The sequence below is a fragment of the Manduca sexta genome, chromosome 27 (assembly GCF_014839805.1).
Source record: "Manduca sexta isolate Smith_Timp_Sample1 chromosome 27, JHU_Msex_v1.0, whole genome shotgun sequence".
Lineage (NCBI taxonomy): Eukaryota > Metazoa > Arthropoda > Insecta > Lepidoptera > Sphingidae > Manduca > Manduca sexta.
This window is the reverse complement of record NC_051141.1, coordinates 21,015,090-21,087,178: the sequence shown is the minus strand read 5'-3', so window position 1 is coordinate 21,087,178 and position 72,089 is coordinate 21,015,090. Positions and strand designations below refer to the sequence as shown.

At 41.9% G+C, this 72,089-nt stretch overlaps 4 protein-coding genes across 6 annotated transcripts in view; 2 read left to right on the top strand and 2 right to left on the bottom strand.

The window, feature by feature from the left end:
• The window catches only part of LOC119190817 (translation initiation factor IF-2-like), a 13,728-nt gene extending 13,273 nt beyond the window's left edge, over positions 1–455 (bottom strand). The window contains exon 1 of the mRNA XM_037443748.1: positions 1–455. This exon is cut by the window's left edge and continues 961 nt beyond it. Coding sequence (XP_037299645.1) covers positions 1–455 — 455 coding nt within the window.
• An 11,328-nt stretch (positions 456–11,783) lies between these two features.
• On the top strand, positions 11,784–26,233 carry LOC115441438 (band 3 anion transport protein). Of its 3 annotated transcripts, none has more exons than XM_030166231.2 (17): positions 11,784–12,195; positions 15,358–15,519; positions 15,593–15,714; positions 16,253–16,454; positions 16,538–16,639; positions 16,727–17,113; positions 17,551–17,646; positions 18,179–18,893; positions 18,964–19,145; positions 19,226–19,455; positions 19,670–19,845; positions 20,987–21,150; positions 21,243–21,490; positions 21,579–21,793; positions 24,353–24,561; positions 24,661–24,831; positions 24,997–26,233. In XM_030166231.2, the coding sequence occupies exons 1-17, from the start codon at positions 12,148–12,150 to the stop codon at positions 25,069–25,071; spliced, it is 3,504 nt and encodes a 1,167-aa protein (XP_030022091.1). In that variant the 5' UTR covers positions 11,784–12,147; the 3' UTR covers positions 25,072–26,233. The 3 variants fall into 3 exon arrangements, with proteins under 3 accessions (XP_030022091.1, XP_037299893.1, XP_037299891.1); XM_037443994.1 differs by lacking the exon at positions 11,784–12,195 and adding an exon at positions 14,776–14,820; XM_037443996.1 differs by lacking the exon at positions 17,551–17,646 and having other exon boundaries at positions 11,791–12,195.
• A 23,402-nt stretch (positions 26,234–49,635) lies between these two features.
• On the bottom strand, positions 49,636–69,113 carry LOC119190843 (tyrosine-protein kinase Abl-like). Its single transcript, XM_037443967.1, has 10 exons — positions 68,732–69,113; positions 68,375–68,661; positions 66,226–66,502; positions 63,747–63,897; positions 63,078–63,297; positions 60,552–60,640; positions 58,088–58,266; positions 55,863–57,308; positions 55,213–55,472; positions 49,636–54,995 (listed from the first exon to the last, which is right to left on the bottom strand). Exons 1-10 carry the CDS (start codon positions 68,918–68,920, stop codon positions 54,992–54,994), a joined length of 3,102 nt encoding a protein of 1,033 aa, XP_037299864.1. The 5' UTR covers positions 68,921–69,113; the 3' UTR covers positions 49,636–54,991.
• LOC115441416 lies at positions 65,122–66,198 on the top strand. Its single transcript, XM_030166199.2, has 4 exons — positions 65,122–65,337; positions 65,437–65,567; positions 65,640–65,715; positions 65,782–66,198. The coding sequence occupies exons 1-4, from the start codon at positions 65,271–65,273 to the stop codon at positions 65,985–65,987; spliced, it is 480 nt and encodes a 159-aa protein (XP_030022059.2). The 5' UTR covers positions 65,122–65,270; the 3' UTR covers positions 65,988–66,198.
• Positions 69,114–72,089: the final 2,976 nt, after the last annotated feature.

Sequence of the window (72,089 nt, the reverse complement as noted above, 5' to 3'; positions counted from 1 at the left end):
AGCCGGTCCTCCAGCTCCTTTTCGGCCTTCTTCTTCGCCTCTTCGCGTTGGAGCCTATCTCGCTCCAACTGAGCTTTCCTCAAGCCGACATATTTGCCAACTGAGGGCGGGCGTCCTCTTCCTCTGCTGTCGGTTGTTTGCGACTTTGGTGTTGGTTCGTCAGTGTCGCTGGTGAATTGCGACAAACTGTGCCTTGAGCGCGAATTCCTCCTCCAGAGTTTTTTGCTGCGTACGGTGGAGCCGCTCCCACTTGAGTCCGAGTCTAGACTCAGAGGCCGTACAAACTCATCTGCCACCTCCATGGGCTTCTCGCCCGATTTCTCCTTCTGTACTTCGCCATCAGCGGGCTTTCGCCCCCCGAACTCCGCCTCCCCAACCCCGGATTCCGGAGCCGGAGAAGGCAACTTCGTCAACAGAATGATTGGGTTTTTTAAGTTTTGTGATAAGGATTCCATGATTGTTCCCACGAGTATGGGGAAAGGATGGTCCACCCAGGCAGTTCCCCCTGTACCTGGGTAAGCCTAGCGTAACCCGCGCAGAGTGTCGGCCGGTACTCTGGCGGCGGTCGCACTCGAGACCGAACTACCCATCGGCCATGCATCCCCTCGCGGTGCGCCGCCGCTTGGGATTCGGGGTGATTTTTTATAGAGGTTTTCTTCCTCGCGGCCCGGGCGGTTAAGCCAAGACCCTCGGTCCGGCAGGAGCGCGAGACATATCCACAGACCTCCATACCGGGTTACGATCTATGACGGTGGCAATGAAAGGGAAAATCCCCCACTGCCTGCTCGGGGCGGGGTGAGCGCACACCGAGCCCGCCGACACTCCCGGGACGGAACCGGAAGCTGCCCGAGATGGGCCCCACGACGTTGTCCTAGTCGACGGCGGAAAATATCGTCAGCGGGCCTACTCGCCAACGCCACAAGTGACGGAGAGACTAGTCGACGACGACACTGTCCGACGGCGTAACTAGACGGCGGCCGCCGCAAGAGGCGACGACCGTCAACAACTCGTTGTCAGGATATTCGCCGGCGCGCAGATCAGCCTGATCGGTCTGATCGACGCGCCGTTGCCCAGGGTGCACCACGAGGAGGTTTCCTGACCTAGCACCCCAACCTAACCTAACCTAACCTAACCTAACCTAACCTAACCTAACCTAACCTAACCTAACCTAACCTAACCTAACCTAACCTAACCTAAACCTAAACCTAAACCTAAACCTAAACCTAAACCTAAACCTAAACCTAAACCTAAACCTAAACCTAAACCTAAACCTAAACCTAAACCTAAACCTAAACCTAAACCTAAACCTAAACCTAAACCTAAACCTAAACCTAAACCTAAACCTAAACCTAAACCTAAACCTAAACCTAAACCTAAACCTAAACCTAAACCTAAACCTAAACCTAAACCTAAACCTAAACCTAAACCTAAACCTAAACCTAAACCTAAACCTAAACCTAAACCTAAACCTAAACCTAAACCTAAACCTAAACCTAAACCTAAACCTAAACCTTCCTTCCTTCCTTCCTTCCTTCCTTCCTTCCTTCCTTCCTTCCTTCCTTCCTTCCTTCCTTCCTTCCTTCCTTCCTTCCTTCCTTCCTTCCTTCCTTCCTTCCTCCTTGAGAATCAATATGTTGGAACTGTATAGTAGAAAAGAGTATAAACCAAACAATAACAACCAATGTGAGCTATTTTAGTACTGGCAGTATGCCGCTTTAAATTAAGAAATTATATACTTCTCTTTACTCATAGTCTAGTCTTTACTGTTCTCAATAAATCCACTAATAGTTTTACAATCCAGAGTTATTTCTTTCATAATCAATCACAATAAAAAAAAAAAAAAAAAAAAAAAATAACGATACACAATAGTGCGACCACATGCGGCACGCGTGAGGGCGCGAGGCGGACTGCGGAGTAAGGAACGAGGACATAGTCGCATACGCTGGTCCGAGGCGGCACGCTTTGAACAAACGCACAATGTTGTACCCATACAGTGCAATGTTTATTTCATTTTTTATAATAATACGCTACAATATAAGTTATTTTTTTTTGTGTATTTTAAATGACTCAAACATACCTTAATAAACACAATAATTAAAAAAAATTGTATTAGGGGCTGTTCGCCTATTACGTAACGCAATTATTGAAGATTTTTGACCAAATGTATCGCGCCGTAACGATTAACGAGAACCCACGCCCCCCTCCTAAAAAAAAATCACGTAACACTAAAGTATTTTTTTTATGTAATATTCACAATTATGTTACGAAAATTACCGGAAACTCGCAAATTATTGTTTTTTAGAAGTTTATGGTAATCCATATCTCTAGTCTATACTATTATACAGCATGTAAAAGACAGCCTACTATTTTTTTTAAGTAAAGTAGTATTTTATGCTTATGTTAAAATAAAGATGTCCGTATGTATCGAATGCGTGCATAACAATTTCGTAATACTTGAGATAGCAACGTGTGCGATTCATTGAGTAGTTATCGAAATCTACCTACAATGACAGCCACCCGCCAGTGGCCAAAAGTAAGTACTTGCGAGTCGCACGCGTCGCACAATGAAATTAGCTAGACTTATAACATATGGATCAGTCATTTTCATAAATTTGTTTACGTCGTGAAGTAAGTACCAGTGGCGAAGCGTCCATACAAGCCGATTCCTACCGGGTTACCTTTTGTAAATTAATTAAAAATAATAAAAGAAAAACATAACAATGTAACTAGAATAAAAATAGTATATTAAACAAGTCATCTTATAATTATTAAATTAAATCAATACTTCAATGATATCTGTCGTTCATGTTCAATTCGTTAAATCGTAACTCGCGCGCAGTGTTCGCGCCTTATAGTGTTCGAAGTGAACCCGGCCGCGTATAGCTTCCCTCGCGATATTGTTGTCTCTTTCACACGCAGCGCGGCGTCTTTGTCTAATCTTTTGGAAGTGACGTAAAAATACATGTGTGCGTGCGTGTCTGTGTACTTCAGGGTAACCCGCGAATTTGCGGCTTCATGTTGAGCTATTGGGGCGAAATATTTGTAATAATTTAGAATGTATGATTAGTGTATGTGCGTTATTAATTCTTGTTGGACTCCTCTAGGTACCTATGTTCAAAATATATGATTATTTTGTATATTTAGAGACTAGACATAATTTTTATGTTAGAAGGAAATTATTAAGTATTATGATATTTTACTGATTTTAATTTATTGTGAACAGCGTATTATATTATGTTAACTGTAGAAAAAACATTTTGTCGGGTTCCCTTTTGAAAATGTTCACCCTTCGCCACTGGTAAGTACCTATCAACGAATCATTTGCTGGATGCACGGTTAGGCGATTACTAATAAGAATAAAATAAGATTCCCTGTCACAAACGAAAAGATTTTATTGTTTAGTGCATCCAAGTTTTGTATGGTAAGTACTTATTTGGTCACATTTCGTAAATGTTTAAGAAAATTGTGATATTAGCAACTAGCTAACAAAATAAACATTTTTTTAACTCTTACAACTGATACGCACAGTAAATACTTTTTTAATGTTAATTAAAAAAGTTATTAAAGAAGGTTAATTTTAGTACTAATAAAAATAGTTACCTATTTCATTCTTCTTTCATGAAAAACACAATTTCGCGTTCTAAATTAATGAATTAACAAGTGGAATGAAATAAACCCAATCCACATTTTCTATAATCCGAAATTCGCAACGCTCGTCGCTCGTAGTCAAAGGAAGCCGCGCGCGGCGACGCGCCTTTGGGCCGGCCGCCGCGCCGGGCGCAGCGAGGCCATTGCATGCGAAAACAGCTGATTAGGGGTGCGTGCGCACATTTTATCTTTTGCACATACATTTCTGTTATGAAAATAATTTAGTTTTTGTTATTTTAAGGAAAGTGGGGTTGTGTTAGTGAATAGTATCGATTTTATTGCGTTATCATCAAAAAATATGAAAAGACCGACAAAAATTGAAATACTGGGGGTTACGGAATCATGTACTGAACATATCAGTTTTTGGTAGGCTGTATTTTACACCCTTTATAAAGCTAAAGAATTTGTTTGAACGCGTTAATTTCAGGAACTATTAATTATTTTTTGTGTTGGATAGCCCATTTATCGAGAAAGGCTATATATCATCACGCTATGAACAATAGGAGCGGAGCACTCATGAAAAATGTTGCAAAAACGGGGAATTTTTATTACTTTTGTTACAATTGAACCCAAATAGTGAACAAGTTTTAGCCGACTTCAAAAAAGTGAAGGTTCAACATGTAGTATTTTTTTTATTTGTAATCTCAAAAAATTCCATCTTTATTCGAAGGTTTCCAGATTAGTTCCATAGATTTTTTCCAAAATCGCTTCTGTACTTTGGTTTCATAACTAAACTAACTAGAATAATTATGTCGTCCAAGTAAACGAAATTGCGAATGTAGTTTTCTTGTGACGTTTTTAGTTAAGTTTTTGTGGGGCTCTGCTGCAGATCTGCAGACCATTTTCAATCGTCGAGAGTAAAGCTATTTACAATCATCGCTCTCGTGATTCTCTTAGGCAAAAGGTTAATGAGGTGAATATCAGTGGCGAAGCGTCCATACAACCCGATTTCTGCCGGCTTGCCTTTTAGGTCTATTTACGTTTGTCTTAGCTTTGGTTTACTGTTAAATTGACCGCTAAATGTTAACTAAGGAATTTTTTTTATGGCTCGGGTTACCTTTTTAAAAATTTTACCCTTCGCCACTGGTGAATATACTGACCTTGCCGGCCGAATACATTTTTATCCGACGAAATAACGAAGGAGGTTCTCAATTCTACATGTGTATACATTTTTATGTTAGACTACGCACAACCTTTTACCGAGTAGACCAATTTTGATACTTAATTCTTTTTTAAAGGATACTCCGTAGTTGCGAAATTTTGTTGTCGTTTAGTCGCGTCTATTTGTAAAACGTCATTGTGTTCACTCACTGTTTTTAATACTGCGTTGTATGTAGCTTTATTAGTCTCTGCCATTTTAATTTAGAATATAAAACATACATAAGCGTAGGAAAAATCAAAAGGAATATCTTATTATTGGCACACTAATATTAATTTATAATTAACACAAAAAAGCAAAAATAAATAAACCGTTTTAACAATAAAAATAAAAAATCAGAATATAATGTACGTCCATAAACCCTAAGTACATTTATTAAAAAACAGTGACTTACATAGTCTAAACTAATATGCACAATGAAGAATTACTAATTGGCGCGCAATCAACGGACTAAGCTTAAGACTAATTTTTTTTTACTTAACGCCAATTCACCTTCTATATCAACATTTTATTAAAATTAATTATATGTTATTTATTTGTATATTTTAGAATACAGAATGAGTATTAAAAGTACCTAGTGGAATGTGCAAGTTTTTCATAAAATTACTTTTACTTAGAGAGGTATAATTAATATTATTATGTGCAATATTATCCGGGCTAATATTCGGTTATCATCCAAAAGTATAAACAATTCAATATGCTACTCCGCGCGACGCATCTCTCGCGCCTTTTTTTCGCTCACTCCTCCACTCAAAACAGCGATAGCATTAGCATTTAAGCACGGAATTTATCATTATTGCTGCGCGCGCGAGGGAAAGCGTGCACGCTTGCGCTGCTTTTGCGAAGCGCCCTAACGCACGAATTAATTAGCACTTAACGAAATTTTCCGCAGGTTCAAATCCCAAGGGCACACACCTCTGACTTGTCTAAAAAAATCATGTGTGTATTCTTTGTGAATTTATCGTTCGCTTTAACGGTGAAGGAAAACATCATGAGGAAACCTGCACACCTGAGAAGTTCTCTATAGGAATTTCGAAGGTGTGTGAAGTCTACCAATCCGCACTAGGCCAGCGTGGTGGACTAAGGCCTAAATCCTCTCAGTAGTAGAGGAGGCCCGTGCTCAGCAGTGGGCAAGTATATAATACAGCGCGGATATTATTATTATATAAATAAAATTATTTCTTGTTTAAGCGAGTCAATAGGTACTTATATACTGTAATACAACAATAGATAAAATATAAAAAGAAATGTTTTAATTTTTTATTTAATATTAAATATTTTCCATCATTAAAATGTTTAAATGCAATTATAGACTAAAACATACATATGTTTCATTATGAAACTGGTTATAAGTAAAAATATGCGACTGGACACAGATTTCACGTGATGTTTTTAGAAAGGCTTTTAATTTGTTTAATGGTTTAATCAGTTTGATATCTTTAACCGACTTAAAAGGTAGTTATAATGATTAATATGGTAATCTAGTACGGCTTTCAAACAAATACACAAAATTTCATAGATATGTGCGTAGGGTTAACCACAAATATCTCCGAAACTGGTCATCGGGTTGTGATCATTCTTTTTTCATTGACCTTTGTTCACTTCAACTTGGGGAACAGTAAAGATTTCATATAAATTGATTCCGTAAAACTGTGTTTGGTTTTGACGATTTTTGGTTAAAATATATAGTAATTATTATTTGTTTTATGTTATCATGTTCGATTTGAGGTAAATTAAACGCATATCCATTCATTTTATTTTACTTTTCTACTTTACCATTGTTACTGATTTCACTAATAAATAGAGTATGAATATATTGTGTAGATATAAATCTAGAGTGCTTATGACGTTTTGGTTGCCATTCTACTTATTATCTATTTACAGCGCTTTAGCACTGCACGTTTTTAAAAAAGTTTGGCTGGACAATAATAATTGATGTTTAAGCGCTGCAGCTTTAGTTTTAATAGTAGGGGAGCCCCGCATGCTAAATATACACTACTAAAGCGTTCTGGGGACCTATTGGATTGTGAATATTAGGTCCTAAAACGACGCTTATGTTAAGTTTTACTTTTTAGCGGGAAGAAGAACGTGTACAAATTTCGCGCTGTCTTTCTGATAACCGAGAGATATTAATCTGAGGAGTAATTAGGGGAGGGGGGCCGTAAAAAGTGATAAAAAAAGTTATTCGAGCGTGTCAGATATTCAGAGGGAATGTTAAGTGAACTCAAAAATGTGACCTATTGATAACTGACGATTTGGGTACGACCAAAATTCATGATCGATTTTTGAAAATGGAAAAAAAATGTGACCTTGAAATACTCGAGTGCGTCGGATTTTTATACAGAAGGTCCAACTTGATGTCCCAGTAGTCCCAAATGATAAGCTGACAATTACTTATATGGAGGAATATTCTTAATCTGATAATTTGGATAATACACGTCATAATAATATATATATATAGGTACAATTCTATCGTTTGTGGATACTAAAGTATATAGAAAATATTAAGTATTTTAATCTGCATCCTCATCCTCATTTTATTCTTTGCTCCACACTTAATTTATGGTTGAAGCTACTACTTGCGCTCGAGTATGTCGAAGTGACTTTTTTTACAACTTTGTTACTCACCCATTTCCTTAAGCCACGCTCACATTGTCACATTATTGAAATAAACACTGTTCTGCATGTACTTAACTTACCTTGCCTTAATCTGACGCGCTCGAGTTTTTCTGAGGATCGATTTTTTTTTATTAATCTGACGGGCTGCCCTCAACGCTCGCCGCTATATAAAGGATACATATTAAATGGTAGGGGTACATTACAGGGTACAAGGTTTCTCCCCATATGATTTTTCGATGCGCTCTAGTAACGGGCAAAATCTCCGCTTGGGCTTCCCTACTATAACTCCAGATTTTGAACGAATAGGTTTTATGGACGTTCGTGTCTATCGGTAGAATACGTAAATGGTATGAGGCCACAAAAAGTTTGTTTTACAATGTGATTGCCATCCTCAGAACACTGCGGTATCGGGTCATGCTATCTGTACCTACTTTTTCATCAAAACAATTTAAAATAAAGGCGAAAGATTATCCCACGATTGAAAAATACAATAATGTGCTTCACAAAATATTTTCGATCTTATTTATATGGACCTGAAACCGTATTATCCGAAACTAAACATCAAACTTTATAAATTTTGATTAAACCACTTTATATACAGGGAAGTATACAGACGGACTTAATGCAGAGTTTTATGAAATTTGGACAATGATTGGAGAAATATAATTTTGAGATAAGAATTATAAAATAAGAAAATATTGCAGATACTCTGATTACAAATAAAACGTGACGATTTGAAAGAAACCAATGTACATAATATTATTATTTCAGTTTCGACAAGACCTCGAAAATAAAAGATAAGTGCTAGGAGTGTGTCGGGGGCATGACCCCTCCGAGTCGATGTTATATATATAATAATAATATTTGGTTTGTGTCCTTTTTATATTTGTTTTTCGTGTGTGTGCAATAAAGAGTTTCGTATGGTATTGTATTGTATTGTATTATACATCAATACTTTCTATCCCCGAAAAATATTATGACGCGCGCAAAGTCACGAGCAAAACATGTAGGTTATATTTATATTTAACAGAGCCCTTGGACAAGGATAATTTTTCTAAAGCTATATTCTTACAGTACACTGTGGTTTAAGTAAATTTGTAGCTTATAATTTGATAAATAAAGGCCTACGCACACCGGGACGGAATGGCAGAGGATGCCTCGACGGCACCGGCTGCCTGATACACATTCAGTTATAAGTTGCGTTTGGAGGAGTGTTGTTGTCTTGAAGGTTTTAAAACGCACTGCCCCATCCCGCGACATGTCTCGGCGTCCTTGGACTTGCCGTCGCACTCCGGAGCGCGCTGTGGCATGCGTCGCAGGATCCCTCAGCGCGCTCTCCAATGCCGTGGCAAGAAATCCGTTTCGATGCCGCGGAATTAATTTAAAACATTTATATTTATATCGTGTTCCTACTGGATAATTGTAAGGTTACTGAATGAATCGTACGCTATTTGTGTGATAATCGAAATGTTGTCAATACTGATAAATCTTGTATAGTCCGAAACCTTGGTGATAAACATGATAGTTTGATGATATAACAAGCAAGCGCGCAGCCCTTGTTGGCTGAATGTTAACTCTGCCCTTGATGGCTTTCTGTGGCGAAGGATGAAATTTTCTAAAAGGGAACCCGACATAACTTATAGGTTCTAATAACATGTATATATGCTGCCTAGAAATGGTTTTAATGATAATTAGATTTTACATATATTACGAAAGGGAAGCAGGTTTGAATCGGGTTGTATCGACCCTTCGCGACTGATGGCTTTGAATGTGGTTCGGTAAACATTTAAGTAAATCCTTTGCCATTCCGTGCCGGTGTGCGTAAGTCTTTAAGATACAGTTTCAGTTGCAAAAAGTTTCACAAACAATATCAGACAGAGGCACTGAATTTGTGTCTAGTGTTACGAAGCAAGTATTTATTTATTTATCAATTAAGTACCACAAAAACTTACAGTGGAAATGCACCAAGACGTTTGAGTGAAAAAAACAAACAGACAAAATAAAACAAAACAAAACAATAAAAATTATCAAGAAAAAAAACTACTTACATTCTACATTATGGGAACAGCTTATTAAATTTAAGAAAAATACTTAAGTAACAAAATGACTTAAAAATAAATACACATTTTTGTAAATGGTGTGACTATTATCGACAAATATGTCGGCATCCAATCTACTCTCAAGATACGCATTTAATAAAGCTATAGCCTTGGCGGTGTGAGTATCGCTTGTTTGCGTAAGATGCCAAGCAGATGGCCCAGTGAGGAGGTGGAGTCTTCTCCGCCCAACGGCCCGAATGTACTGGTTTGGAAAGTAAGTATGCCATATCCTAGGCATCGAACAGGCAACATCAACCGATTATAACCATCAGTCTATATATTCGTTACGAAATACACATAACTGTAAACTGCAAAGGGGTTGATACTTTACTGATGTTTGCCATACAGGTATAACATACAGAAACGAATTATACTTACACCTTATGAACTTGTGTTTGGAAAACAGTGTCCTTTATCAAGAAATGGACCATGTTACATATTATGTAGGTACACCATTTTTTAAATATAATCTTTACGATTATCCACTGAGACTATGAACTGATTATATTTTACAAATGAATGCGTGCTGTGATAAATGCTGAGCCTATTGGTCGTTTACGTGCGGAGATGTATGTGCGGTTGTACCGTACAACAACTTTGATTACGATTGCGAACGTCGCAATATTATACAAAAAAGAAATTAATATTATTACAAAGAGAAGGAAAATAATGTAACATAATAGAAACCAATGAAGTATAGTTTGGCTCATTTTAAATTATAATACAAATTTCAGAACTAAATATAAAAATAAAGTATCAAGGCAAAGAAGTAGCAATCCTTAAAAATCGGACTAAACCCTACATAAAGAGTATTTAATAATGTAATACTTTATTGTATAGATAAGATAAAAAGAATAAACAAATTATGTTTGTACTTATATGTATTTTAATAGTAGTGTTTCATCTATAATTGATATGTTACATACTATGTATGCGAGTGTGTGGTGCGTCATATTGAACAAAGTATGCCGCCGTTATAGTCTGTAATGAATGTTTACTTAATCAGAACAGTTTCTCTTACGTATCCCGAACGCACAACCTTTACAACTCGCTTCCAATAAATATTTGTAATATAATATTACGTGCGGCAAGCCCCAGACTAATACTGACTTATACTTCTGCGAAAAGACATTTCGTATGAATTTAATGCTTTGTATTTCTTACATTTGGTCTTTATAAGTATATACATTAATTAGAGGCTGGCTTTAGATTTAGAGTTATGTATATTAAGCATAGTAAGCGTTACATTACATACTAAGCATGTTAATTTTACTATGTACATTCTCTTAAAAAAATCATTGATCTGAAATGATTTCACGCGTCCTTAATGGTTCGTCCACCTAGTGCATGCGCGTGTGTGCACAGCGAACGTGTGCTGCAGAACGGAGCTGCGAAGTAAGACGCGGTGACGCGCGGCGGCCCTGGCGTCTCATCTTCTGCTAATTTACATATTATTGTGCAGGAGACACATCGGGCGGCGTGGTGCGGGTCGGGGCTCGGGGCCACATGTGCCTCTGTCGTTTGGTTCACTCAAATATTTACGTAGGTGGTCGCCACCCGCTGTTCGGTATCGCGCCGCTGCAGTGCGCATTGCGCAGTACTCAAAGCTGAACCAGCCGCTGCGCACCGCCTGTCACCGCCGCGCACCGTCCCGCCGTAAACACACTGGACAGTGGACACGTGGAGGGCGACGCGTTTATAAAAACAGACACAAACAATATAGACGATGCTAGCCTTTATTATTGTTCAAACGCACATTATTTTTAGCTGTGTGCAAAGTGCAGAGTGTGGCGCGCTCCCTCTCCAGCGGCATGAAACCACTCGCAAGAGGCGGCGGCTGGCGGCGAGCGCGAGCATAGACAAACACGTAAAAGAGAACTACCTACGCGCGGTTGTCTCTTTGACAGCGTCACCGTGACGCGCGGTATCGGGTCGGCGGGCGACAGCGGCGGCACCGGCGACAGCGGCGGCACCAGGTGAGCCGCATGCACCGCCGAAGCGGGTCAAGGCGCCCGCCGATGTCGTGGCAGTTGTTCAGTTGACAGTGTATAGGGAGGCGCGAGTCGCGGCGCACTATGACCGTAAGCCCACCTTATCGACCAGTTACTAGGATTTAGATAAACATAACACGTATTATTATTGTGTTCCGCCTGTTGCGGCCGTCGGCGGCGCGGCGGACTCAGTGGGCACATGCGTCAATAATGTACCTACCTATATAACGTTTAGGTACGGTAGGTACTGTTACACATACACAAGCGCATGCACCCATACATGCGTGCATCGGCGACGAGTGATATCTCGAGCGGAGGATAGTGCGCGTCGACCGCGACCCGCGCCCACCTACAGACAAAGTGCATAACAATTATTTATAGATTTGTATTAAATGTGTGTTTAATATGACCCCGTGAAGCAGTGGCGTAGAGGCGCGCGAAGAAGGCGAGCGCATCATCGCGGGCCAGAGGAGGCGTGCGGTGGCAAACGGGCGGCGGACGGCGGAGGGCAGCGGCGGCAGGGCGCAGGCGCAGCGGCGCACGCGCCACCGGCAGCGCCGAGCTACCGCGCGACTCAGTCGCAGCGGCGCCGGCCAGCGACACACACGCATTGCAGCCTCGCGCACTCGACATGAGCAACGGCAAGAGGAAGCTCTCTTTCCTCGGATTTGCACCGCAGGTAAGTGATCACGCGCTCCACACCGCTGCCGTGTCAGTTATTATTTCGCTTGCGCATTTTTCGACGCCGACGCGAGCTATATATGACTCGAATATTGACGCGTTAGCTGAGCGAACTTTAACAATATTCACATTATTGAGTGCGACCGTGCCAGTTGGAATTTGTTCAATACAGAAAATAGAATAACGACGATGCGAACGGCTAACGAGCACGCCGCGTCACGTGAGCACGCCACCCCGATCCCGTAGCCACTGTAGCACTAGAAAGCGCTCCCGGGCGCTACGCGCGCCGCTACGGACGGTCGCTCACGATCAGTGAGAAAGTACTACGAGCAAAAGTTCCGGTTACAGTAGCAGCGTTCATTGCGCGGTCCACACAATCTAAATTGAATTTCCGACTTATGTCTCATAAGCCATTGTGCAAATCCTCGGCGGGTTCTCAAGCGTTGTCAATTTCGAGGCAGGAATAAGTTGGCATTGACAGGGTATCATTATTAAATAGATTAGGGTATTAACACACGCAATACATAGCCTCACACTAACATACACAATACGCATAGACCGCGCGGTGATCGTGTTTACTTGAGGGACATCAAATTTTAGGTGTGACATGTGACGCGAGATAGCAGCATGTCGCATAAAATAAAACGCGGAAGAGATAATATTCGTCTTTGCCTGCACAAATATTGTGAAATGTCCGAGTGTCGGATATCCAAGTCGTCCGCTGTCACCATGGACGAGCGGCGCACCGCGCACACCATGCGAATGACAGGACAAACACACGCGCACGCCCTGTCGTGCGCTATACTATGCGTGCTGCGAGCAGCTTGTAGAATCAAATCGTGGGAGCACCGGCGCAGTTCTCTCGCGTAATATGTACTCACGATGGAGCCCGTGTCAGCGCACACGCTGCACGCACTCGCATGTCTCGATTTAGCAGCTCGCGCTTTGCAAACAAATCGTCATGTCCAATAACGATACCGTTCTTCCGTTGCAAGTGGTGTATGTCAAATGAGTGTCTGCTAGATATTGGGAGCGGCGCCTGAGCGCGCGACTAAATCACGGGAGATTGATGGAGACGCGCGAGGCGCGGACGGCTCCAGTATCTTGCCGTCCTCGGAGGTAACTTTCCACCGGCGTGACGAGACGGCGGCGAGGCGGCCTCGAGTCGGCTGCGAGTGCTGATAATATTGTTCCGCGCGGCGTATGTGCCAAATTTATCAGTTTTACGGATAAGATAGAGCGTGCCGCGTGCGGAGCTGGCCTCACCAGCACTGCTCCGTTTCTCGGAGCCACGTCCACCGCTTATAATCGATGATCTGCTAGGACAGATACATAACTACGAGTACATGCAACATCGCCATATTAAGTTCGGGGAACATCTGACGACACAGATGAGGACCGTTGTCAGTACAATGACTACAATGTGCATAGTTGAATTTGAACTTTCATGCTAGCCCCAGGCGGTGCTACATTAAAGCGGTTGCAGTCGTCAAATAAGCAACAAAAGTACATACTCGAGGCTGTACGCCGGCCCTGACACGTCGAAGAGACCCGCTGCGAGTTATTTTTGGTATCCCAATATTTAAAAGCACAACCCGTCGACCAGTCTGACGCTCTCCATCTTAACGCGGGGTCATAAGACCGTAGACACCATCATAAGTGCTCTATGCTCAATCGTCTTTGAGATTAGGCGATAGTTTTGCAACGTAGTTTACGTACGTACAAAATAAAAAGGGCTTTGCTCATCGCGGGCGGTGCGGCGAGTGAGGCGGACGAGGCGGCACGCTTCCTCGGAAACAGTCAAGGTGCAAATTGGCAATCACAAATGACACAGATTGCTAACTAGGGCAGCGCGCACCGCTGCACCGGTGCACCGGCGTGGCGGCGTGTGCGAGGTGCGGCGCGGGTGCGGGCGGGGGCCGTATCGACCCCCGGCGGCCGTGACCTTGTCCCCCGGCCGACCCGGCACCCGGCGTGCCGCCCGGCGCGGTGCCCGGCGCGGTGCCCGGCGCCGAGCGGCTCGTGCCTGACCCGCCTCAAGCGCGCGGCTCGAGGGTCAGGGCCGTGCACTTGTTACTCCCGAGCCACGCGTCTCCGACCACACAGCGCTCTACAGACTACACCGCCCCACGCGTGTACCTGAATGCGTCACTACTAACTACTTTAATTAAATTATAATTCGTTATTAAGGTCAATACGTTTCGACAGCAATGAAACGAAAAATTTACAATACTCGATAAACGTAATGTCATCGGTTACAGTATTATCTAGATATTAGGTACCTAAATAAATTTTTATTCGTTGTGCGATTGCGATGTGAGGGAGCAGTCTCGGTGTTTGGATATGAGTTATAGTGTAGTGTGCGGTGCGCACGAACGCCCGTTTGTAATTTGTTGAGCGCCACTCCTGGCGCCCCGGCGCGGCGCTCCGGCGAGGCGCTCCCGGCCCGGCTCCGCCGGAGCGCATTACTTAGGGCACCGCCGGAGGGCGCGGGCGCGGGAGGAGGGTCCACGGCGGTGACACACGTCAGTGGCGGTAGTGCAGCGGGCGCCGCCGCCCGCCGCCCGCCGCGCCGACAGAGCCCTGGAGCCGCATGCAGCGTCGCCAGGGACGCTCACCGCCGGTGAGCGCCTTGGTCGCACCCTCACTTGTAGTCATTATGCGTTTTTGTCTGTATCTCTGAAGGGTAGGCGCAGATGCAAGTAGTGCGCCCACTATTTGGTAAACTTATTTTCGGCCCAGGGACCCACAGTGCAATCATTATAGGGAGTACGTCCATATCAGATACACATTGTGATATCCGCCGATTTGGACGGTTGGACCTTAAAGATTTTATTTTATTATTTTAAGGATGAAGCAACACTATAATATCATATCAAATAACTACGACATAAGTTGAGGCACGGTTAATACAATTAATGTTGCCACAACATGGTATTGATTTAGCTCAATATTGCAGTCACAATTCACGAATACAAAACAAAAATACACATACTACAACATAATAACTTGCCTGGCGGAGAATTGTAACATTGTAGTTGCTCTTGAAAATAATGTCATGTGTAAAATCTGTGCCGTTGACACTGCAGTCGGCGACATTTCAGTGCGAACATGCCACTTAAGAATAAAGCATCGATAACGAAGGTAGTCATCTGGTCAGGTGGCGGGCGATGACGAAGTGCAACTGGACGAAGAGATGGAGCGCGTGGTGTGGGGCGAAGGGCAGCAGCAGCCGCCACCGGCCGCTGGGTCCGGCCAGCCGCGCCGCGACGTCGCCGCGCCACCGCCTTACGCGTCCGCCGCGTCCACTAATGACCCGCAGGTAAGTAAACCACATTAGTGTGGTGCCGAGCTTGTTGTTCACTACTACAGTGTGTGTATGTATTTGCGCGCAGGAGGCTGCGGCCGAGCAGGACGACCGGCACGTGCAGTTCGGCGGCGAACGTGAACAGCGCGATCACTCGCCAGACCACCCTCTAGACGACGCCGACCACGAACGACGAGCCCAGAGAAACGCGTAAGTTATACGCCACCACTCGCTTGTTATTAGAGCTCAGCGCGGCGCTCGCCGGACTGTCAGAGGACGCGACGTGGGCACACACTCGCGCTGCCAAGCCGCCGCGTCAGAACAACGTCACGCGTTCCCGCGGCGATACGACACGACGCTGAGCTTGTTACGTCTTTGTGACTGAAATAGTATGCTCGCGTGACATTGGCATTGTCCGGAATACGGTGTACGAAGAGTAGAGAGCGTAGGGTGGAGGGTGGAGGGTGGAAGGCGGAAGACGATGAGCCGCGATCGGTGCGCATTTTGCACACGGTGGCACATCGTTAGAGGGGCGGGCGGCGCCGGCCTGAGCGTCGCCTCTCTGCCGGCACACTATGCCGGTGACGTACTCGCGCGCCTCCGACGTGGCGCACCGCCGGTGAGCCTCGGGGCGCTCGCAACATGCGTGCGCAGCTACGGCCGTGTGTGCCTCGCTGCCGGCCTTAACACTTCCGAACTGATGAGGTCCCATAGTGACAATTTTTGAGTGTGGTGTAATTGTGCGCAGGCGTCACCTTCACCCACACAAGTCACGCAAGTACTCGCTGCAGGAGGGTGCCCGAGGCGGCGGCGGTAGTGGCGGTGGAGGAGAGCAGCACGCACCGCTCGGCGCCGGCGAGGAACCGTTACCAGAAGCGGATCGCGACGAGCTACACAGCCACCGCAGCGATGATCCGCGCGCGCTACGCAGGCATAAGATACAGCCCCGGGTAAGGCGCCACGCGCGACAACCGAGTGTGCACCGCGCGGGACTTGTCCCACTTAACTTCTATTCAATGATTTTTCTGCGCAGGGCTCGACGGTGCACGTGGGCCGCAAAGACGGCGGCGACAAAGTGCAGAATATACTGCCCGACGCCACCTACAAGAATATGTACGACCACAGCCCACACGCGGTAAGTGGTTCCAAAACGACGACGAGCGAGGCTCGGTGTATGTAACCATGTCGCGGCCGCAATTTTCACGTATCCATGTCTCTACAGGTGTTCGTGCAACTGGACGAGTTGCTAGCGACGGAGGATGGTGACACCGAGTGGAAGGAAACGGCGCGCTGGATCAAGTACGAGGAGGACGTGGAGGAAGGCTCGGCTCGATGGGGCCGGCCACACGTTGCTTCGCTCTCGTTCCACTCGCTGCTGAACCTGCGCCGCTGCCTGGAGACGGGCGTGGTGCTGCTAGACCTGGACGAGAAGGACTTACCGGGCGTCGCGTACCGCGTGGTCGAGGCCATGGTCACCGACGGCCTCATCGAAGAGGATGACAAACCGGTGGTGATGCGCTCGCTACTACTGCGACACAGGCACGTGCACGACGACCGCTTCCGCTTCTCCATCAGCGGCAAGAAACAAGCCTCTTACAGCAGCCTGCAGGTTAGTGCCTACATACAACTCATACCGGTACCGGAGTTTCGGCCGCCTGGCCAAAACACAATTGACCGTCCGATAGGTATATCACATACAAATGATAAATGGAGCAGATAATCCGCGGTGTCAGATACCGACTTACGTTTATCGTAATGTTTCATGATAAGCTGCCTTGTGTACCGACTTGTGAACACGTCCAAGGTCACGATTTCAAGGACTCTCGCCATTATGTAATCAACATTTACAAACACACACACACAGATGCACACAAGTGAAAAGCTGCATCCAGACACTAATAGTATAATACGTGATATTGATTTATATTAAAATGAGTCATATTGTTTATAATATTTTGAGCAGTATGTAGGTTAATTGTGCAAGGGTGTCGGTGAGGCATCGCTCGAGCGCCTGTTAAGCGTTGTCGGTGTTGTATTGGTGCGCAGTCGCTGTGGATGGAGGAGGGCGGCGCGGGCTCGCGGCCGCGGTGTTCCATGTGCTCGGCGACGGCCACTTGCCGCCGCCACAGCGTGCACCTCTTCGTACGGACCGCTTCTCCCATACGCGTGTGTCCCTGTCCCTGCTCCCTTCGCCCCTCACCCACCCATCACTAGGTAGCCAACTCGTCCACGTAGCGCGCCGCACCAGTACTACCTATCGCATGCGGCCGACTGGCTTTCCGTATATCGCCGATCAACATCACCCCTTGTCTCATGGTTTCATTCGTCAACCATTCGTATAGATAGTTGCAGTCGATTGAATCATCTGTACACTAATCGTGTAGAGCTAGATGTCGTTAGAGACATTGTTCCGACGTGCGTGACCCACGAACGGCACGATCGTCAGACACACTCGTAAAAATAATGCTCCTCTTAGCTTCACTCATTTTATCCATAATATAGTTTTTCTTTCTTTTATGACGAGAGACTTTGTTTTACAAATATTGTGCTAAAAACCAAGTGGTGACAATGTGTGCAATGTACATCTGTAAAATATCCATGTTGAGAGGAGGCATGTTCTGTATGCGGTGTGCCGCGGGAATAAAGTGAGTACCGTATACGTGTATATACGCAGAATCTTTCGGAGCGACGCCGGCGCAGCTCTCACGCCTTGCCCGCTGACAAGGCGGAGGCACGCAAAAAGATGTCGGTAGCAGGGCTGGAGGCAGGGCTGCGCGAAGTCGAGTACGCGGCGCGGGTGACCGACTCGCAGGACGAGCTACGGCGGCCGCACAACGACTCAATCATGAAGCGTATACCCGAGGACGCTGAGGCGACTACTGTGCTGGTAGGCGCGGTCGGCTTCCTCGAGCAGCCCACCATCGCGTTCGTGCGCCTCGCACAAGGCATCCTAATGCCCTCCATCACGGAGGTGCCGGTGCCTGTGCGCTTCATGTTCATCTTGCTGGGGCCGGCAGGCGCGGACCTCGACTACCATGAGGTGGGCCGTTCCATCTCTACACTCATGTCCAACCCTACGTTCCATTCGATCGCATACAAGGCGGACGACCGACGCGAGCTTCTCTCGGCCATCAACGAGTTCCTCGACGATTCTATAGTGTTGCCCCCTGGTGATTGGGAGCGTCAGGCCCTGTTACCCTTTGAAGAACTGCGTGCCAAAAGCGAGATGATTCGGCGACGCAAGCGAGATGCTCTCGAGCGCAAGCGCGCAGCTGATGGCGCCGCACCGCCCTCCGATGAAAAGAAGGCGTTACTGGCGGCCGAGATGGGCGGCCTGCCACCGGATGAACCGGAGGATCCGCTGACTAGAACGGGTCGTCTATTCGGAGGTACGGCAGTAAAGACTGGTGCATTAATTTGAGTTATGGACCGTGCGTTGACAGGCTGGCGTGTTTGCAGGTGTGGTGCGCGACATGCGGCGCCGGTACCCGTACTACCTGTCGGACTTCACGGACGCGCTTAACGGGCAGTGTGTCGCCGCGGTTATCTTCATGTATTTCGCTGCAGTTTCGTCCGCCATTACTTTCGGTGGATTGCTCGCTGAGAAAACTCATGGCAAGATCGGCATCTCGGAGACGCTGGTACGTAGAATACATCCTTTAATATGACGCAGTTACAAACATTTTATCTCTGCCGCATGTAACTGTGTCGTTGGTTGCAGTTGTTCTCGAGCGCTGGGGGCGTGGTGTTCGCACTGGTGGCAGGCCAGCCCATGATGATCACGGGCGCGACAGGCCCGCTATTATTGCTCGATGAATCACTTTCTAACTTCTGCCGCTCCTATGGGTTCGACTTCTTGGCGGCGCGCATGTACTGTGGCCTTTGGATGATTGTAATCGCTTTAGCTGTGGCCTCTGTTGAGGGCAGTGTGGCGGTTAAAAAAATATCCAGGTTAGTATAACTTCTATCGAATGTCGATATTGTAATTAGGTATATCAAAATATCGCAACTCACATATAAACCTGTTGCTATACGCCTACCCGGGTGATTGTTGTTAATGGCCGCGTCCGAGCCGTTATATTGGTACTTTTCCTCCATTAATTACTTTGATTTAGGATCGCCGACTGAAAATCTATTTAATGCACATTGTACATGTTATCACCAGGTTCACAGAGGACATCTTCGCGTTCCTGATTTCGCTGATATTCATATCGGAGCCAATCACCAGTACAATCGGCGTGTATCGCGCGCATCCGCTCGGCGTCGACTATTGCCAGTTCAACAGTTCCAATAATACAAATGTAACACAGCCACTGGCACCTCTTAACTCCACTAGCGCAGGTTCGTGGCATCCTACGCGGTACAAGTTAATTCTGGTGTGTACCGCCTGTACTCTGTGTACTTTATGTCAAATCTAATTTTCATTAGAACGATTTGCAGACCATATTTAGGTATGTTAGTACCTATTAGTGATGTAACGAATATTCGCATTCGCATTCGCGAATATTCGCATATTTTTGGATATTCGCATTCGCATTCGCATTCGCAAAATTTCTGCGAATGTTTTGCGAATGTCAATATCAGAAAAAAAAATATTTGAAGATAATAGTAGACTGCCTCGGTGGCATAGTTCTACTGCATGTGCGGTACGGCAGCGCTCTAAGGTCCTGGGTTCGAATCCCGGATCGGGCAAAGTGATATTTGGGTTTTTCTGCTCAGTATCAGCCCGGAGTGTGAAATTTGTGCCCGACATGGCGATAGGCTCGCCCCTGTCACACTATTAGACAGAACACAATTGGCGAAAAGTGGGTGCCCTGGTTGCGCCTCTGCATATCCCTTCCGAGATAATATTCGTAATACTGTGTGTGTGTAATAGTAGGTTAATAGAATCAAAATCTAAACTAAAACAATATTCTTCTACAATAAACTATAAATATAGTCTAAACAAACAAACAAAAAATTATAGACTCTCAAAGAAAAATACCCCTCTTTCTTAAAACATACCAATTAATTAACTATTTTTACCATGTTTTTAAGTTAGTAATTAAACTTGAGTAGAGGAATATTAAACTTTAAAAATAAACAAAATTATTTCGTTCACTTTAATAAAGCTTAAAGTGTAATTCTCATTAGAACTTGTAACACAATAGCAACTAAGAAATTAAAAGCAATTGAAAGAAACAAAAACAAATTCTTCTATAATTTTTTTATCAGTCTTTACATAACTTTTTAATGTTTAGATAATTATCATCTTAGATAATAATAAAATTTAGATAATCATCATAGAAAATTGGCGCCATATTTGAACAAAAACTAAATATTCGCATTCGCATTCGCGAACGTTCAAAAAATGACATTCGTTACATCACTAGTACCTATATAATGCGTCGGGTTCGTTTTCGAAATATTTTACCCTTCGCCGCCGCTGTGTACTTACATATAAACAGTCGAATAGTTATAATAATGACGTTTGTGTTGACAGACAACTCCTCAATATCCGCGCAACCGCCCCTCGCGAGCCCCGCGCCCCTAACAGTAGTGCCGCAACCCAACACGGCGCTGTTTTGTACGATGCTGACGTTGGCTACATTTATCATTGCGTACTATCTTCGCATATTCAGAAACGGAAAGTTCCTAGGACGCAGCGTAAGTATAGGACGACACGTCTTCGAGTTTATGTGTGTAGTAACACGTGAGTAGGTATACAGTGACGAGTGTCGAGTCGTTGTGGTACGCAGGCTCGCCGCGCGCTGGGTGACTTCGGTGTGCCGATCGCGATCGTGCTGATGGTGGCCGTGTCGTGCGTAGTGCCGGTGTGGACGGAGACGCTGCGCGTGCCTGCCGGCCTGAGCCCCACCACGCCGCGCGCCTGGCTGGTGGCGTACAACCCCGGCCTCGAGACCATCCCCTTGTGGGCCGCACTGGCAATGGCGTTGCCTGCGCTCATGGTGTACATCATTGTGTTCATGGAAACGCACATCGCTGAGTAAGAGTTTGCTGTGCTCTGAGCTGTAGCGCCTCGCGAACTGGCTGAGCGAGCGACCTGCATCATGTTCATTTCCCTCTGTCCGCAGGCTGATCATCGACAAGCCGGAGCGCAAGCTGAAGAAAGGCAGCGGGTTCCACATGGACATAGTGATAATGTCGGCGGTGAACGCGATTTGTGGCATGTTTGGCGCGCCGTGGCAGTGCGTCGCAACCGTGCGCTCCGTCAGCCACGTCTCCGCACTCACCATTATGTCCACCACGCACGCGCCTGGCGACAAGCCCCACATAGTGGAGGTCAAAGGTACCCACAATACTTCTTATGCACTGTGTTCTATTTTTGTAATATTTCATTTTATATTATGGCTATCAGTTTTGCTTTGCAACAGGTAGTGAGCTAGGTAGCTTTTAGAGTTGCGTCATGGATAAATGCTGCTTATAGCGAAAATATCAATATAGCACGCCAAGAATGTTGACTGTGTGCCTACAGGGGCAGAACAGTTACTCAGCACACTGTTGAGTGCCTCCACCAAATAAGCGCCGTCTATATAGGATCGCGTGCGTATAGCCCCCGATCAGAATAGTTAAAAAATCATTGTTTGAAATACTAGAGCACGTCAGATTAGAGTAAGTTGGGTTTATTACTTACATACTAAAAACTATGCATTTCACTTATCTGACGATTTGAGCCTAGCATGCATATACTTTGAATGCTATAATATAGGTATTTCATTAATATATTTTTTACAACTTATTAAAAGCTATAATTCCGTCATAGATATTTGTTGCGTATCTGCAACGTTTACGCAGAGCACGCACCGGAAACTCTCAAAAGTAATCACTTTCGTCAGTTTATGCAACATTTTCATTGACGCTCCGCTCCTATTGGTTATAGCGTGATGTTATATAGCCTATAAGCTTCCTCGATAAATAGACTATCCAATATCCTAAGATTAGCGCATTCAGACAAACTCTTTAGCATTATGTAATAGAATAGATATAGTAACTACTAAGTATTCGTAAAAAACTATGACGAGCCGGGGCTAGGTGGGTCGCAAGGTGGCGACGCGCGCAATGTTTCGCTTCGCCAATCCGCCAAACGTTGAGAAGGCGAATTTTTGCAATGCGACCCAACGCTACGTCTACTCCATTAGGTTGAAGCGGTCTATTAGTTTTCGTCAAAATCGGTCCCGAGACTCCTATAAGTATTTTTCGCTATGTCGAATAGTTTCGGGTTTAGTCCTCCACGCGACTTACGTGAAAAGTCTTTTGAATAGGAACTTTTATCTAGATCGCTTATCATCCCCTCTGAATATCTAACGCGCCGTGTGGCCACCCCCACCATGCAAACCGGCAGATTGACACGCGGGGCATGTACATTGTACACTGTACAGGGTAAATATGTACACTATCAATATCTGTGGCGCTCGAGTATTTCCATGTCACTTTTATTTTACATTTTTGAAACCCTGTATATGTTCCCATCATCGCTGGAAGAGTATATATCATATAAGCCTGCAATCTTCAAAATTGAATTGGTGCTAACGACGTTCAAGTAAATCCCCACTTAGAATCTTTGGCTATGGTACTATTAGAGAAGGACAGATGCGGCAGGAACTTTGTGTTGTAATATTATGTAAGGACTAGATGACCCGGTGAACTTCGTATCACCTACATACATTTATTATTATTATTCATCGTGGAACGCAATTTTGCCATACCAATACGTACGTTATCATTATCTGTCTCTCGCTAGTCAACAGGGCCCTTATTCTGTATGATATAAATGCGTAACGCGGCCGTGTCATGTTATCTTCGAGAAATGTGCGTGGAATGGTATTCTGTAAGCCAAATTTCTATAGTCCTTAACATGATGCGTTGTGTTACGTGCTTGTTACGCACTGTTAAAATAACGTGAAGAGAATAAGGCCCCAGTACGGCTTGCACGTGAGGTAGCTCGTCGCACATTTGATTGACTTCGACGATCTAAGTCATCTCCGTGGCATTTTGCGACAATAACAATAAATAAAGTTCTCGCGCACTGAACAATTGATGATAGATTTTAATTATAGTCTTGAAATTTCTTTATTTATTTTCTATTTTTGAGAACCAACTAACACTTTTACACTTTATTTATTTCTGAAATGTTTTGTATTTGAACAAAATAAACCAAAGAAATCGGACCTCATATTACAACTATGAAACAGACTTATTTCTGAATACACCTATATATATGTTACAGTTCTTTATTTCTAAAAAGAGAAAAGACATGAAATGTTTCACAGGTAGGAACATTTTGTATTGAAAACTTATATTGTCGTTTTTAGTATTTTCCGTTATTTATTATTTATGTTCGTCACCGTTTAATCCATCCCTGGACTTCCACAAATAATTCAAAACCAAAATTAGCCAAATCGGTTCAGCCGTTCTCGAGTTTTAGCGAGACTAACGAACAGCAATTGATTTTTATATATATAGATTATTGCTATGATTTACAATTACTTTTCAGTAATTCTAGCACAATTCGCAGAAGTGGCTCAAATATATTAATAATAAATAATGCCAATTTTTAAATACCTTCTTTATAATTTATTTTTCAATAAGTACATTGTATCATATGGTCGCTAAGTATGTTATGATCTAATGAATAGGTAATAATGTAATGGTAGCAACGTTCCGGGCATTCCAATTAGTTGTGAAGGTGTTATTGGACTGGCCGTCATATTCATAGACTCAGGAAAAAGATATGTAGAGCTTCGATATAAAATTATTAAATTGAAAAAAAAAACAGATTTACGGCAGTGGGTTTAGGCAACAGCTTCAGCCGATGTTGAGAGTTGACACGTAACTTTGATATTCGCAGAACAGCGCCTGACCGGCTTGTTGGTGGCGATCCTGGTGGGGCTGTCGGTGCTGGCGTCCAGCTGGCTTCGACTCGTGCCCATGGCTGTCCTCTTTGGCGTTTTTCTATACATGGGCATCTCTGCGCTCGGTGGGATCCAGCTCTGGGATAGATGCATCCTTCTGCTGAAGCCGGTGAAACACCACCCACAAGTACCATACGTGAGACGGGTGAGTGTACTACGTGCAATGTGCACAATGCCGGGGTATATAATGTATGGTGTGTGGTGCGAGTGGGAGTCTGACATGCGCCTGTCGCCTTGTCCGCAGGTGCCGACGCTCAAGATGCACCTGTACACGCTGATCCAAGTGGCAGGCTTGTGCGTCCTGTACGCAGTGAAGTCGTCGCGTTTCTCGCTAGCGCTGCCCTTCTTTTTGGTGCTGATGGTGCCGCTACGCATGTCGTTAGCGTACGTCTTCACGCCGCTGCAACTGCGCGCGGTACGTATCGCATGGTTTGATGACATTCATGGGATCATACGCGCCTCACGCGGACGCACGAATATTCCTTTCTTATGAATGAGTCTCATTTTGTTCACATCATTATCACGCAACAATGCCGCAGACGCGACTATTTTTAATTATTTCCGCGATGCGTATTGGCAGTTGGACGGCGCCCAGAAAGAGATCGACAAGGACGACGAGCCCGACTTCTATGAGGAAGCACCTTTACCGGGCTAGGTGCCGAGAGCAGTCGCCCCTCCCCGCCCGCCGCCCGCCGCCTGCCGCCCGCCGCCTGCCGCCCGCGCACACCGTGCACGTCCCGCGTCACGGTGCGGTGACGCAGCTTCGAACACATTAGAGGGAAGACGCACGATGGAGGACGGGACCGGCCCGCCGCGCCGGCCACCGGTGTCGTTCTTTCGATCGTACGTCATTTATATAATATACAATAATATATTATTTAAACTGTAATGTACATATTATATGGATAGTATATACGTCGTAGCGACAATATTATAATAATATTATACTTACCTGTCTATCTAGATTTTAAGAGTTACTTTTCTAAAGTGAAGAGTGTTCCAATAAACATATTGTGTGTGTAGAAGATGTATCTAAGCTTTAAAAGAGCCTAGCGTCACAGTTAATAATTACAAGCAGTGCCGGCGTCGCGGCGGGCACCCGTGCTGAAGCACCAGTACTTAAAATGTAACTTACCTCCGTGCGTCTGTAGTCGTACTGTTAACTGTAGCACTGATGGCTGCCAGCACTTACGGTCAGTACAGATGTTATTTCTATGCTCATTTAGTTTGTTAGCGGTTGTCTAACTACGATAGTCATTTGGCCTGTGGAACTTAGTGGGACCAAGATACGGAGCAGCATGATCTAGATGTGGTATGCCGTGGCTGCGACACTCAGTACTCGAATCCCGACTTTTTATCTCGGACCTACGTGTTGAAATGGAATGTCCGCGACAGTCACCTGTCGTCCGGCGGATAGCGGATCCCTCTCCTCTCCCCTATACTTTGTCTTAGATGTAATCGAGTGGTCGCACGGTACCAGTGACATCTAATTTAACGATCGGTTCCCATCCTACTCATGCGCACGAGTGTCGCCGACGCGACGCGACCTCTGCGGTCGCTGCTCGTCCGTGCATCCACTGCTGCAGATGGCCTGTACCTACTGGTCAGGTACTTTGTCCACTGTGGTGTGTGTATGTAGTGACATGTGTCTATTTATAAGTGTGCGGGGTGAAGCGAAGACAGCTTAAAGGAAGCGTCGCTTACACTTCGCCCACATCATGTTATTTCATTTTAGATTTAGGTATTTAATATAAGATCTTTGTTTTTCCTTGTTGAATAATTAATGGAAATGTTAATAAAATGTGTTACAAAAAATATTGATCCTTTTAAACAACGGTACACTTATAACTCGTACTTAAATCCGATTCCAAACCAAGCGGTCCGACGAAGGGCCGCGACCCTCATGGCGCAACGGCCTTCACCTTGCTCAATGTTGAGCGGCGGTGAGTGGTGGCTAGCGGCGCGGCGGTCGCCTAAAAACATCTAGCTGCGACCTCCTGGCTTGGAAACCACGCGAAAAACAATATCTAACGCATATATGTTAGTAATGGGGTATGTAACAGAGTAAAGTTCATATTTTACAATATGAACCTTTTTTTGGGTGGTTTAGGGTAATACCAGATCATAGGGTAATCCCGTTGTTTCAAGATTACCTATACTTTAACTAAAATCTATTATGATAAACAATGGTGGTGCATTGAAGTAAGTATAGCAATTCAGGTTATGCTGTCCGTATCAGAAAAGTTTGTGGGGTTAAGCAATAAGAAACAACGGGATTAACCCATGATGTGGTATAACCCCATCGAACCCCAGCGAGGCGGAGGCAGAGAGTCGGCGAGGGACGCAGACGGTGCCGCCTCCCCAGCTCCCGCGGCGGACACACAGCGGCGCGTCTACAGAGTGTACGGCGTGCCGGTTTGATTGAGTCGGCTGACATCGCCGGTGTTCTTGAGCGTTGGTAGGTAAGCCGTTAGGTGATCTAATAACTTGTTTGCGGGGCAGCCTACTAATAAATTATCTAAGTACGTAGGTACATTGCGGACGCCAGTTTAGCGATTTATGCGACCTGAGAATCATGTTATTTTCTTTATACAATATTTTTCTATAAATAATAATTTAGCTAAGTATTTCCTTAAAAATGATTTCATTTACTAACATTAAAGTCCGAAAAAAAAGATTTTACAAAATTAGGTAAGCTAGTCGTTTGTAGAAGATAATTATCTTAGGTTGACTAGTTGTTTGCTGGGGCACAGGGCACTTGTAGTAGTTGGATACCTAAGTTGTTTGCACTCGGTGACTCGAGTGTAGATGGTGTGTAGAGCTTGTACCTGCTTCATCTCCTCCCCATACCAATATCCGGGCAGTGGCGGCCTTAGGGAGCGCGGGAGAGCAGGGAACCGGGCTACCGGCTGGGGCTCGATCTGAGGGGCGCCTCACGCTGAGTGCGGTTTTGGTCACCACCGTGTTTACCAACGCATCTTAAGCATCTTACCAATAAAATTGTTGAAATGGGGGACATTTTTTGCTCCCTGGAGCCAGCCAAGGTCGCCCGTGACTCGGGGGTGTACAGGTAGGTAAGTATTAAATTGCTTTAAGAACAATATCTGTTATTCATGTGTGATATTTGAAATAAGTACAAAACATTTTATGTGCTTACACCACAATTCTAAAAACATGTAAGTACTTATATTTATGTAAGTACCTATTTAGTATATAAAATATTACTTTAAATCATTGTTTGGAGCTGGCATCGGTGTAATCTGCGATCTCGATAATAATATGATTGATATCTGGTCGATCGTGTCAGTGGATTATTGAATTGATAATCTGTAAAATCATAAAATATTTGATAAAAAAGGTTTACTCTAGTATCGAAGCTGAGAAGTGAGCAGTGGTAACATGTTCATGACTTAACTTGGTTATCCGGTATAGTCATTATCTGATCGCCTTCATGTTTCCCATCTCACATCTCACACGTGCCTCCGCGCAGTGCCCACGGCGCAGGTACAGCTGACAGAGCCGTATATTGTTCATCTCGTAAGGTCGCGCAACGCATCGGTTAGTACATTGTAAATGGTGTAAGTTAGTTTTGTTCATATATCGGATGCAGATGGATCGAAACCTCTCACTCGTTACGTGATCAAACGCAATATTAGTTAGGGTTAGGGCTGCCATCATCTAAATTGCCAACGCCGGATAAGCACGGCAAAAATCCCGGACATTTGGGCGAAATGTGGGTTTTTACACGGACACTCAATTTATCGCTTATCTATAAAAAAAATTGGATTTCCCCTGACAACAAGTGTCCGGGTCGCCCTTCAAACTAGGACAAATCCGGGGAATTCCGGACGCATGGCAGCCCTAGTTAGGGTAAAACAAAATAATCATCTCTTATGTTTAAGTAAATATACAAATATTCTATTTCAACATTAAATAATTAAATAATCACCGGGCAGCAATTAAAAGGCAACAATAGGTAAGTATACTTAGATATATGAACAAATGGCAACCAACAGCGCGCGTCCTGTTCATTATAATCCTTGCTTAGTTACGGGTAATTATGTCGCGACATGTTGCTCATCACCTAGCCACGTGTCTGTACTACACGGCATTCAGGCATTCATTGAAGGTAGTGAGGCATCGCGTGATGTAGGTAAACATAAGATTACGACACGCAGCTTGGCAGGAACTACCTACTTATACAGTAATTAACTTATAGGTAAAACTCGGTACCTATTGATATTTTTTATATTGGAAAGAAAGATATAAGTACTTACTTAATATATTATAAGTAAGTACTGTATACATAATATGCTTGTAATTGATGAAAAAATCATACCCTTACCTAGTAAGTAGTTAATTAACAAATTGTTGCTTTGTTTTTTCTTTCTTGTTTATGGCTTTGAATGACGACACGAGCTTGTCGTTCACTTGATTGTAAGTGATACGACCGCTCATACATACCGTTCCTTTGATAATAAGTATTAAACATAATATTCCTCAAATAATTGTTTTGACAATGAGCTACCCTCAGGTGCAACTGAAATCCTCAACCAGGGAGTATAATAGGAAACTCGTGGTGTAACATAGCTTCTCTCCTGCCACGCTGCACGCGCAGCCGGCTCTGATATCGGCGCGGAACAACATGCTACTCGTCACGTAAATGTATGAGTCGACCAAATACAAAAGTCAAACTAATCTATGTTCCCAAATAAATGGTAATAAAATGAGCACTGATCTACAGTAGGTACCTGCATTTACGATAACAGTAAAATAAAATTTACTTAAAACTTGTGAATCAGACTGTATTATTCTATTACCGATGGCAAGGTTCCTTAATAGACGATGGTGAGCGTTTATGCTGGTCAAAAGTCCCAGTAGATAAAGGTCTAGTTGTACGTAGGTACCTACATACTTACTTTATATTATTAAATACTTTCGTGATGTGCTGTTTTATAACAATAATCACTAAGACAAGGAATTTTTAGATCTTTATTTTAGGGATAATTCTTATAAAATCTAGAATGAAACCGAAATGGTAAGTGGAAATACTGAAGGACACACAGTGCCGGTACTGGCGAGCGGAGCGTCGTAACGGACAGTCGCCATCCGACAGGCCGCAGAGTTGAGGCTACGCCCGGAGACGAACCGACCCCGACACGGGCGAGCGCGCCGAATAGCCTCGTTATGGCCATGTGGTACAATGGCCCGCTATGTCCCAACTTTGTCGCAACTCTCTCAGAGATGTTCGCGTTGATAGATTTCGAACTTCTTCTCTCTGAATACTGATACTCGTTTACCAGTATCACCATCAGCATAATTACGGCTGACGTCGACTTAAGTGAAGGACGGGCGTCTCGTACTAGATGTCGTCACTCGTCAGCCGCGCCCGAACAATAAGTTTAGGTAAGTAAAGGGCGCAATGACACGATCATATTTTATTTTCTATTAATTTGTTGTACAATTCCATAAGTAAGTACTACACTTGATTGGACAGAAGTTATGGAACAGTCTGCCAATACTTAAGTATTGAGTTTAATCGCCACAAACAACCGTAAAAAACTGTACGTTTTTTAGCTGCAGTTCGACCTCAGCATGAGATCATCTGGCGGTTTAATGAGCCATTTCAATAACAAAAAATTGAGCTGAGACTGTTGTCCGTACGCACGGACGCTCCAAAGTCCATAGTGCACACGGTGGTGAATGGTGACCCAGCGGCACATTCATCGACGCCAAGCGACAACGGATGTTGCTATTTTGCATGCTACTGAATACTTTGATGTTCTCTTTAGGTTTAGGAATAAGAGGTAAGGTGCGTTGGGGTAACATCGTAGCAGGTTTATGGTGGTATAAATCAAATATATACTTACTTAAATCGCTATTGTTTTATAATTTTTGTTTTCGGATAACATTATCTTTGACCCCATCTAGTACCCTACGTTCAACTAATTCGCATGAGTGATTCTGACAAATCAATAATGGTTACGGTATTAACAAACAGAAAACCTGCATTTCGCCGTTCCCTGGCAGATCCATACTAACCCCATGCAAGAATTTGCATAATTTTTAATGAGTATTTACTGCTTTCAATTAATTTTCTAATATATAGTATGACAAAGCAAAAAAATCTTTTAGCGAGTTTATTCGAATTTGTCGCAACACGTCTAGATATACCGAGATCCGATCGTTACATAATATACAACTACTTGCCGTTGAAGAACGAAAATCATTCGATCTAGCACTTATAAAATATTGTAAGTGAATGGCAAAATTTATACACGAAGAAATGTCAACTTAGTTTTTTTTTGTTAGCTCAGGTAAATAACCGATTTTATTGATTTGTTATTTATTTACATGTGAATTAATCATTTCTTATTCTACAGTTTCACTCATGAGGTGTACGATCGTATGCCTAGAACTATTAAAAAAAAAACAAAATTCGCTTCTAAAAATATCTTACGAAATTTATAAAATAAGTATTTCGATTTTTATAAATGATTGTAATCAACAATTGTAAGGAGATAAAAATAACACCGAATTAAATCATTACAGATTATTATGTAGTAAAAATTGGTTGTATAAGTACTTACTTAATTAATAAAAAATATGTTTTATTTGTTTGCAAAACATAAGCCATGTTTGGACACTTTGCCCAAGTTCGGTAAAATTTCTTAAACGAGCGATATAAAAAAAATTTACCGCCTCCTAGATTAACAAAAAATAAAAAAATATCTAAGTACTACAGTATTACAACATACTTAACATGCTACCATTTTTGGAGTATTCGTCGATAAAGCAGGGTGAATATTGAATAAGACTCAAGAAGATAAAAATAGTTGTTTTAAATACTTACTTACTTTATAGATCACGGCAAGATTTTTAAATCATTTTATTTTGCTGTAAGTACTTAATTATTGATTTTTTTCAGAATCAAATCTGTTTTTAATCTATCTATCTACCTATATAAGCGCGTTGGGGTAAGATCGTAGAAGGTGTAACATCGTATAAATGAAATAACTTGCAATTGTGTTATAATTTTTGTTCTTAGACAACACTACCTGCGGCCCCATCTTATTCCCTACGTTCCACTAGTTCACATGTATGATTCCGTCAAATAAATAATGTTAACGGTGCTAACAAACAGAATATCGGCATTTCGTCGTTCCCTGGCAGATCCGGATTAACCCCATGCAAGAATTTGCCTAATTTTAATTTAGTATTTCCTGTTTTCAATTACTTTTGTAGTTATATAGTATCATAAAGGAAATAAATCTTGTGACTTGTTTATTCAAATTTGTCGAAACACCTATATTCCCTGAGATCCGATCTTCACGCATACAATTATTTGTCGTTAAAGAACGGATAAAAATCGTTCGATCTAGCACTTGTAAAATATTGCAAGTTTGTGTCAAAATTTACACACGAAAACGTCTGAACTCAGTAATTATGTATTTTTTTATAGCTCATGGGAAGGATCAATTTTGTTTATTTGTTATTTATTTACACGTATATGTACTATTTCTTCGAATATTTTTAAAAATATCTACAGTGTCAATCGTGAGGGGTAAGATCGTATGCCTAGAACTATTAAAAAAACAAAGTTCGCTTCTAAAAATATCTTACGAAATTTATTAAATTTTTTGAATGTTTATAAATGACTATCTAGATCAGAATATACTCTTTTTATGGATTTTAGAATCCCTTTAACATATACGGTTTTAGAGAGTAGTCCGAACTATACCTGTGAAGGTCCTATCTTTCTCACACATTTCTAAAAGTATAGTACTTTTTCAAAGCCTTATAAAACATTGCCCGCGGCTCCGCCCGCGTTATAAAGTTTTTCGGGCTAAAGTTTTCCATTATAAAAGTCACGCTATATTTTTTCCCGGGAGCCTATGTTCTTCCCAGGGTCTCAAACTGTCTCCATACCAAATTTTATCCTAATACGTTGAGTAGTTTTTGAGTTTAACACGTTCAGGCAGACAGATGCAGAGGGGGACTTTGTTTTATAATATATTTCTGTAGAATTTTTTAAGAGGAACAATCCCGTCGTACATCATTGTTGCATAACTTTAACCGTTTACGCATCGCATGCAACATAAGCTCTTAAAACTAATAAATTTTCCCCGTTTTTGCAACATGTTTCATCACTGCTCCGCTCCTATTGGTTATAGCGTGATGATATATAGCCTATAGCACTCCACGAACAAAGGGCTATCCAACACAAAAAGAATTTTTCAGTTCAAACTGGTAGTTCCTGAGATAAGCCATTACTGCTCCGCTCCTATTGGTTATAGCGTGATGATATATAGCCTATAGCACTCCGCGAACAAAGGGCTATCCAACACAAAAAGAATTTTTCAGTTTGAGCCGATAGTTCCTGAGATTAGCGCGTTCAAACAAACAAACAAACAAACAAACTCTTCAGCTTTATATAATAGTATAGAAGTATAGATTAACTGTTATATTTAAGAAATTTAAAAAATATATACCACTTAGTATATTTAATAACATACAGCTAGGTTAATAATTCATTATGATAACTTTTATAGAATTCTTGAAAAAAAATATTTTGAGAACTCTGTTTAACACGTTGAAAAAGCGTCCGATTTAACCCCAACTCACCTTACTGAACACTAGAAATAAAAATAAGTTTTTCCAAATTTCAGGCTCTATAAAACGAATAAATCTTATTTAGCGAATTGCATTTGTTTCGCTTGGTTATTACTTCATGCGTGAACGGATATGTAGTGTGTAAATTATTGCCTGACAATAATAAGTTAAGAAAGTTCTTATGAAAGAAAATTAAATATTAATTAAGATAAGTGGTGTTCCTTCGGAGGAGGCTTTTACCCGAAGGGGGTCCATACAAAAATAACTTTAATAGAATTAAGTCACTTATTGCATGTTTATTTAACTACTGAAGTACTTATGGCATAAATAAAGCTATAAGTATTATATTATTATTATTAATTTGAGTAATACTTAATTACTTCCTTAAATATTGTCATGTAAGTACCAGTGGCGAAGCGTCCATACAACCCGATTCCTAACGGCTTCCCTTTTTGGTTTAAGTATTTAAGTTTGTCTTAATTTTTGTTTTTTTTTTGTTCAAATGGCCGTAATATGTTAACTAAGGCATAAGGCATAGGCACTTCGCATCGGGTTACCTTTTGAAAAATTTCACCCTTCGCCACTGTCATGTGCTTACCTTGATTTATCATAAGCGCAAACATGTACTACGTGATGAATAAAGCGTTTTATTTATAAGTATTTTTTTACTATAACTTATACTAAAACTAGGATTTTTTGTGAAAATAATGTAAGTGATTGGTGATATCAGATAGTTTGACACTCTGGAAAGAACAGAGGTTACCTTCTATACGGGAAAATATAAAACGGAAACTCGGAAAAGTATTTCACGTTAACGAAGCAACGAACAAAAGTTATAAGGTGCGTTCGGGTAAGATCGGATATGGGGTAAGATCGTATAACTAAAAAATACACTTTTGTTGTAGGGGAAATCCAATATTTTTTATAGATAAGCGATAAATTGAAATAAATCTTCGTAAAAAAATTTATAACATGCTTTATAAATGAATAAAAATTAAAAAATTATAACGATGTTTTTATTTTTGATGCAAACAATATTTTTTCAGAGGTGTCTGGGGAAAAATACATATTTCGCCCAATTATCTGGCTTCAGCAGTTTAGATGATGGCAGCCCTACCTCAGAACGCATCGCGGCATCTTACTAATGTCCGTTCACAGTTATTTTACGTAACAAGCTGTAATTTGGCTAGCCTCAGCTCTGTGTGGCCAGGTAAAGTGTTGTATAATGCCCTTACGTGAAATATTTTATTAAGTAGTATTTTTAATACCGAGGTACTAAGTAATGTGCAGTGTGCACGATATTTTATTACATTTTTTTTTGTTTTGAATGTGTTACGTACATTCAATATAAATAAAAAGAAGTCCTGTAAAGCTGTTTTCTTTAGAGCTGCGGCTCGGCGCCAGATTAACCTCAATCGGTTTTATTTTGCGGGACAAGACTTTTTTGCTAAATAAAAGAGATTTTTTATGAGTTTTATAGTTACAGTACAACAATGAACACAATAGTTGGCTAGTGGTGACGGTTTTCTCAGATGTACTACCTACCTAAAATAAAAAAATCCACTCTTATGGTACAAAATATATTATATTTACAACACCCCGCGATGTCCTACTAAATTATGAAACGAGGTGGTGATACTAATCATTAAAATAGTTCACAGTTCACACTTCATAGTTATTAATTTTCCGTAGTAGGCTTAGCAGCTGGATGCAAAATATGAAAGCATTGTATTGTAAATTTACATATACTTAGGCATTATATTATATAAATGGTGTAAAAGACAGCGTACCAAAAACTGTTACCAGGTGTTCAGTACTTACATATTTCTGTAACCCCCAGCATATGAGTTTATGTTGGGCTTTTCATGATTTTTGTTTTTTTTCGATGATAACGCAATAAAGTCGATATTATTCACTAACACAACCCTACTTTCATTAAAATAACAAGACGTAAATAATATTTATAATATCAGAAATATATGAACAAAGGTAAAATGTGCGCGGGCGCCCCCATCAGCTGTTTTGTTAAATAGGCACTCAGCGCCACACGCGCTGCGTGCAATGGCCTCGCTGCCGCGCGTCGTCGCGCGCGGCTTTCTTTGACTACGATCGGCGAGCGTTCCTAATTTCTAATATTTACTATTATTTAGCGGCGATAGCCTAGTTGGGTGTGGAACGGACTGCCAAGACGAATGTCTGCAGGTTCAAATCCCAAGGACACACACCTCTGACTTTTCTAAAAAATCATGTGTATTCTTTGTGAATCGTTCGCTTTAACGGTGAAGGAAAACATCGTGAGGAAACCTGCACATCTGAGAAGTTCTCTATAGGAATTTCGAAGGTGTATGAAGTCTACCAATCCGCACTAGGCCAGCGTGGTGGACTAAGGCCTAATCCCTCTCAGTAGTAGAGGAGGCCCGTGCTCAGCAGTGGGCAAGTATATAATACAGAGCTGATATTATTATATATTATTATTTTGCGATTATACAAAATGTGGAGTGGGATTATTTAAATCCACTCATAAATTCATTACTTATGAACAAGAAGTTATTTTTTTATGAAAGAAGAACGGAATAAGTATATACATAACGATATTTTTTCCTCACAAATCTTACACACCGATAGCACGATTTATTTACTGAAAGCTTTAAGCGCATCGAAAACGGTCGTGAACTGGTCATCTCTACATCCAATTGCCGCGCTCGGTGCACTTCAAGCTGTCACTCCGTTCATACCTGTCTCTACCCAATTATCATTATTTAATATTTACCCATGTATGCTTGACATGTTAGCCGGCTAACATGACAGTTGCGCTAAACACGCGAGTTTGAACCTTATTTAATGCCGGTTTGTGTTTTTAAATTATGCAGAAACAATAAAGTTCGATCTATAACAACAAAGTGTCATCTATCACCAGTAACTTACCATTATTTATAGTCACTTCCTACAAAATAAGCCGTTGATATATTTCTTAAATTAATTTGAGTTCCCCATTTCATTTGGGTGGCCAGTTTATGAAATCAGCATTTCATTTATCATTTACACGGTAATATTATATGCAATTATATTTTTGATTAACATAAGTATATTTTTTTAAATATACGACCATATTGTACATTTATACCAAAACAAAGGAAGAAAATAATTCGTTATCTAAAAGTAAATATACTTTATTGTAATTTTATTGTGTTTAAATTACACACTAAATTCGTTTTATTTATCCAAATATTACGTAATATGGGCTCCGTATCCCAGGGGCTATAATAAATGTACTTTAGGACTTATAAAGTAATTACTTACAAAATTATAATCAGAGATATATTTTTTTACGGAGCAATTATTCTTTTGTATTATATGAACATAATTTTCTTCGCATTTTAATGGAAGACGTGCAGCAACTGGTATCATTATGCACACACACAAGGCTAAGAAGAAATACGTAGGCGTATGACGCAGCTGTCACGCACACTAGCTAATAATATTTAGCCTATTAGTTTTAGCGTTATTGAAGCGCGGTTTCAGAACAATAACAAGCATAGATAGTGGAGTGCCTGGAGCATTCAAAACCGTAAAACCTCGGATTAGAGTTATAGTGAATGAATTAATATGATCGATGTGGGATATTGTTTTTTAAACTATAAATTGCAATGTTTACCCAAAATTTTTTTGTGCACTCCATTTTTTCATTGTTTAAACAAATTATTATAAAAATTAATGTTTGACCATATATTTTCACTTTAAACAGTATTTTTTTTTCTTTATATGTTAAATCTTACCTGAGTAGACATATAGGAACATTTTTCGAAGATACCTGTGTATGAAAATAGCAGTAGGGATCTCGAATAGGTAGAAAAACGTGGAGGGGAGAGCGGAGCGAAAGCTGCTATGTACAATGGAATTTCTCGGTCAGTTTAATTATAAATGAAACGTACTCTATTGTGTACATTTAAAAAAATAAGGTAATTAATTATATAATAATAATAATATCAGCCCTGTATTATATACTTGCCCACTGCTGAGCACGGGCCTCCTCTACTACTGAGAGGGATTAGGCCTTAGTCCACCACGCTGGCCTAGTGCGGATTGGTAGACTTCACACGCCCTCGAAATTCCTATAGAGAACTTCTCAGGTATGCAGGTTTCCTCACGATGTTTTCCTTCACCGTTAAAGCAAGCGATAATTCACAAAGAATACACACATAATTTTTTAGAAAAATCAGAGGTGTGTGCCCTTGGGATTTGAACCTGCGGACATTCGTCTCGGCAGACCGTTCCACAACCAACTAGGCTATCGCCGCTTTTAGGTAATTAATTACGACTAATGAAAAGTAAAAGTATTTAAAAATATCAATGAAGACCCCAATAATATATTGTCTTGCTGTCAAAGACAGAGTACACTCAAATGTCATAATGTTACTTCTATGCTTGTTCTTGTTCTGAGACAGAACCTCAGAACAATGACAAGCATAGAAGTAACATTTGAGTGTACTCTGTCTTAGACAGCAAGAAATTTAATTGTGTTGCGATCCCTTCTGACATCTTATAGATATCGATAGATGCTTTGTCTATCGGCTATGGTAAATTCACAGACCTGCTAAAATAAACACTTTTCGGTCAGTCAACTACAAACCGTTGCAAAATGTTATTTTAGATAAAGGTTAAAAAAAAGATATCAAAACCCTAATTTGGTATACAAGTACCAAATGAGGTCTGGGTATATAAAATCACTCGTTAAGAAGCTGTTAAATTACAATAAAGTATAGAACTACCGGCTCTCTTCGAGCAAAATTTTATCCAATTTGCATTTGCTATTTACAGCAGTTTCCATGCCTTCCGAAACGTCATTCACACAAAAATGGTTTAGCATTTAGATTATTAAATTAAGAAAATCTTAGAAATTTCGGAAGGAATGGAAACCGCTGTAAGTAACAAACAAGAAATCGGCCGGAATTTCGTTTAGGAAAAAGCCAGTACGCCTTCTGTTCTTTTCTGACTTTCTTAGGGATTAAAAGATACCCAGAAGGTGTGATTTGACAGAAGCTACTAAAATGGGACAATAAAATTAAAACACAGCGGTATCATTCATGTCACATATGTTTGATAACTTATTTCAAAGTTAATAAAACTTTGTCGAAATGCTTAGAGCAAACACGGTGCTGTTTTTTCCAATGCCAATTGGGCCGAGCTATGGCAACGATCCATTTTTGCCTCATAGCATCATCTGTGGGGAATCTGCAATGAAACACACTATGAAAATCAAATAGTTTCCTCAACCCCCAGCCTTCGCGCACGGTTTCCAAGTGGCTTTTACCACTTCACCACCGTATATTGAAAGTAAAACGCAATTTATGCAAAATAGTCAACTACAATATACTAACATCTATGTTATCGACAGAATATGCAGAACAACACTATTGAACACGACTACGTAAATTGATAAAAATGAAAAATACTTAATAATTACTGTATCGAATGGCCAACAGTATATTATAATATGACTACAACATAATAAAGATTAATTAATAATACTTTTTGCACTTATGTTCAGGGTTTAAGCAAATATATTAGGTTTTATGTTTACTCACCGATGGAAGCTGATGTTTTCAGTTTGATTTTCTTTACGACAAGAATGAGATTTACACCCCATAATAACGCAGGCCATTGCTTGTTCGTAGGGCTATATTATACTTAAACAGCACTGTGTATTTATTAGAATTAACAACAAAAATATTACAAAACATGCAGCCACTTTTGAAAAGCACGCGCTGAAGTATAACGTAACTAAATTGTGTGGGCGCGTTTGTGACATTGTTTTGAGGTTGGCAAGTTGGAACATTTGACATTTTATTTGCTTTTTAATTCGGCATCATAAAGAGGACCAAAGGTAACCATTTGATAATTTTAAAGTGTACGCAAGCCGACCTTAGCAACATAATATTTGTCTCGTTCTTTTCAACGGTTTTGGCCTATTTGAAAAAAAGGACAAGTATATGAGGGTAATTTAGATTCCTTCTATGCTTGTTCTTGTTCTGAGGGGTTCTGTGTCGCATTCTGTCAATCAGTAACATTTTTTTCAATCAACTGACAATTATGAAAAATTAATATGGTCGTTCAGTTTTCTTAAATTTTCTAATATTCCGTTTTACTTCCTTAATTTTTTCTTTCATAAGAATCTTCTCCGGGCTATAATTAACAAAACATAAAAGAAATTTGTCCACCCGTTCGAGAGATTCGTAGGATTTATATGTATATACATGCATCAGCTTTAGGTACAACTAACGGCTCATATTTTTATACCCAGATTTTCTCTTAGGCGTGACTCCTGATTCAATGAAAGGTAAGACTTCAAAAACTTTACCCAATGTTCTTTGAGGGCATCCATTAATAACGTGAGACGTATTTAGCGATTTTCCGCCCCTCCCCCAAACCCTAAACACCTCATGAAATTAACGGACGCCCCCTTAGCAATCGAAAATCAAAATTGACTTTTTAGTTTTCGATCTTTTTTAAATCAGGCGATCTCGCTGGTTAGTGCAAATAGCAAAATATATTCCGATTAGTAATAATCATTTCGCGAACGGAGTACCTAACTACCTACTGTCTTGTTGACGTGTACGTAAGTAACTATTTCGGCCCTTTTCTGTTTCTGTGTGCTAAATATATGTATGTATGTAAAAAGTAGAGTCAACTAAACCCAACGCAAAAACACAACTGATATGTTTCACACGCAGTAAGACCATCGGGGTGGAAAGTTTACGCCTTTGCTTACCACTAGAAAAGTTGTTATGCTGTATGTATAAGTATGTAAGAAGTACACTCAACCAAATTCAATGCAAAAACATGACTAAAAACGTCACAAGAAAGCTAAATTCGCGATTTCGTTTTCATGCACGACATAATTATTCTAGTTTTTTTAGTTTTATAACCAAACTACTGAAGCGATTTTAAAAAAAAATCTATGGGACCAATCTGGAGGTGTATTTTTTCGAATAAAAAATATTTTTCCAAATCGGTTCATAAATGAGTGAGTTCTGAGGTAACAAATATACAAAAAAAAAACATACACGCCGAATTGATAACCTCCTCCTTTTTTTAAAGTCGGTTAAAAATAAGTCAAACACCCTATTAAGTGAAGCTTCAACGGTCTGACTGAATGAATAAATAGTGTGCACAATCGCCTATAACAGTAGCATTATTAGCGCAACAGTTTAACAGCAACAGTTTAGTTTAATTTGTTCGTCTATTTCATATTTACTTACTTACGACAAAGTTGTAAAAGACAGCAACTTGTTCAAATACAATGCTCGTACAAATAAAACAAAGTCGTTAGTGTGTTTATTAGCTACCTACTACTTTTAGATGTTCTTTGCGGTGCCGCCCGCGTGATTATCCTTTCCCCCTCAAACACTTTACCGATAATATACCTATGGCGCGGCGGCGACATTTGAACGACACCAGCGCCATCTGTTTAAAAATATTACTTCTAAAAAACTAATGTTTTCCACGGGAACAAATTACTGGAATAAAAAAAAGCCTATGTGTTAGGTAATTCAGGGCATGGTCTATGGATCAATTCATACGAACGCAAACGGCTCGAAGCGTTAAATTCTTGACAAGTTGCACGAATGCCCCTATTTGCCTGCTGTTACATTTTGTATAGTATTAGTTGATATCAGTTAACTCTCATATAAAATAATTGACATTGATCTTCAGTTGCCGCTTCCAAATGACGAGTGACAATGCGGTGGTTCGCGTAGTAGACGCTTGGTTCCGTGCGAATGACCACTTAATAATTATCGTTGGTCGTGCTCAAACGCGCGATGTCCGGATTTTTTTTTTATATTGGAAGAAATATTTGCGTTAGGTTGCAGAGATAGGGGTAAATTAAGTTTCAGATTTTCGGTCGATGCGCTGCGACTCTGCGCTCGTATGAATTAATCCTAACTGTGTGCCAACTTCCATTCAATTCCAATAATTTATCCAGTTGTTTACTTCTAACAAACTTCCAAATATTTTTACAAACTTTAGCATGTGTATATTGGGTTCCAACAGGTCGGCATAATTCTGTCGACTGTCGTGAGGTAATCGTCTCTCGGCAGTCGACATTCTATTGGACCCCACTCCACTTATCATCAGGTGCAGTGTGGTGACTGCTGTGTCCATAAAAAAGAGATTAGTAAGAAGTAAAAAAAGTAAGTAAGAGATAAAATAAGAAGTAAGATTAGATACACAAAGATCGGTTAGAGTGCTCCCGTGCTCATTCACTTACTGAAGCAACAACGGCCGCGGGCAATCCGGCATTAACAGCAGTCAGTTGTATTCCGGTTTCAAGAACATTGTAGCCAGTGTAACTGGACATAATAAGACTTAACATCTCACGTCTCAGGATGGCGAGCGCAGTGAAATATCAAACAATATTTTGTAATTCAAGGTGTTGGATGGTTCTTCTACTGTTTATGGGTGGTTGTATCGCTTACCATCAGGCGAACGGCAAGCCCGTCTCGTCATTCAATATAAAAAAAAAAACTGTCAGCGCGGAAACTTCTCGAACCATGTACTCCTTCCTGTTTGAACATTATTTTTCTAGTAGAATACTGTTACGAGCTAGGGTTCTTAATAGACAATGGCAATACTGGTTGTAATAAAAAATAACGCTTTTATTACCACCAAAACACAAACAAAGCAAAAGCACAGACATCAACGATTACTGATTAGGGACGAGCATTGCGCGGATACTACCTATCGTTCGTATCTATCCCTTACCTTAATCGACGGTACGCGCGCCTGAACTATTAGAAGGGTGGAGGGACTGGGAACGCGCCGGGCTCCTCGACGACGAGAACAATAAAAGTTATAAGTTATAACGTTATTACGCTCACCATTTTCTACTTTTCATGAAGTTATAGTTTAAAATTCTATTTTATCCTTTAATTTTACACGATTGTTTATGTAAAATAAAATTATATAGTTCAGTTTGTAGTTGGAGAAGACTGCCCTTTTCCCAACTTGTAAAACGTCAACATCGAGTCTCGGGCGGCGGTAAATAACCCGAGTACTCCGTGGTATTGTGGAGCGGCAACCAGTCGCCATAAGAACCTAACTTTTCTTATAAAATACTGACGTGGAAGGAAACGGGAACCCACCATGATTATTTTTCCAAAGAAAATCATGATGAAATCAAGCGCTAGCAAGAAATGTGATATGTCATGTGATCGGACTGTAGCTCAGCGCTCACCGGTACTCGGGTCGGTCAGTTTGAGTTTGGTTACCGAAGGCAATACGGCTGATCAAATGACAACGGTACAAAGATAATATTAAGAAGGGACAACGCCTCGCAACCCTCACATAGGATCCCTATCAGTGGCGAAGGGTTCATGTAAGCCGATTCCTGCCGGCTTCCCTTTCGTAATTTATGTAGAATCTAATTATCATTAGAACGATTTGCAGACTGCATTTATGCATATTAGTATTTATAAGTATTATGTTGTGTCGGGTTCCTCTTCTGAAAACTTCACCCTTCGCCACTGATCCCTATGGGTTTTTAATACAGAATAGGCACTTGGAATGTGAAAGGATTGCTGGAACCTGAAGTTACAAATTGTTAAAAAATAGATGAAAGATTTATCAGTCTTAGACTTATGTCAAACACACATCCGCGGCCAAAGTAATTTTAAGACTGTTTCCACTATACTGTGTATTTCTGTGAAACCGAAATGGAGCCGCGATCGTGTTACCACCACATGTTAATAAACATGTTCTAGAGTACAACATTTTGTAAGTGACAGGATTATAATAAGTAATAATACTTCAATTGAACACTAAGCCGTGCATCCTGAATATGATCCAGGTTTATGCACCTACGGCGGAGACTAAACAGGAAGTAAGAGACACATTTTATGGCGTCTTAGTAGACGAACTTAAGGCAACACGTAACAGGGCAGTCACTATGATTGTTGGTGACTGGAATGTGAAAGTTGGGAACACATCATCAGACAAGCACTTAAGGAATGTTGTTTGTCTGGTTTGGGTTAGGCGTCGGAGTATACGCAGGCGGTAACTACTCTATATGTGCAATAATAAGAAACTACGCTTCATTAACACTTATTTCCAGCGTCTGCTAACTGACTGACTGACTAAATGCTAATTGACGCTCGCTAGCGGTCATCTATATCAAGAGTTAAAACGTTCCCTGGTCCATATTCTCACTCCGATCACAACATATTCGTGGCATGATTTGCTCTACGTTTTAAAAATATACGCAATGTGTCGCAACCCAAACCGAGACAGATTGACCCAATCATGCATCTCATTTTCAGAGAGACAGTAGAATCTAAACTGTTGGAAACTAAATTGTTGATTGGCACGCAGGCACGCGCGCACTCGCCCATCCACACATAAACACACACACACACACACACACACAGAGAGAGAGAGAGAGAGAGAGAGTGTGTGAGTCACGCGCACGCACGCATTTATGTGATGATGAGTTAATAAAGAATAAACACTAAGTATTATTAAGTATTAAGTAACAAATTAACTCTACATGCTAACTAACTTTTTACCCGAGCAGCTGTCGTTGCAAACATAGCGGTGTCGTCGGACGTATAACAGGCCGGCGACGGCGCGGCGCGGCGCGGGGAGGTGTCGTCTAACGGTAGTGAGTTGTATTTTTAAGCCGCTAACGGTAGCCGCCGCCGGACTGATCGAGCGCGCACACACGTCTATGCATTTTTCTAAATAAATTGTAACGATCGCCTTACGAGCGACGTCTTTCATAACCCTCATCAGATGCAGAAGGTACTTTATTAATTAATGATAAATAATTTACACACAAATAGTTAATAGACTAAACAGTAAATTTGTTCAATTAAAATTACAATGTTATGGACGAGTCGACTCACTAATTACAGATGTGACAACAGCATTTACATAAAAATAAAACCAAATTTAAATTACAAATAAAAATATAAAGGAAATTCAATAAAATGAAGTCAACTTTTAATGGCATCTAGTCAAATGATTAGCCTAATTACAGGCCGAAAAAGACACACGTGCGTAAAACATTGTGTTTTATTAATTACAACGCTCGCGCTGTGCGCTACAAGCCTGTTGTTTGTTCAGGTGTCCCAATAATGGTAAGTACTTACGCTAAACTTAAGCGAATTTGGCTTAAATGGTGCTCTTGCGGACCTCAAAAAATTACGAAAGAATACGAGGAGGATGAGGTACCAAAATCCACGGCACAAGAATTTTGAAAATATTCTATCCCAACACCGTCCAAGTTAATACAAATTTAAACTTGTCTTTCAACCCATTGGTTACTTCAGTGCCAGTGCCCCTTTTTGGATAAAAACTTAAAATTCAAAAGCTACTAGGTACTAAACTAAGAATTATTTATGACTGTTGAATTATTCTATTTTTTGCCTGAACGTCCTACACTTCTTTTAGTAAATATAATACTTATTATATGATTTGTCAACTAGCATAGCGTTACATAAAAATCGCAGTCTTTATTAACTTGAGAACTTTTAGGTAATTGGCACAAATTACAATTTTCATTCTTCGTAAATTTTGCAGTTGTGGGCGTGTTTAACAATATTTGGACTATTCACGAATTCATTACTGTCTACAGTTAGGAAACTGCACGAATGTAGATAGTTATTGAAATAGGTTGAAGAAAAAAACATTGAATTAAACAATTTCTTTTTCCATGTTTTTGTTACAGATTTAGTATGGTACCTACCAGCCCCGTGATTGCTAATCGATAATAATATTTTACACTGCGGACATTGATTTTTATTGTAGGTAAGTACATGCTTGTTTATTACCATTGCATTCTAGGAGTAAGGAGGAGGAATAATTATGTGAATAATCGAGAGCGGCCATCTCTAAACACGAACACATTTACAGTATGACAACAAGTAATTACAGAAGCTCAGTCACAGCGCGGTCTGTATGGCGCATTTGGCGTGCTATTTTATTACCATCTCTATCTAGACAAGTCATTTATAATCAAAGTTCAATCAAGTTCGTGTTATGTACAGATCGCGCCTATTGCCGCCGGCACGAGTGACCAGCGTTACTACTGTGGGTGCCACGGGTTGCCGTGTCTATTCCCGCCGCCAAACACCAATATGCATGCATATTGCAATGTTGTACATAAAGGATTTATAGTAAGTACCTACTTACCAAACCTCCCCCCCGAGGCACTTCTTGTGCGCTCGGTGTCCACACCGCATGCACGCCCATGGACGAGGGACATTTGTCGCGGCGCTAGGCACACAGTTAAGTGTGTATATCTCATAGTTGCCAATTCACATTGAGCCCTATAAGGGCTCGCGAACATTTCCCTTTCTTCTCCCGTCTACCTATCCTAAGCGGGTTCCCTTTCCTTCCTCTTCTCTTCCTTTCACACTATCCCTACCCTTCTTTCCCCCAGGGCCCCGCAGTCGCTAAGCCGGGGGATTCTAGAATCTCATTCGCTTATATTCCCTGGTGATGACTGCGGAGTCTGTATTCTTAAAAAAAAATACTAAACATAGCCTGGCGTTGCCCTCGACAAAATGGCGCGCTAACCTAATTATATAGAAACGATTGTGGCCTTTCAAACAACGCGCTCAAGCGCAGTGCGCACATTGGCGCTCGGCGGAAGCTCGAGCGTTAGGAGCGAACCCCGCGTGGCACACGTTTTCATTGGACTAAATCGATTGTTGTCTGTGATTATCATTCAAGTAGTACATATTATATGGCAGATAAGGCTTTTATTACGCGTGGAGTTGATAAAGAAATGGAAACCCCATGAGCTCCACACGATCAAGCTCAAGATCGTCCCGTCATTAAAGCAGCAATAAAATAAATGTGTTTAAATATCCCACTTCTGAATGTGAAGCGTTCTTCTTACAGTATTAAACATTATATTCGTAACAATCACAGAATACAATTTTAGACTTCGTACAATAGAGAATAATAGAATCTCAGAAAAATAACAAGTAATAGAATAGACGTGGCGTGACATAGCTTCTCTTCTGCCAGGCTGCCCGCGCAGCCGAATATTTCCGGAAACGCCCGATGTCTTCGGTTAAAGAAGGGATGCGTAACACGTATTTAAATCTATCAATCAGCGCCTAGTGACATCACATCTATATAATATAAAAAATCTCGAAAGTCAAAACGTATGCATGTAGTACCTATGAATGCCAGTGGGTCAGAGCCAGTGGCGAATATAATGTGGCCACTGACAGACAGGTATGACGTCACTGGGCATGTAGATCCGTTTATGGGCGGAAATTTCAATTGTCAGTTTGAAACGCAATTTTTGGAATTATAATATTTTGAGTATACTTGTGATATTCTACATGCAATTAATTTGAACGAAGGAAAGAAAATTAGGGATGATGCAATATTTTGCATAATGTAAATGCCACAGAACTATTCGATTCCGTGAATTTCATTGTTAAATACATATCATATTTCCAACTAACACTATTAGATAGGTGTACAATGTAATAAGGCATGCAATTATCGGAATATTTCGATAATTGATAAAAAAAAGTATCGTTTTTATTTTTCGATATAAAAAACCTTGTATTTTAGCTTTACTATGGGCAAATGTGTAATTCATATATACTGCTCAAAGCAATCGGACGAACAATACTTCAAAGTAAAATTAAACTTTTTGCTTAAGGTTTTAATTATAACTGGCCACTAAATGACGTAGAATTTTTAACAAAGAAGGATCGCCGTTTTTGTTAATAGTTTTCAATAAAGTGGCCAACAAAACCCCTTTTTATTTTTATTCTGCCACGGCAAAGTAAGTAACTGCACTCCAAGTATGATGGTAAGCGCGATGCCGTCCAGATAAAATATGGAATGGCAACAGATGGCTATCTCATGCTATTCGACATAACCATGTTGGCCTACTAAAATGCTTCTTCACGCTACGCGGAAGTACTCAGGATTATAGGAAGAATAGAATACATCCCACCCAAACTATTCCAAAGTCTGATGGTGCGGTAAAGAAAAGAATTGACGTATCTATGCGTTCGGTCGGTGATGCTTTTAACTATGGAGCTGTGGCTTATTATGCCAGCACGCGAGGTTCTGCTGGGAAAGTTCTAAAGGAAAAGATTTTCAAATTGAACAATTCGTTAGAGTATCCACGATGATACAGGTTGTAGAACACGCTTAGAGAAGCGACATCTCTCCGCAACTGCAGCGAATCCAAGTTTCTCGTCACCTCTATATCTGCCGCTGCAATCCATCCAAGGCATCGAGAGAGTATAGGGCGTAACAGTCTCTGAGGTGCGAGCAGAATTCGATAATCACGAATTTGGGATGGAGTTGCCCGAGCGTAAAAGACCTATGCATACTGTTCAGGATTCCAACTCTACTACTTCAATGTGATTACTTGGATTCAGATCGCAGTGCATATCCACACCGAGGATACGCAGGTCATTCCGCAACGAGAGTGAAATACCCTGAAGATTGGGGAGAAAAGAAAACGGGAATCGTTAGCACGAGATCGCACATGCCTGCGTTTTCTTGGCGTTGAACTCAATTAGGTGCTTGGAACCATATAGAAATGAAGCTAAAGTAATAATAAGATCCTCGTGCCTCCTCACAATGGACCAGGGGGCTCATATCATATCGCCCATGAACCGGGCTGTTTTCTGCATAACAATGAATGTTGCCAAGCGATAACATATCTTTGATATGCAGAAGAAACAAGATAGGCGATAACACCGAACCCTGTGGAACTTGGGCATTTACCGCCATGAAGCGTGCTCATCAAAGAGAAAATCCCCTACCCCTAATTGTTTTGAGTAGTATTATATAACATACTGAAGAAAATAATAATATAAAACTTTTATAAATCAACGATTTTATTTTTTAAGCTAATAAAATTACCCTCTTGACTATTGACTACATTGTATCTGTAAAGTAATTCTACATTACGATTAACGACCTACGCCAAAGTTAAATATTGAGTAGGTACAGACGAATAGTTACGAATTCGAGTGTGTGAAAATGGCTTATTCGATTGTATTCATTTCTCATAATTCATATTGATATATATTAAATGGACATTCACGTGAACATAAGAAAGCATTAGTTTTATTTGAAACTTAATTTTTAGGGTTTCGTACCACAAAAGGAACCCTCACAGGATCACTCTGTAGTGCGTCTGTCTGTTAAGACTGTGTTTCTCAGAAATGCATTTCCGGTTGGAATTTATACCAAGAAGTTGTATCTACAGTCCCTTTCAGCTGCAAAAAAGTCCAAACTAATAAGCCAACGCGAACAAAAAATATGACCATTTGTGTCGCATATCTTGCTATTGGAGGTAGAGCAGGTCCTAGAACCATGAAATTTGGCAGTCTTATAGCAAATGGTAAAAAACATCATAAAACCGTAAATACATATGTATATACTGTAATTAAAAAAAAGCGAATTCACTATTAAAACATTTATTACATATTTGCGGCTGGTAAAATAACTGTCTCGCCATCGAACGTAAAATTTAAGTATGTCAAGTTTGAACCTATACTTCAATAGTTTTTTTAATTGGAGTCAGACTTTTGGTTTAAGTATATGTAAATGATAAAGCTATGGCAATTTAAAATTTTCATAAAGCCTGTGTAACATTATATACTTAACACATAATAAAGTGGATCACAATTCACATGGTAGGTTGAATTTCTCCAACAAATACTAAATGAGCGTAACAAACGATTATTTACAATGAATGACAACAAGACATAGTAAAACTATGAAGTTGTATGAATTGACTAATGGACGCTAGAAAACCACAACTATGAATCAATTTAAATTGTGACCAAAAAAATCCTTTTTACGGGGATAATCTTATGAAATGGTATTTTTTTTAACGTGATGTGTTTAGTAGCGAAAGTAGACAACGTTATTTCTTTTTATTTTTGGTACTTAAATAAGCAACTAGTGGCGTATATTCAGATACTTATCTTGCCATTACGGAAGCGTCGGTGCGAGAATTCGACTCACAATAATCCGGTTTTTTTTTCAGAAAAAAAAAAAGATGTCATGAACGTTATGTTACAAGTAAGTAATTCGATAGCACACATACTTGTAGTAATACGGACCATTTTCATAGCCATCTTCCTTAATATGGCCTACTGTTTCCAAAACTTTGATATTTTTTTATAAGTGTTCTTATGCAAGACACGTGACGATTTTTTAGGTCTTATTAAATGTCGCAATTTTATAAAAAAATATTCATGAAATATGGCGATATTAAAATAAAATGTCGCTTTAATGGTTCAATTACCTCATGAAAGCATTTAAAATATGCGTGTTTCAGGTACAATTATTTGTTTTGAAATATTCAGGTGTAAGAATATTAAGATATAGTGATGATAAATAGTGTGGGCCCCCGACCTTGACTGACATTACGTAGCGGCGTTACTGAATTGCAGTCTTCCACAAAGCGCCAGATGCTCGATAGACCATTTAATTTTGCCGAGTAAGTACACCGCTGCTGCGACTGCGCGTGAGTGATGACTGGAGGAGGGAGAAGGGTGGGAGTGCGTTTACAACATTGCAGAAGCTCGCGTAAACATTAAAGTGCACATAGTAGAGATATTGTTTTTATTTCCATTACAATAATTGGATATCGGTGTGTATCTTTGGGTTTATTAGTTCTATTATTCATAGTAGGACATAGAGCGTGGGTCAGTGCGGCGATACAGAGCGGGTGCATCAGGGCCGGGGAAGGGAGAGGGGGGAAGGGGTGACCGTTTGGAGGTATCGGAGGTAGTGTCGGTCGGGGAAGAGGCGAGTGCGGTGCGAGTTGTGAAACTCGTACAGAGTGAGACAGTAACATGATTAATATGACCGCCACAATACACATCACATGGCCGCCTCTAAACATACAGTACATACAACTAGTTCATGTCGATATATAGATAAATGCTTGTGACGCTTCAAAGCGTTCACAGTAACATAGGTATAACATACACACTGGTAATATTATAGTGATAACGTCCTTTTATTGTGGAATACACTTTACTCGTTTGAAATGTGGTCGGATGCGCTCCCCAGGGCGATATACCCACTTACACGCTCGCACCCACACACACACACACACACACACACACACACACACACACACACACACACACACACACACACACACACACACACACATACACACATACATACACACATACACTCAAACACATACATACACAAACAGACTGTATCATCTTATAGTGGAACTGCTGCCTCCCAACTTCATCATTCCTCGCTAATAAGCCAGCAATTATTTGAATAATAATGAATGCAGAGGTGTTCCTTGTTTACAACGCAACTGAAATGAATTTGATTGGTGGGTGAGTGCGAAGGACGCGTGACCGGCGCTCACGGACGGCGGCTGGTCGCCTCTGCGGAGCGGTTCCTTCGGGGGAGTTCGACGGTTCGACCTCCTCCGATGAATAAAAAATACTTATGATAAACAACGATTGCTAATACATAGTACGGTAAGTGACGGTTCATGCTGGACCGCGGCGAGCCACCGCACGCGCCCGCGACTCAGTGCTCAGTCTAGGGCTCGCTCGACACATTTTTAATAAATATGGGACATATAGCACTTACGTCAAATAATCACAATACCGTGTTACTCGCGATTACAATTCATACAATTCAACCTAACGGCTATTGGTTCACATCATTGCGCAACATACCCTCGCCCCGCTAAGGTGCGAAGGTGTGCACATTATTCGGTCACTGGGTCCGGTGTCCTGTCTGCTCTTTACAGTTTCGAATATTTCCGATTGGTGTTACTATTCCAATATTAGGTGTTGTTCGCGGCATCGCCGATGTGACTGTGTTTTCACTCTACAAAATTCATCAGAGTAGTAAACAACGCGCCACGTGCACGGCGCAAACGCCATGTACCTAAAAACCCAGATAATAAATTCAAATATTTGCCACGGGAGTGAAATACAGAGAAAAAAGTAGCCTGTATGTTAATTCAGGACATGGTCTACTCGTGTACCACATTTAACTTGAGCCCGTTCAGTGGTTACTGCGTTTATTTCCAATGCCGCAACCACACGTTAGTCAAATCTCTACAAGCCGTCACAAATTCAAACATGTGGACAGTGTTTGGTTTGTTTTGTGAAGGTTTGCAAGCGCTCGAAGACGATTCGATCGAGTGCCGGTTTTTTGTCACAACTCAAAGGAAATTTGCTGCAAATGCCTGCGACGCTGGCATTACACACTAACGCACTCACGAGTGTGCGGTTGCGACATAACAGATACAAATATTTTGACAACCTATCGCACTTATAATATTAGTATAATTCGCTTTTAAAATAAATTTAAAATGACAAAGCAGAATATCAGTGGGTCGTGAAACTACTTTAAACGTTATGACCAAAAGTAAGTATGTCTAGAAATACGTCTGTTTTTTTTTCAATTAATCAAGCAAGAAGTTTGATATTTACGAATATTACGTTTCCGCCTTATTTATTATTTGGTGGAGGTGCACCAGGTTTCCGTGACGTCACGTTTTTATCTATACTATTATATAAAGCTGAAGAGTTTGTTTGTTTGAACGCGCTAATCTTTGGAACTACCAGTTCAAACTGGAAAATTCTTTTTGTGTTGGATAGGCCTTTGTTCGTGCAGTGTTATAGGCTATATATCATCACGCTATACCCAATAGGAGCGGAGCAGTTATGAAACATGTTGCAAAAACGGTGAAAATTTATTAGTTTTGAGAGCTTTCATTGCGTGCGCTGCGTAAACGGTTAAAGTTATGCAACAATGATGTATGACGGGATTGTTCCTCTTAAAAAGTTCTAAAAAATATATTATAAAACAAAGTCCCCCGCTGCATCTGCCTGCCTGAACGTGTTAAACTCAAAAACTACCCAACGTATTAAGATGAAATTTGGTATGGAGACAGTTTGAAACCCTGGGAAGAACATAGGCTCCCGGGAAAATATATACCGTGACTTATATAACGGAAAACGTTAGCCCGAAAAACTTTATAATCATAAATATATACGTAGTATTGATGTTATTTCTCCTTATCCGTTTTTAAAATGTAGGTACTTAATAATGATACTGTGACCTTGAAACCCTAGAAGAAACAATGCGAGTTTGTTTTGTAAGGGAGGAACATATAAAAACGATGCCATATAATTGTTCGTAGTTTCGATCACATCTTACTAAAGTATTTTGAAACCGCATAAACTAGCCTAACTTTGTGGCACTTTTTCTATTGTTTTATTTTAAAATGTAGGGAAACTACAAACATAAAAGGCGTCTTCCTTAATAAAAAATATAAACACATTCTAAAACATTCAAAAATATCTAAAACATTTGGTACATTAGAACGCGAGAACGTGCGTCGCCCGTGACGACGTGAGGCGGACTGCGGAGCGCTGAGCGATGAACGAACGCCCGACAAAGCGGCACGCTTTGAGCAAACGCACAATGCTGTACCGACGGCGAAATTTTATTATTATTGATTTTTGATACACTACAAAGGCTTGAAACCATCTTACAATCTTGAATTTATTCAGGATACATTAAATATACTTAGTATAAATCTATATTAAGATATAATAATCGTAGATTTTCAGTGTCTGTTCATTAAATATTTATAAATATAGGAATAGTTAATAGCAATGACGTTTTACAAATAGACGCGTCATACACTAACAAAATGACACATAAAACGGCGCATTATTTACTGTATTCACGTACCTGTACATATAATTACAAATTGGCTCGAAGAAAGAATAAAAAGATGCACCATACATTCGTTAGAAAAGGATATATATACATCAACAGTTACGTAACAACGTTAGTGCCGCACGCTCATTGGCCGTTAAGTCGGGCAATTACCTTACTTTCGTCTTGCCAGTATTGAGCTCGGACAACGTATCTATGTAATAAAAACATCTTAGGTTAATAGAACGTAAATCAACAAAGTTTGAATTTACAATCTTCTTCTGTTACAATTTTTATTCAAAAGAATCATACTCGTAATCCTAAACGGCAAATAAGCACATTTTCTAGACAGTAAAAATTTTAAAGGCCAACGATTTGAACCAAAACTTGCTTTACGTTAAATTCATCGTAGATAAAAACATAATTTTTATGCCATAAAATAGTACCTAGTTTCGGAATTTTTTTTTCGGTAGTATCTCAAAATATAAAAAAAATCTTTTGTCGTGGTTGAAATAAAACAAATACGGATTATTTTCTGACAAGCGGGCCTGCCATAAAACTTTGCCCACGGCCTAAAATAACCCCAGTTTACGGTACGTTTGTAATATAACAATAAACTCAAATAAGTTCGTGCCAAAAATATTGCTTTCCATAGTAGATCAATATTAAGTTGTAAGCGAATACACCTAATGAGTAGTGATTCGACGCACACAGGCCGCGAGCCGGGCGCGCGCTAAGCGTACTGTGTTGGGACACGAGTGATGACGTCACCGTGGCGCCGCGTCCCACGCGTACCTTAATATCTGGGAAAAACATTATACCATGTCTATTTGGTTTTATAAGAACGTACTGTAACTGTTATTCTTCATACCCCAGCGAAATAACATTCGTGAATTTATTTACTTGATTAAATGTGCACATTCTCGGACGATAGCTAGGTCTTAAGGCCGGTGAACTCAACGTAACCTTTCGCTTTTGTTCACGAATTGGCCATTATCGACAATCAGGTGTTCATCGCGACAAAACAGTGTTACGAGGCGGACCCCGCGGTAACCACTGCGGTCAACGGTACACAAGTGACTCGTGGCTTGGCTTATCATCTGCAGTGACCCAGAAAAGGACACGGGGAGAGGAAGTTGAAGGAGGAAGCGAGGAGAGAAGAAAAGGTGGCCCTGGATGGTAGGGAGGTGAAAGGAAAGGGAAATATTCGCGGCTCGATTAAACTTCAATGTGTTAATGCAACCAAAAGGTATATACACTGCACTGAGTGCTTCGGCTCGTGACAACATACGTCCCCTTATGAATAAGCGAGCATTATATGTGAAAAGCTAAGGCTTCGTATTATATTTCGGCCGGCGAGATGATAGATGTGCTCTTCTCGGCCCAGCATGAACCATTCTTCAATCGAGTTATATATTATAACTAAGTTTCTTACATATGTATTTATCCTTACAATGATAACGCATATTATTATATAATAATAATAATAGTAAAGACTAGCATACGATGCGCGCGGGTGTGGCGGGCGGCGGCGGCGGGTGGAGGCGCGTGGCGCGCCGCTCGCCGCGCGCCGCACCGCGTGCATCGATATAATTATAATCATCACCGGCACGGCGACAATATAATATCGTGTCGGTGTATAAAGTACGTACTAGGAATTTGATTAAAGCAAATAATATTAAGAAAGTACATTGAGCATAATCGCTACGCCGATTACTAAGCCGTATCACAGCACGCTAACACAAACGCGGCGCAGGCGGACGTCAGCGTGCTGCCGCGTTTGTGCGTTGCTCGTTACATTACATTTATATAACTTACTTTATGACACATACATGCTTGTATATTACACCGCTTGCATCTAAGTAGACGAGTCGACAGGGAAGTCCTCTACCTCGTCGTCGGGAATGCGCTGTGGAGTGGAGCAGGAGTATAAGATGATACGTCGGTGGGGGGTGGTGGGGGGAGGCGGCAGGGGCGGGGACCCGGGCCGGTGGCGGTTGTCAAGTGTACACAGCGCGGCTTGAAGCGCATCCCGACGTCGCGTTAGGAACGAACCGTTACAACATATATCTTACAAACATACTTTTTGGCACAAATAAATATATGCTACACAATTGATGTTATAAAATTAAATATTTTAATGAGTGTCACCAAAACTCTAATATGAAAGACAGGAAGAGCGGCGGAGGCGCGGCGGGGACGCGCGGTCAGTCTGGAGATCGCGACGGTAACGGGCCGCCGGTTTACCTGGGGACAGTCCTTTAATTATTTACTATTCTTTTTATTTTATTTATTAAAAACTGACAAATCATTACATATAAGCTTATATCCTATGGTCTTCACACATTATTATGACTACGTATGTTGTCAGTTTGGTAACATCGGCTATTGCATGCCTATGACATTCATTAATGTGTACAACAATTAGATCGTAGGTAGTGATGTGATGTGTTGTATGTTGCACCTGTGCACAATGTTGGCGAGTTCCTTGAGCGCCTGTTCGACGGCGTCGGCGAGGTGGTGATGGTGTGGCGCGGGCGAGGCGAGCGCGCGAGCCTCCGCCTCGAGCCTGGCGGCGGCGGCGCGCAGCTGCAGTCGCAACTGGGGCGCGCAGCGCGCGGACGCGGCCGCCGCGCCGCACGCGCCGCTCAGCCGCGACAGCCGCTCTGATGTCTGCAGCCGCCACAGCGAGCCGCGCCCGCCGCCGCCGCACCCGCGACGCACCTACGCACATACACACCTTACTCAACCACAATAACACTTCGTAGGGTTAAATAGGATGCTTTTTCAGCTTGTTAAACAGTGCTCACAAATTATATTTTTACACGAATTCTATATATATTATCTTAATAAATTTACTATATTAAATAAACTAAAAATTTACATAAAACTGAGTCGTTCACGCTAGAATTTTTTTATGGAAAACTCACGTTTGACGACAAACCAAACATTTACTATAATAGTATTTCTTTATTACGACAGTGTTCTTGATTCTCCTGTGGTTTCGATTTCCAAATATTGTCCCAGTTAATAAAAAAACGTACTCACTGTATGGAGTACAGTGTACAGGTGGTGTAAGTACTATATACGCGATGGGTAATTTGTAGAACTCACTTCGTTGGTGCAGACGTCGAGCGAGACGCGCAGCGCGGCGAGGTGGTCGGCGTCGTCGGATTCGTCGGGCGGCGCGGCGGCAAGCGGCGTGGCGTAGATGCCGCCTTTGCCGGCCGCCTTGCGCACGCCCGCCGGCTTGCTCGGCACGCTGGGCTTGTCGTCGCGGCGCGTCCTGCCCGCGCCGCCGCCGCGCTCCTCGGGGGACGGCTCCTCGCTGTCGGGCTCGCCGCGCGATCGCATCTTGGGACTGAGCCGTTCATCGTTCTCTTTGCTCTCCCAGAGCTTCTTGAGGCTGCTGATGCTGCCGGTACTGCGCCGCTTGTCGTCCTCCTCGCCGATGTCGAGTGAACCGCTTTCGCTGCGCTTCCTGTCCGTCTCTTCGCTCCTCCCGGCGTGCTTTTTGAGACCGTCCTTGTCTTCAGGCGAGGCTTGCTCCGGTTTCTTGGTGCCGTTGGTCGCCGGACTGCCACCGTCTACTTTCCGTAAACGCGATTTAAAATCTATAATTGATCGGCTCGATTCTTCGTTGTCCTTTGTGAGGCAAACAGTTTTTTTATTAGTGTCTACTTTCTTTAACTGCGATTTAAAATCAGTACTCGCTTTAGCCTCCAAATCGGTCTTTTTGTGATCGACGCTGTTGTTGTAGAGGGTCTTCCTGAGGCCCGCCTTAAGGTCGATCGGAGAGACGATCTCCTTGGCGTCCTCGGCGGGGCGCGGGCCATCCTTCCTGTCGGCGCGACGCAGCGCCTCCATGTTGAGGCTTTCCGACAGTTCGGACACAAGTCGTGTCACCGGGTCGCCAAATGAAGGCTGCACTTCAAACGACTCTTCGGCCGGTGGAGACTCTTTTAATTTTTGTTTTTTCTTGTCGGCGCGTTCTTTAATCTCAGCGACCAGTTTGAGTTCAAGCATTTCCTTCATGGTCTGTTTGGCGGGCTTGTCGTCCAGTGTGGGTATATCCTGTAGCGTGTCTGCCATATCGGTGCCAGCGTCGCGGCAGCAATCGGGTGGTGGGGGTGGCGGCGGGGGCTGCGCGTCTTCCGGCGGGGGCGGCAGGTCTGGCGGAGGAGGTGGGAATTCCAGTTCGGCAATACGAGGCCGAGGTTTGGCCGGACTGCCCGTGAAGGAGCGCAACGCTGGTGCAGCGCGGGAGGCGCGCGGGGAGGCGGGCGCGGGCGCGGTGACGCCCCCCGACGAGTTAGAGCGTATCATGTGCGGCTGTGCGCGGGCGGTGCGCGGAGACAGCGAGCGCACCTCGTCGGGCGCGCAGTCGCGCCCGCCGCCCGCGCCGGCGACGCTCGCGCCCCCCGCCGCCGCGCCTCCGCCGCCGCCGCTCTGTCTCAGGGACTCCAAGTAGGCGCCGATGCGCGCACCTTTGGGGAGCGTGCCGTATCTGTTGATCGCACGCTTAACGTTCTCTACGGCGAGCGCGGCGACTTGCACCCCCTACGAACAATAACGTTGTGTGAGTGTTACATGCGTCTGTGTGTCCGTAATATCATATTACGTACTAGCTTTTGCTCGCGGCTTCGCATGCGTGAAAAAGTTCTCCGAGATAAAAGTCCTGCTCTATATATTCGCGATAGAAAGTAGCCTATGTCCTTCTTAAGGTCACTAATTATCTCCATAACGAATTTCATTGAAATCCGTTGGGTAGTTTTTGAATTTATCGCTTTACAGATACAGCATAGGACTTTGTCTTATATTTTTAAGAACTATTTAAGAGGAACAATTATTACATGTTTGTTACGTGACTTTAAGGTTTACCTTTCGTATGCAACAGAAGCTTTCAAAAAAATATATTTTCGCCGTTTTTGACGAAATGAGCTTGCCGTTCAACGGATGATAAGTGATACGACCGCCGATAAACAACAAAAATACCATCCAATACCTTGAATTACAAAGTATTGTTTGGTATTCCACTGCGCTCGTCATCCTGAGATATGAGATGTTCGGCCTAATTATGTCCAGTAGTTACATTGGCTGTAATGCCTTTCAAACCGGAATACAATCGTGACTAAACATTGTCGCTTGGCGGTAGAAATAGACATTGCTGTGGTACCTATTCAGGAGGACTTTCAGATATGAGAGGCGTGCCACCAGTACATTAATACCATTATGACAATAAATATACCCACTGATATATGGCCCGCAGATGGACTTAGATGCAAAATTTGTGCCCTCTTTCAATATTGGTTGGACAGCCAGGTGCTGTACAAGCGTACCTTTGGCTGCAGATCGTGAGGGGGAGGCGGCGCGTGGTGGTGTCGGCGCTTGGCTCGGTGTCGGTGCTCGGTGCCGGCCGACTCGTCCGTGTCGGGCGTCGCCTCCGCCAGCGAGCCCTCCGAGGATGCTTCTCTGCCGCCGCCCGCGCCTGCGCCGCCGACCCCGCCGCGGCTGCCGCCTGCGCACACAGCTTACACGTCGTCGCTCTCCTCCGGCGTCATGCCATTGCAATAATGTCACGGAAATTATTATTTTCTACTCGTTACTGACATTTCGCCATGTTGTTAATTCCGATATAATGATAAAAATACTATTAAAATATAATAATTATGTTATGGCGAACATTCAAACAGCAAACTACACAGGCACAAGACAAGTGAATTGAAAACAAGTGAGCGGGTGTTTGGTAAAGGACGTGTACAAGTATATATAGTATGGTGTCTGTAAGCGGGGGCGGCTACTACGAGCTACACTACGACTACGGCTACTGCACTAGTGTGCGCTGGCGCCTAGTGTTGGCGACGTGGACGAGCGGCGCGGGGGGCGGGGCGCGGGGGCCGACTGTCCACATGCACCGTGCACGAACCTACCATCTAATGCTTACTGTAATAACTACTGACTATTCTAAGTGTACGTTCCGACAACAACAAACGTATGCTTATATAAGTAAGTAAATACACACACACATATATAGATAAAGTAATAGTAATGGTAATACGATATCATGGCTACGCGAATGTACCGTATACTTACAAAGTGTTTGAACCTATCGCTATACACCTGAGCGAGCGACAAACAGACAGAAAATGCTAATTTAAACTGATGCGTAATGGTGCGGGTACTTGTTTATATGCTATACATAATACGATCATTATAAATAAATACATAGAGGCGGAGTGGGCGCGGCCCCGTCCCGTCCACTATCAATATTGTATTTTGTTATGGCGTTTGCTGCACTACTCATATCTGCTACTCCTATCTTTTAACAAAAACACAACATCAATATTACGTTTTTAGCATTTTTATGCACTTTCAACACAGTTTAATATTATTACTTGTATATGCAAGTCAGTGGGTGCGAGCAGTCTTTTGTACTGATTGTAATCTACTGGCTAATATTAAGTACAATTACAGTAGCTACCGACGAGGAGGCACCGCGCCGGGCTGTCACAGAAACAACGCCATTTTTTTTTCAATCTCTGTTATAAATGTATGCACATAGGTATGTACTCGATAACATAGATATTAACACTTTTGCTGTGGCGCCAAAACAACCAACTATCCACCTGTGCGGCCCCTACATGTGGCCTGTATTGTCCCGCAACAGCACCAACACTAGACGAGTGTTCGGGGGCGCTACGGCAGAGCGGTGCAACACAACTGTTGTGTGTGTAATAAATCTGCTTTTCATCATTTAATACTTATACATAATTAGGTACCTAGTACCAACTTAATATAAATGATTTTAATTAAAAATTGTAATTAATATTATGTACATATAACATAATATACAGACGTGTCATTATGACATTGTCGAGCGTTATAAGGTATTAAATGGAATTAATGTGGTGGTCAGCTTGGGCCCGTGTATCGCAATCATGAAGGCGCGGTGGCCGGCGAGCCACTGTGTGGAGGGCAGCCGCCGCGTGAGACCGCTCGTGTGCGTCGGGTTTACGCGGTGGACCGCGCGGATCCTGTCTACGTCTGGTATGATGTCACTCGACATGGATACATCACTAAATAACTGTTACACACGTATACGGCGGGCATTATTAAGGCTGAAGTTGATTACTATTAGTCTATAATTTTTTTACCATTTTTTGAAGCTAATCATTTAACATTCGTTACCCACCGTGGCTGGTAACATTACTTATTAACTATACTCGAAACATTACAGACACGGAAATATAACTAATTTTCAGATTTAAGAAAGTAGCTGCGACATAATGGTTTCTTATGTTTAGCGAATGTTAGACATGAAAATGATACTATTTTTCAGATTTTATCGCGGTTTTTTATACAATTATTTTCTTCCGACGTTGCGAAGACTTTGCAGTGTTCATGATCACTGAGGTTGTGTTGGTCGTCCGTTGTTAATGTTAATGTACCATAGTCTGGGATGGAAAATGCGCGCGACCGCCGATCTCATCTGGGACCCGATGAACAGTGAACCACGAACGACATGTCACGATCCTGGGCGAATACGATAAAACAATGTTTTGTGCTGTAGTATCGTTTTAGTGAATAAATTATTGCATTTCCGTTAGTCTTACCTATCCCGAACCAGAGCGTAACAATACTAAGCACTAACTGTTTCGTATTTAGCACTTTGCACAGAAAACAAAGCTATGGATTTGAGTACCAGCCAAAGCCGGAAGCGATGAGTCAAAACGCTTCAGACGTGTGGGGAGTGGTCGGTGAGTGGTGAGTGAGTGATGAGTGAATGCGTGGCGCCTTACTGACCATTGAGTGAGGCTAGTGAGTCCTCCGGCGGGCCATGCTCCTCCGCCGCGTACTGCGACTCGCGGAACGACGAGCACGATGACAACAGACTGCAACAAGACACGTGAGAGAGGTGACACGCCACTACTACACCACTGCCGCTACTGGTGTACATCAGCCTTCTCTTATGATGGTGAGCTCGGCGTTTCAACGTGTTACTTCCTTCTGGTCAGCGACGCGCGCGGCCCCAGCGCCAATATATTACATATTTGTGACGTGACCTACTTCTGACTATAAGCACATCGAGCGTCCTGCAGATAGCAGTTTATTATAGACTCTCATACCGTGCGGTTAGCTTGTGATATTTTTATGAGAGTATTTCTATAATATAAGTGGAAAATCTTTTCATTTAATATAAAATCGCTTTTATTTAAAACACATTATAAAGAAATCGTTTTCAATAAATTTAGTACCTTAATAAAAGAGATGGTTTTCACAAAATGTAAAAACCGGATAAATTTATTATTTAATTCTAAAATGACGGCGCGTCGCTGCCACAAATTATATAACAGTGTAAATATAGCTAATCTGATTATTTCCACCACATTCAAACATATCCCTACTTCAATACTGTTGCGAATATAAGAATCCTATAAGTATGTAAATTAAGTTTCAAAAACACACATTAATAAAACACAACACACATACACTTAAACTTACCTACACATAATGTATATAAAACATAAAAATAATTTTAACAAAAAATTAAACCGCCTTCAAAAACCACTCAAAACCAAAAAATAATTTCACATAACAGTTATATATTGGATACCAATTTTGGAGTCAGTGCCTAATTAAAATTGCAAGTTAAGCTATATTTGTTGCATAGTCCATCTATGAGCTACATTACTTTCAAATCAATTAAAAGGAGTAGGTTCGCGTTTACTACTAACAAACATACACAGTGAAAGGTGTAATACCAAGCAGATGTATGGTGTTACATCTTTTTCTTTCCTCTTTTTTCGGGGCAGGGAGTGTAATATACCCACATGTGACCAGCTATATGTAACATGAGAAGAATTTAGGTAGTTCCTTCATAGCTTCCATTTGCTGTGCTGCGGCGGTGCGTTCATCTCCGGTGACGATCTGACTTGCTGACTTTGTACGCTGGCAGCACATTGTTTCCGTATATTTGTTAATGTATTTATCTAGATTAACTAGCAATTTTAATTAGGCACCGACTCCAAAATTGGTATCCAATATATAACTGTTATGTGAAATTATTTTTTGGTTTTGAGTGATTTTTGAAGGCGGTTTAATTTTTTGTTAAAATTATTTTTATTTTTTCTTTTTTGTGTTAGTAAAAAATAGAGCGTCTCAATGGGTTAGTTGTGTTTCGCTCACGATACGACTATCGCGCTGAGGAGTTACACCTCCGAGTACCACTGAAAAGGGGAAAAGGTGTGATGCTATATATATGTATGTAAGAAGTATATTCAAGCAAACCTTATGCAAAAACACAACTGATATATTTCGATCATACTACAACTATCGCGCTGTGGTGTTACATCTCTGCCTACCCCTAAAAAGGGGAAAAGGTGTGATGCTATATACATATATGTATGTATTTAAACCCAACCCAAAAACACAACTGATATGTTTCACACACAGTACGACTATCGCGATGAAATGTTACGCCTCTGCCTACCCCTGACACGGGGAAAAGGTGTTATGCTATATGTATAAGCATGTGAGAAGTACAGTCAACCAAACTCAATGCAAAAACATAACTAAATACGTCACAGGAAAGCTAACTTCGCGATTCGTTCGTTCGTTTTCTTGGACGACATAATTATTCTAGTTTTTTTAATTTTAAAACCAAACTACCGAAGCGATGTTGAAAAAATTTTTATGGGACCAATCTGGAGAGAAATTCTTTCGAATAAAAAAAGAATTTTCCAAATCGGTTCATAAATGACCGAGTTCTGAGGTAACAAACATACAAAAAAATAAAGATAACCTCCTCCTTTTTTTGAAGTCGGTTAATAAATTATGTAATACACATACTCCATACTAATATTGTTTGAGCCCTTTTTTGCTTCAACTTTTTCTATATTAAGTGAACTGTATATTTGTCCTATAGTATTATTTGTAGTGCCTCAGGTGCCCATAACACAAGTTAATTTGGGGGTCTTTTTAGTGCATAACTTTACATGTATTTTGTTTTTGTGCAAATATACTTATTATTATTATTTTTTAAAACTTTATGTTTTCTTGAAGAAATTATCTTCGATTTTAAATGAGACTCACGGGCCTAAACCTAGTATTACGTACGTACATACCTTACAGACGCATCATGAGGTGAACTCTTAATGCTTGAGAAAATATTATAGTGTATTTATTTTGCTTTTATATCCACCAATGTATGATATTAGAGGTTTTATTACATTTTTATATAAATGATTTACTTAGGTGCAGTGATGTAGTAAAGTCATGTTATGCTATTGGTGGCAAGTGAAGTAGGGAGTGATGTGTCTGGTGGCTGACCTGGTACGCTTGGGCGGCGTGGGCGCCTGCTTGCCCCTGCGATTGGTCGGGCGACGCATCTGCACGGCGCGCGCGTCGCCGCCGCCGCTGGACCCCGCCACGCCCGCGGCGCCTGCGCACCCCGCCGCGCCGCCGCCCCCCACGCTCCCCTTCTTCAGCGACATCTGCGGCGTGCCCGACGAACCCCCCGCGCTGCCCTCCTGCAGCTGCTTCTCCACTTCTGTAACGTCGATACGTGCATCAACGGCATTTTGGTGTACTTACTACTTGCACGTATCATATTCCACCTCACATTCGCAACCCCTTAACCACCAAGTAAAATTTCACTGTTTTATGCAAAAATAGATACCCATTTTATTATAACCGATCCTTCATTGCTCATTAATGATTTATCAAAAAAATTACCCACATCAAGCTAAGCAGGTGTGACTACTGCACATAATAAGACTTCACATCTCAAGATGTCTCAGATGGCGAGTTCGTTGGAATACCAGACAGTACTTTGTTATTCAAGGTGTTGGATGGTGTTTCTACTGTATATGAGCGGTCGTATCGCTTTCCATCAGGCGAATGACAAACGCGCCTTGTCACTAAAAGCAATAAAAAAAAGCTTTCCGTAGCGCCAATAGTAACAAAAAATGTAATCAATACAGAGTCGAGTCACGCTACCGTCGGTGATCGAGTTGTCCTGGAACATATGCTCGAGCGCATGATGGATGTCGCGGAAGGTGGGCCGGTCGGAGGCATTCCACTGCCAGCAGCCGCGCATCAGCTCGTACACCGCCGCTGGGCAGCCCGGCGGACACTCCATGCGGTATCCCTGCGCATATACACATATATATAGACAACCTACTGCGGCCGGCCCGGACTCAGGACTCCACGCTGCGTGTTGCATCAATACTTACACAGGGGAGCTCTGGCACACACATAGTCACAATGTACAGCCCGAGCCTATTACTAATGACGAAATTACCAAAACATTTTTGGGATACTGAATTGAATGGTCAATTTCTATTAATTGTAGGTTTCCGCGCTGTTCTCCGCTCCGCACCCTGGTCTGGACAGTAATGTATGTGCGTTGTCACGCCGCACGACCGCACGCAGCGCGTCCACTCCAGGAACGCATGCGCACGGCGTTGTTTATTTCAAACAGTGAAGCGAAACATAAACAAACACCTGTGTACCGCACGAGCACAAGCACAAATAAACAAACATACAGTCAGCGCGCGCCGACGGACACGTCACGTGCTATACAGGATGCTACACTATACATTTTATTTTCAATTATGCTTTTTCATAATGTTAAATATCCACAATAGTCTACCTGTATACATCTAGTGTATATAAAGTTTAAATAATAAAATATATAACAATATGTATTATGTTTGGGTGTTCATCAAATTGCGAGCACACCCATTAAATCTGCTACACTTACAAAGCATTAAGTATAATGTGGGTAAGATAAGAGAGCTTCTGGACGCTTCGCCTGTTATTTATGCATATTTCTGACAAATGGAAAATCTCATAGCGTAGCCAAGTACATGGTGGTTATGTTGCCAGCGGAGGCGTGCAATATTGGATGACTGGTTTCGACTATGCCGCGCCATATATTTTGTAAACGTGGGATGAGAGTTTTTTTTTTCACAGAAGCCAAGATAGTCAACTAAACGGAATAGTCACGGGCTTTTGAAAGACGAACGTATCCGTTGAAACAGGCTTAGTTGACGTGCAGCTCCGGCCGCGACTCGCGACAGCAGTAAGCAGCTATTGTTATGAAGGCGTGTCGGAATCGGATTATGTAAGTACATAATCATGTTTATGTGAGTTATTGTAAATCATTGTTTCGAGTATTAAATAATTTATATAAAGTATAACCGGTTCGCTAAATCAAGTGTAATGTAACAAGCTGACAATGTTCTAGTTAGGCGGAAGCAAACATTGTAAGGCATGCGTATTTTCTAAACATGTTTCCATTACAGTGCCGGTTCGAGATTTCCGTACTGCAATGTGTTTGCAAAACATAAGGCGGGGTCGGGTGTCAGATGTAGACTTGCGGCCGCGGCAGTCTGCGTGCGAGCACCCTGTAGCGCACGGCGCAGGCGCGCGCGGTCGCACAGTGGCGCGGCGCATATAAAGCGCGCGGCGCGACCAGTGGGCACAGTGCCGAGCCGCCGAGCGCCGCGAGTCGCCGAAATGAGCGCCCTCGCCTCCCTCGCCCGCTTCACCCTCTGCGCGCTGCTCCTCTCCGGCGACGTGCTCGGTAACGCTTCACACACGCATTCATACACCGCCCTTTATTCAATTATGCTACAGGCTATCACTCAGTGTTCTTATACATAAATTGGTTATCTTTTTTCAGGAAAACATAAGAAAGTGAAGCCAAAGAAGTTTGTGTCGCCGACGACAAAGGGCATTCAGTGCTATAACTGTCTGTCGTTTGATCACCCGGGGTGCTGGGACCCCGACCACCCGGATTTCGCCAACATTACCGTCAGTACCTTATCGTCCCACTGTCCCTAGCTAGGTTCTAGGATGAAGTTTCACGAGTCGCTTTATTTGCAGGTTCCGAACATAGACTGCTACATCCCAGGGATGGCCTTCCTATGCATCGTCATCACATCCGAGTCGGCCAAGCTGGGTGAGTACTGAGCGCGGATCGCGCGGGAAACGAGTCGATTCTCAACAGCGCATGTTTGTGTTACAGTGGAAACGGGCCAGGAGATCGGCCCCGTGCGCGCGCGCACCTGCGTGCCCGCCAAGGACTTCTCTAAGAAGACTGTATCATACTCCATGTGCAGCAAACTCAGCAAGGAGCTGTCTGCCTCCGAGATATTCTCGCGCATCGCAGTCAGTCGGCCGCAGTGCACGCTCTGCAAGAAACACCTGTGCACGGACGCGTCGCACTGCTAGCCGGACCCCGCTCCCCGCCGCACACCGTCGCCCGCCGCCACGCCGCCACACCACCCGCACCGTGTTTACAAACTAAGCGCGGCACAATGCAATAGAGTTAAGTGCCTGTTATCAAGGCACGTAACTCACCGCCGCCGTATCGACTATCGCGTTATTCGTTAACAGTGTACTGAGTACATAATAAAGCAGCCGACACACGGCGCACCGCACCGATGTTTCATTAGTCCTCGTCCCTCACCTTCTCGAGCATGTGGTAGACGTCGGCGAGATCGACGCCCGGGTACGGAGACATGCCGTAGGTGGCGATCTCCCACAGCAAGATCCCGAACGCCCACACGTCGGACTTCGTGCTGAACGTGTTGTAGGCGAGCCCCTCCGGCGCCGTCCACTTGATGGGGAACTTGGCGCCCGCGTGGGCTGTGTACGTGTCGTCGCGCATCAGCCGGGCTAGCCCGAAGTCCGCCACCTTCACGAGGTGGTTCTCGCCAACTAAGCAATTCCGTGCCGCCAAGTCTCTGCACAAAAACACACACACACACATGCATGACAGTTATATGTCAAAAAATCTCTTATCTACATATTTTCGCGATTTCGTAACACTAACTGTTCGAACGTCTAACACGTCAGTCGTGCCGTGTCCATGAAGGCTGCAAAGCCTTTGAATAAAATATTTATATTTACATAATAACCACGAGCAAATCTCTATAAATATCTTTATTTTAATGGATGACAATCGCGTGAGCATAATAAATCATTATAATTCATATTAAGGCGATACCTCAAGGTCCATTTTCATACATTTTGTTTCGGCTTTAATCTGGGTAACTAAACAAGTATTGGCAAGTAAAGAATTTAAATTCACGTCTAGTTAGTGATTAGTTCTCGCAGTTGAAAGAAAAACGTAAAAATAATTAATAATCATGGATATTTCGGCCTTTAAAATTTAATATGACGAAATTTTAAAGGCAGAAATATCCATGATTAATAATTATTTTTACGTTTTTCTTTCAACTGCGAGAACTAATCACTAACTAGACGTGAATTTAAATTCTTTACTCTGCCAATACTTGTTTAGTTACCCAGATTAAAGCCGAAACAAAAGTATGAAAATGGACCTTGAGGTATCGCCTTAACTACAATTAATAGCATTTGATTAAAAATATTGATATTATTGAATAAATCTAAAAATAAAACCACTTTTTTGTTAATAACTTCGTTTTGCCCTGGCTTTTCTTGGCCAACATATCAATATAAACTTTCTCATGTGTAATGTTATGGCCGAAACATTTGGGGTAAAATAGGGGCGAGCAGGGTCCACTATTTGATACGTTGCCTACCCGCCCCCTCTTTAAGCTGGTTACAGTCAGCTCCGGGGAATTCTGCGATTTGGTACTGGTATCCCCCAAAAGCTGCTGTAGGAATCTTATGCCTATTGACAATTATATGGGATCGAAAATGCGAGTAGAACACAAGTTTCAATATATATTTTTTTATTATAATGCAAGACTCGCCTCGCCTAAATGTTTGCGTGTGATCAGAAACTCGAAAACAATAAACTTATGCGAGTATTTTGACCCTTAGGCTCAAAACGATTTGTACGACTCGCAGGTACAAGTAAAAGTTGTTCAAGAGATTCTAGTATGACATGATCGCATGTAACTTTTAGTTTTCATCTGTTATGCGACCGGCCTAATCGTTGCCTAAACAACTGTTGTTGATATTATGGCAAATTAGGGACCTTTTTAGTTTCGCTATGTAATATTTGATACGAGCCTTATTTTGGGGGGTTTCCTAACCAAGTTTGGAGGAGTTACAAATCAGACGTGTGGCCCCGACCAGCATAATATACCTTGACATCACATCATCAAAATCGTTGACCGTTTAAACTGTATCTTTTACGATAAATTATTATAATTATGTATTAAAATATTTTAATAACATGTTTAAGAATTATTCTTCTCCTTTATTTATCATGTTTTATAACTAGTGGTGGCCTTAACCAAACCGACGCCTTTGCCTTTTTTATGTATGAAAGGGTGAATAAACAATTAAATATACTATAAGGAAATGACAGAAGAACAGAAGGTTTTGGAGAAACAGCGTGCATATACAGGGTGAATTTTCAAATGGGCGTCAATGGCGAAATAAAGGAGAGTGATGCCCGAAACTATGTATAGGGAATGGCGAAAGTACTCGAATTAGTTTTGGGCTCGAGTTTGATGAAAACTAAATGTGACCTACGTATTAAACCCTAATTTATTAATTCGACGACAACAATTTTGTACTGCGTTTTGATTTAGTTTAAAATATTGACGCCAACTAGGAAATTCCCCTGTATATGCTCGCTTTTCCTGCATACATGACTTGTATCTGATATGATGAGATACCGGTGTATGAAGGAGCGGCTTTCGAGGTAGCTCATGCCGGAGGCGATCTGCGTGGCCATGTACATGAGCACCACGGCGCCGGGAACGCACTCGCGGCTGCCGGAGCGCAGGTAGTCCAGCAGGTTGCCGCGCGACATGAACTCCGTGATGATGTAGAAGGGCGGCTCGCGCGTGCACACGCCCAGCAGCTGCACCAGGTTCGGGTGCCGCATCTCCTTCATAATCGCCGCCTCCTCCAGGAAGTCTTTCAGCGCCATCGTGTCGTCCTTCAGCGTCTTCACCGCCACCTGTGCCGAAGGACACGTCTAGTGACTGATAGCGAGTGCGGTTATTGTATGAGCGGGTGTGGGTGCGTACCGTGATGTTGCCGCGCTTCCAAGCGGCCTCGTACACGTCGCCGTACTGGCCGCCGCCGAGCTTGTGTTTCATCACAATGTCCGTGCGGTCGATCTCCCAGTGGTCGGGCGGCGCGAGCGGGAACACCGTCGGCTTGGACCGCTTCGGCGCCGGGTACAGCAGCTGCGTGATCAGCCCGTCGCCAGCCATCGAGTGGTGGTGCACCAACTCCGCCAATGTGCCGAACTTCGACTCCGACGTCACGTACACCTGGCCCGCCACACGCACTCCGATTATGAAAATTATTTATTCAAACCAATTTTAATTAATGAATTTTGCAATAAGATTATGAACCTTCGGCAAGGCAAGAAACAAGCAAATATTGTTGTTTTAAGTTTCAATACTTATTTTTTGCAGCTCCTAATTTTTGTTTTGCAACCATAGTTTATATACATATAAGACAAAAGTACTACGTATGTTTATTTGGAACTTCAAACTATAAATTAAATAAACTTGCGTTGCTCTGAAATCAAAGGTATTTTATTAAGTAATTAAGTACATACATCACAATAATAACACTATATAACCAAAATGACATATTCTTACCTGAAATCAAAGAAACGACAATTAAAGTTGACTATTTCAGTTTGTCGGTTCCTTTTTAAAATATTTTATAAAATTATATTTTCTCTCTATTTGCTGATTCACTTTGTGTCAACTGTCAACAAGCCATTTTACCAACCGTGTAGGCCGCTATAACCTATTTAAAACTTAAAGGATTCACAGACTAGAATGTATATCCTTTACATACATACACTAAAAATGACCAATTTTATTATACGTATAAATAAATAATTCATCTATATTAATCTACTTCCATTACAAACGCAATCCTCTCATTTGTCGCACACATATACAATAGAGCGTAAGCAAAGATACTTATACTTGTAAAGGTACACACTACTATCATATGTGAAGAGTATTGACGCCTATTCGAGTATGACGGTACTAAGAAAATGTAAGAGATCGGCGGATGTATAGAACGACATAGCTCCTTAAATCAAGATATAAAAAAGAACGGCGGCACCTCCCTCCCTATGGGCTTTCTGACTGCATTATCTGCGGTGTCCTCTTATCTCTACTCAATTTATTGTCACGGATCTATAATCTTTAAAGTTGTAAAGCGTGCAACTTTTGTCACCACAATACAAAACTATGGAACCAATTGTCGCCAGCAGCATTTCCGGAAAGATACGACCTGGCGACCTTAAAAAAAACAGTGTATTTCCACCTAAAAGGCCGGCAACGCATCGATACGTCCCCTGGTATTGCAGATGTTCATGGGCGGCGTTGATCAATAACCATCAGATGAACCCGGAGCGTGTTTGCCATTTACAAAATAAAAAAAAATCAAATATAAGTATATCTGTAAGCTGGCTGGTTACTCCGTCATGCTAATTTTCAAAGCTGCTAGCGGTAATCAGGTATCTCGTTGAGTATGATCCGACAAGGCGATCATTAACGACGTCTCTTATACTTATATATGCCGTAATTGCCTATGAATATTATTTTATAAAAAGCGGGGTGAGCGATCGTTTTTGGTGATATAATATGTTGACAGTATTATATTCGCTATAATGTTTACTTGTTTCATAACGCACATTACTCACGCCTTTTAGCCCCGAAGGGATGAAGCGCAACTGGTGCACTTTTTTCTGCCATACAAATTCCGCCCCATGAGGTGATAGAGAGCGGTTCAATCGCGATATCGGGCACAAATTCTACACTTTGTCCGACCTGAGGATCAAACCCGACACCTCAGCACTGCATTCGTACCGTAATACAACTACGCCAATGACATTTCATTATAGTCTATTATAATTTTTAATTCCATGCAGGGATGTTATGTATATGAAATTTCTTGGCTGGATACGGATATGGATATGGATATAGGAATAAAATTATATCGGTTTCAAATATGGTTATGGATATGAAATTATTTCGGATTATCCGTTAGTTTTGGTTACGGATATTAGATTAAAGTAAAATAAAAATAGTACGTTGTACAGTAGAGCATCGATTCCTATCGTTTGTCATCATCGTTGATTACTAATCATGGATGAACCAATTGGGGGACATGGGTGGTCAGAAAACTTTGTGTTTTGATTTGAGATGAAGTTTCAGTGAAGTAGTGCCACCTCCTCTCCGTGAAAAGTTTTATCGCTCTGTTTACATATTGAAAAATTTACATTAACTTGATCAAAAAATGACCAAATTAAACTCGACTTTGGACGGATTTTGTCTTTATAAATCAATCTAGTACATAACATAACACTTTTCCTTCACTTTATTAAATTAATTACCTTCTCATAAATAACAAATAAACTATACAAGATTCACGTGGCGCGCGAGCGGTAAAACTAAAATCAGTCGTAACATATTATCCGTAACTTATTCGAAACTTTTGTAACGGATACGGTTACGGATATATTTTTATTTCGGATATCCGATACTTCGGTTACGGTTACGGACCTCCATAACATCCCTGCTTCTATGTGATATCTGTGATATACCAAAAAGTACAGTTTATACCCACTTTTTACTCAGATTTTTTATCACTTTATGCGGGGAAACTATAAATGATGTTAAAAGTAGCCTGTGTCCTGCCTAGTGTCTCAAACTATACCAAATATCATCGAAGCTTATATGAGCTTTTACCGGCGGACAGAACCATCGATTGGGATCACTACTGCAAACAACTAATGAGATTATGACAAGAAATTCAGAGAAAGCGGCCGGAACTGATCAAATGAAAGGGGGTGGTTTTTCATCAGGATAACGCTGACCACATACATTTTAGCCACTCAGCGCAAATTAAAATAATTTGGCTGGGAGGCAGTGGCGAAGCGTCCATACAAGCCGATTCCCACCGGCTTCCCTTTTAGGTTTTCGGTGATACTAAACAATATATTTAATAGGTAAATTTAAATTTAAAACATATTAGACAATGGAAAACAATTATAATAGCTTAAATTATTAATTAATGATAACTTAATAATGACATCTATCGGCCATTAGCCCGTTGTTTATTAAATTGAATCGATATCGATTACTTATTTTAAATAACATTAGATGGCGCACCTTGTATTTAGTTCCCCAGAAATTCCGTTACCAAAGTGAAATTGTGACGCCCCAGACGCAAGGTAACCCGCTGTCAAGCGGCTTAATGTCGTAGTATGTTTTTTAATATAGATGGCAGCACTTTCTATGACTTTCTATGCCAGTGTTTGTCGATATCACGCGGAAGATATGGGCAAAGGTAACCCGAGCTAGTTCGGCTTCACGTTAACCGACTTTGTATAGTTGTCGTTTTTTACGT

Bases quoted from the DNA above. Each gene is read 5' to 3' on its own strand.
- LOC115441438 (XM_030166231.2), top strand. From the start codon at position 12,148: ATGAGCAACGGCAAGAGGAAGCTCTCTTTCCTCGGATTTGCACCGCAG. The intron at 19,456-19,669 runs GTTAGTATAACT...TGTTATCACCAG, and splicing joins GCGGTTAAAAAAATATCCAG to GTTCACAGAGGACATCTTCG. The intron at 24,832-24,996 runs GTACGTATCGCA...GCGTATTGGCAG, and splicing joins CGCCGCTGCAACTGCGCGCG to TTGGACGGCGCCCAGAAAGA.
- LOC115441416 (XM_030166199.2), top strand. From the start codon at position 65,271: ATGAGCGCCCTCGCCTCCCTCGCCCGCTTCACCCTCTGCGCGCTGCTC. The intron at 65,338-65,436 runs GTAACGCTTCAC...ATCTTTTTTCAG, and splicing joins CCTCTCCGGCGACGTGCTCG to GAAAACATAAGAAAGTGAAG. The intron at 65,716-65,781 runs GTGAGTACTGAG...TTTGTGTTACAG, and splicing joins ATCCGAGTCGGCCAAGCTGG to TGGAAACGGGCCAGGAGATC.
- LOC119190843 (XM_037443967.1), bottom strand. From the start codon at position 68,920: ATGGCTGGCGACGGGCTGATCACGCAGCTGCTGTACCCGGCGCCGAAG. The intron at 58,267-60,551 runs GTCAGTAAGGCG...CTGTGTGCGCAG, and splicing joins CTCACTAGCCTCACTCAATG to GCGGCAGCCGCGGCGGGGTC. The intron at 57,309-58,087 runs GTACGCTTGTAC...TATTGTTCGTAG, and splicing joins CTCACGATCTGCAGCCAAAG to GGGGTGCAAGTCGCCGCGCT.